General features: G+C 39.8%; 2 long non-coding RNA genes across 2 annotated transcripts; one reads left to right on the top strand and one right to left on the bottom strand.

Moving 5' to 3' along the window:
- The first annotated feature begins 30,124 nt into the window (after positions 1-30,124).
- Positions 30,125-34,284, top strand: LOC145518804 (uncharacterized). The gene is made up of 3 exons (XR_014063307.1): positions 30,125-30,267; positions 32,378-32,549; positions 33,267-34,284. It is a non-coding gene; the product is annotated as an uncharacterized LOC145518804 (long non-coding RNA).
- A 14,733-nt stretch (positions 34,285-49,017) lies between these two features.
- On the bottom strand, positions 49,018-67,103 carry LOC145518816 (uncharacterized). The gene is made up of 4 exons (XR_014063316.1): positions 67,042-67,103; positions 54,830-55,029; positions 51,166-51,427; positions 49,018-50,316 (listed from the first exon to the last, which is right to left on the bottom strand). It is a non-coding gene; the product is annotated as an uncharacterized LOC145518816 (long non-coding RNA).
- Between the last annotated feature and the right edge of the window lie 4,986 nt (positions 67,104-72,089).

The raw sequence follows: 72,089 nt of genomic DNA, 5'->3' as shown, positions 1-72,089 counted from the left end.
TAGTACTTTCTCCCCAGTAGCTCCGGAATCTGCCTGCAGTGGAGCAGGAGACGCAGGTTCGATCCCCGGGTGGGGAAGATCCCCTGGAGAAGGAAATGGCAACCCACCCCAGTATTCTTGCCTGGAAAACCCCATGGACAGAGGAGCCTGGCAGGCTACAGTCCATGCGGTCACAAGAGCTGGACACCGCTCAGTGACTGAACCACCACCACACTCTGAGAGTGAATTCCATAGCCACAGCAGGGCTTTCACAAATCCAGACTCAGCTGCCACTCTGAGAGAAGGATCTGAACCTGAAGACTGGACGTGTCCGCGGATGAGCCCAAGTGGAAAGTGGGCAGTGATGGGCACAGGTGACAGGAAGCAATGCCGACCAGCAGGTGGAGCCTTGCAGTAAAAGAGGATGCCATTCAGGCAAGGATCCCAGGCTGGCCACCTGGGACCCGTTTGTGTGGTTGTGTCTGGGGCTTGAGGCCGTGAAAAGGACTCAGATATTTTGGACTTGGCTATTTCCTGTCAGGACCCATGAAGTCTAGATAAGACCCTACTCTCAGAAACCCTAGGATTACCAGACTGGTTATCAAGATGGGGATTTGATTACCCACCCCGCTCCACTGCGCCCCCGAAGGAAAGTCAGGACTGGAGCCTAGGAAACAAGGGTTAGGGGAACAGAAGCAGTAGCAAGACAGATGTGACTGGCTTGAATTTCAAACCAGTGGATGGGACTAATTCTGATATGACGATTGTAACATTAGCAGCAAAAGGGAGGTTTTACATTGTAAATGTGTGATTTGGAGGGAAGAAATCTTATGGACATTTCTCCCCCAGTAAAATAACTATTATCTTTAATATTTTCCTGTTACCTGAGCTCCACTGCCGTCAGAGGGAACGCACACTAAACATGGTGTTAGAAAAGGTGTGGTCCCTTGGCTGAAGGGACATTTGTATAAGATGGAGAAATTGTAAGGAACGTAAAAAGGAAAAGAGAAATTAGCTGAAGGCAGAGTGGCAAAGCTTTGACAAGGTACTCACAAAAATCTCGACATTAAGCACAAGCAGAGGGTTTCTCTGGTGGCTCAGTGGGGAAGAATCTGCCTGCCAATACAGGAGGCACGGGTTTGATCCCTGGTCCGGGAAGATCCCACATGCAACTAAGCCCTTGTGCCACCACCATTGAGCCTGTGCTCTGGAGTCCGGGATCCACAACTACCGAGTCCACGAACCACAATGACTAAAGCCTGTGCATCCTAGGCCCAGGCTCTGCAGCAAGAGAAGCCACCACAGTGAGAAGCCCTCATGCCACAACTAGAGAGCTGCCCTCACTCTCTGCAAGTAGAGATAGCCCACTGGAAGCAATAGAGACCCCAGCGCAGTCAAAACATAAATAAATAATTTTTTTTTTTTTTTTTAAAAAGCACAAGCAGAGGGAGAAATGCAATTGAGGATGATAAAACTCCAAACCAGATCAGGTAGATCACAAAGGAGTTTCAGCCTTTGCAGCTAGTTAACAGATCTGAAATCTCATAGAACCGTGGAAACCTGCTGTGTCTACTAAGAGACATCAAGGATGTTAGGACTAAAACCAAGAGATGGCTTGAGCCTTCCAGTAGGATTCCTATAACTTTTTGAGAGACTTAAGAGACTAAAAGAAAAAACTCAGTCTGAGTGCCAGGGAAAACAAACAATGATCAGGTGGGCGTAACCCCATCGAGAATAAACACAATGCTTGTGCTTAGTAGGGAAAGCCTAAAACTCTTCAGCGCTTTCAGATTGTAGGAAGCTGTACCTCAGGATTACTTCACAGTGTGAAGCAATTTAGTTAAGTCTTTTCTAAACCGATTAACTTCATCGTGGATGCAGTGGCCTCAGAAAGTGTGGCATTGCCCACCTGTTTCTCCGAGAACACAGCAGTGCTTGGGATATGGGAAATATTCGATGAAAATATTAGAAACAAATGAAACACCCCTGTGACATTAATAATTAAAATTTCATACCTTGTATGACAAAAACAATACTCAGAGTATGGGCATTACTGGAAATCCATGAAATGAACCCTCTTTTCTGGGTCAGTGTTTACTACAATCCTGATTGTTTCAGAAAGAAAACTTTATGAAAGGAAATCAAGAGCATTTCTCCAACTCCACAAGTACTGCAATAACAGGAAACGAAAGTCCTATTTCTGTAGTTTGCCAGATAAGAACTGAATAGTAGATTTTTTTGAAGGCATGTAGCACATACTGTTAAAGACACATAAATTACTGTCTATTGCATGGTCTTGACTGAGTGACTTTCATTGTTGCTTCTATTTCTGGCAAGGGAGGCAATAATTTGTCATTATTCCAGAAAATGGTAAAAAATGACAAGTTAACAGAAGACACATTATTGCTAAGAGTGTAGCCATTCAGCCTTGGTCATGTGGAGACACTTCACTCTAAGAACATTCTAGAGAGTGAATTTGAAACAAGGCAAGGGCCAGTCTACAAGCAGTTGGAGGTAATTTCCAGCAGACACTGAGATACTGCAGTTCAGATGCTCTCAAAGACTAGAAGATAGAAGAGCACCCAGTAGCCTTCTATGGGATCTTTCCATTGAAATTGCAAGGAGATGCCTTATTCAGTTTAATCCAAGGCGTATTTGCTTATCACATATTTTATAGTTCAATTACAAGAGCTAGCTGACCTATTTCAATATACTTCCCCAAACTTTCTCAAGTTATGTTGTAACATCAAACATACAGAGTGCATATGTTTCATTTTAAAGTTGATCTTCAGTACTAGCTTTGAAAGAGACAGGCGAGTGAGGTCAGAAAGCCAGTAGGTCATTTAAAACACAAATGTCTCAAACACATCTTCAAAGCACATACTGGCATCGAAATAAGTATATTGAGGTATTCTTTAGGTTGTAATGTGAAGGTTCTTTTCTGGGGATGGTTTTCATCTTTTTAATAATGACAAGCGATTAGAAGTTTCCTTGTTTGCTAAGACATCACTGATGTCATCCATTGTTGACCAGGCACAGAGAAAAGAATTTTTAATATGTGGTTATGTCAACAGTTGTGAAATGTTACTGAGACCAAATACCAGAGGGTGAAATTGCTGAATGTATTATTGTTACAAACATTAGGGAACTGCAAAGATGCAAAGTAGTGCCCTCAAATTCCCAAACTCAGGTTCAGCCACTGCTAACATTTAGCTCTATTTGCATTTTATGTTTTACCTACATCAGACAACATTATCCACAATTTTGCATCCTGTTTTTATTCCTCTTAACTTTGTCATAAGCAAAGTTCCTATGCTATTAAAATACTATGCAAAGATTATTTTCACAAATGGATCCATTTTATATGAATATATCATAATTGGCCCATCAAGGTTGTTTGCAGCATTTTTATAAATAAATGATTCTGGATAAAATGCCCTTGCAAATGTATCTCTCCTTATTAGACTTATGATATTCTCAAGATCCTTAGGAGTGAAATTACAAGGTCAAAGAAATACATTTTTTGAGAATTCTTAATACATATTGCCAAAGTGTTTAATAGAAAGTTGTACCCATTTATACCCCAACAGAAGTTTATGAAATTAAACAAGAGAATGTACTTAGTTTTCTTTAATCAGAACATTGTCCTATGAAAATTTATACTATGGTAAATACTTTGGCCACCTGATGCGAAGAGCTGACTCATTTGAAAAGACCCTGATGCTGGGAAAGATTGAAGGCAGGAGGAGAAGGGGACGACAGAAGATGAGATGGTTGGATGGCATCACCGACTCAATGGACATGAGTTTGGGTAAACTCCAGGAGTTGGTGATGGACAAGGAGGCCTGGTGTGCTGCGGTCCATGGGGTCACAAAGAGATGGACACGACTGAGTGACTGAACTGAACTGAACTGAAAGAGACTATGTGTTAAAGACAAACTATTGAGATATATTTGTAAGACAAAATGGAGAATGACATCTTTACTAACAAATGCTAGGACTTTAAAAATATGTTCAAATTTATAGCCATTGTAACATTGCAGGCAATTTTTTAGAGTTCATTCTTTAACAATAAAAATAATCCCTTATATTTAACATTTACATAACAGTTTGCAAATACTTTCATAAATGATATTAATCACCATGAACTTTGGAGACTTCTGCAGTATTTGAGCATACCAGAAACCCAGAAATACAACCACATAAGAAAATACCACAATTGTTCCACATTTAGACGTTTTTTCATTAGTTGTAAAATTTGTGTTTCTAAGCAAGATCTCTACGGATGTGAGAGTTGGATTATAAAGAAAGCTGAGCACCAAAGAATTGGAGCTTTTCAACTGTGGTGTTGGAGAAGACTCTTGAGAGTCCCTTGGACTGCAAGGAGATCCAACCAGTCCATCCCAAGGGAGATCAGTCCTGGGTGTTCATTGGAAGGACTGGTGTTGAAGCTGAAACTGCAATACTTTGGCCACCTGATGCGAAGGGCTGACTCATTGGAAAAGACCCTGATGCTGGGAAAGGTTGGGGCAGGAGGAGAAGGGGACGACAGAGGATGAGATGGTTGGATGGCATCACCGATTCAATGGACACGAGTTGGGTAAACTCCAGGAGTTGGTGATGGACAGAGAGGCCTGGTGTGCTGCGGTTCATGGGGTTGCAAAGAATCAGACACAACTGAGAGACTGAACCGAACTGAACTGAAGCAAGATCCCTCCTCTAGGTAAAGAATAAATGTGATGGCGTGGTTCTTTCACTTTCAAGCAGAAGGTATGTCTATGAGCTGGGCTGAACAGTATCTGCCTGACCACATGTTTTTGCATCACTTTGAAATCAAATTAAGGAGAGAAATTTGCAGCTTCCTGAACACACTGTACTTGTCCCCCACCTCAGAATCTTTCCACTGACGGTTCCCTCAGCCCTGAGTTCCGTCCCTAAATGATATCATGGCCCCTCCCTCTGTCCCTGCAGATCTTTGCACAAGTCTCACCAGGCCTCCCTGTTACAATCCTACTTAGAATGACAACCACAACTATCCAAAAACAAAAAGCACTCTGTACCTTTTCCCCTCTTCCCTTTTCTACATGGCACCTATTACCATGATCTTTGTGTGTTTTGCTTACTACTTGTTTGTGTCTGCTCAGAGTAGAGTATAAGCTCCACGAGCTCAGGGGTTTTGTCTTTATTCACCGCTGTGTGTATCCACGTTACCTAGAGCACTGGTATCCAGTAAGCACTTAATATGTATTTGTTGAAGGGGAAAAGATGGCTGAGTGAATGTGGGGCCTGGAGTTGTCTAACAACGTTTCTGGATAAGGTCTAAAAAAAGACCGTGCTCTTCAGGGGGACCTTGACTTTGATGCCAACCCTGACAAAAGCTCAAATGATAGCACAGTGTTGGTCACAGGGCCAGCTAAGGAGACAGATGAGCCAGGAAAGCAGTGTGTATTCAAGTGTGGTCGGACAGAATCTTCAGTGTCAAAAAATCCCACGTTTGTCAATTTCTTGGCATATAACCCTGGGCAGTTGGTCAATATCTCTAGTTTCTAGAGAAAAATGAGATACCTCCTACCTCTAAGGATTGCTGTGATGACAATTCAACATAGCAACACAGACAGCTGTGGTCAGTTCATTGTTAGCCCTCATTATGCAGGAGACACTGAGCTAAATATTTGATGTACATGATTATGGTTCATTATCACAGCCACATTAGGAAGGGGGATACACTCTTCTGAATATACGCCCTGTGGGTCTCCATGTAAGTCAGGATGAAAAGTGAAAGTGTTAGTCGCTCAGTCGTATCTGACTCTTTATGACCTCATGGACTGTAGCCTACCAGGCTCCTCTGTCTGTGGGATTCTCCAGGTAAGAATACTGGAGTGGGTTGCCATTTCCTTCTCCAGGGGATCTTCCCAACCCAAGGATCAAACCCATGTCTCCTGCATTGCAGGCGGATTCTTTACCGTCTAAGTCACCAGGGAAGCCTTAAGTCAGGATAATGCTGTGTTCTCCACGCCTCCACTGGAGATTGATGTTATTGTATCAACATAGCAAGAAGTTATGCAATAAAGAAGGCTGTTCAACTTTAATTTGACCTTAATCATGTATTTGAGTTTCATCAATCATTACTGAAAAGATGCCTTTATCCTTTTACATTAACACAAAGTGTCACTATGTAAAGATGATGATTCCTGTCAGTGCTCTTTAACAGATACAGAACACAGGATTTTATCCATTTAACAGAGGAGGAAGCTGAGGCTCAGAGTTCAGTGAGTTACACAAGGTCACATAGAGGATAAATAGAAGTGCAGGTACCCTAATTCTGGCCAGCCCGATTCAGGAGGCTAATCTGATCACCACCTCACTTCAAACATTCCCCCATCACTTGATTATAATTATTGCAAACAGAGATGACAAGACCATAACACAGCAACACTTCCAGAATTGTTGAACACTCAAACTCAAGTGGAAAATAAATTTGAGATAAGTCTGCGTTTTGTGAATGTGAAAGAAACTGGTTACATGAACTCTGTTTACCCATGGCTCGGTGTTACCAGTGACTTTTTCTTTCTGACATTTGTGATATAAGCAAGCAAATAAAAGGAAGGCTATTATTTAAAACATAGAAATGGCATGCTTAAGTTACAAAGGTTAAAAAAGAGAGACTCAAATTAAAATCAGTAAATTAGAAACACATTGATACAAGCATAAACTCTAAAACTCTTCTCTTTTTGTCAAAAAGAAAACCAGGAAACTTTCAGAACAGAAGAAGAGAAAAAAAAAATTGAGCTTCAGACAAATTATAGGTCTCCACTGTTAGTTAACCAGGCGTGAGCCTTGAAGGTAGAAACCCCAGGAAGGCAGGCAACCATCCGTGCTCACAAATTGATGTGCCTTGTCTGTTTGGGAGATAAACTTATTTGGTTTCTGAATCAGCCAGAGATTTCACATTATGTAATCATTTAGGCTATTTGAAGTCTAACAAAATGAGACCATGGGGCTCAGAGATGAACAGAGAGTACTCAGATTTTTGCTATCCTTGAAATTTATATTTCATTGGAAGTGAAAGAAGAAAAAAAGACTGAAGCAAACAGAGAAATCATGTTTGAAGCTAATGAGATCTTTATTCTCAATCCCCAAAAAAAGATTTCCAAAAAGGGATGGGCAAAAGTGATGAAAAAACCCAGAGGAGATGCCTGAGAAGCATCACAATTGTAAAATTGCATTTGGTGTCAAGACAAATTATCTCAACTTGGATAAGTTGTAAACAGCCTCTCTGCTTTTCATTTGGCATGGTATGTGAGATAAACAGGAGTGGCAGGGGTGACTTAAAGACTGAACTGTGAGTCCATCTAGCTCAGTTTGCTGTGCATAACTGTGCCACTTTAATGCCCCACAGTGTCCTTCCAAAAGGACACTGAACCAAAACAGGAATTGGTAGAAATATTCAAGCTGGTATTTTCTTGTGTCCAAACCATGATAAATGTTCCCAGACACTGTGCCATCCCCAGACTGACTTATATGGCTTCTCTTCAGACATTCTGTGTTGACTTTAAAATCTGTTTCTGGTTGTTAAGACACAAGACTTGTCAGTTCTATGCAGGGCTCCTCGGGCACATTTTCATACAGTGACAGAGGGGCACAATAATCCCAGGTTATTATCAGTGGCAACACTGATTACAAGAAAGAACATGAAATTTTCCTCCTTCGTCATATGAGTGCAGTGTGTATACACGTTGGACAAGTCCCGTAAGCAACAGAGGGAGTGAGACCTTGCTTGAAGGGTGGTTCATTGCAATGTATAGTTGAGAGTTCTTACACACCTCCTTACAATTCAAACTAGCAGTCTTAGAATACAATCAGGAGAAAGGTCTTTATATTCTTAGGGTATATTTTAGATATAATAGAATGTGCATTTCTGACGTGTCACTCTTTCAGAAATAATTAAGGACGTGGTTTTGCCAAAAGTGCATTTGAAGCAGACCTTGCAATGTCAACCTTGGAGGTTTGTAGGATGCCAAAAATCTATGCTGAGTGCAGTGTGTATACATTTTGGACAAGGCAGCAGTATTTATTTTGAAATAAAATGTCTCTAAGCAACCAGGCATTACTAAACATTTTAGAAAAGTCTTTTGGCAGTGGCTAAGAATTTTCCATATATGTGAATAAGCATGTGGAGAGAGTGAGCCTAAAACCCATTTCCAACTTCTGACACTTTGTGTGCCTGATCTTACCTTAGAAAGAAGTACCCATGATTGGGCTGCCTGCAGTGACTTGTTCTACACAACATTTTCAGGGAGCAAACTTTTTTATTTTAACATGAATTACACATGATGTAAAGTGCAAGAACAATGCTAAAGTTTATCTCTAGGAGGTATATTTCTAAGTCCATTTTTTTAGATCATTACTTTCTGGGGAAGCGCCCTTTAGGCTAAACATTTTCTGTTATTTCCCTATATTATTTGGCAAGATGAATATGCTTATTGAGACCATCCATCAAATCCCATGGGGCTTCCCAGGTGGCTCTGTGGTAAAGAACCCACCTGCCGATGCAGGAGACACAGGAGACTCAATTTTGATTACTGGGTTGGGAAGACCCCCCAGGGAAGGAAGTGACAACCCAACCCAGTATTCCTGCCTGGAAAATCCCATGGACAGAGGAGTCTGGCGGGCTGCAGTCCATGGGGTCGCAAAGAGTCAGATACAGCTGAGGAACTGAGCACACACGCACCCATCAAATCCCATAATGGTGAGAGTAGGTGGGGAAAGAACCCAGAGAGCATGAAAACCATGATTTTTATTTACTATTATATTTGTTTGCACTGGCCCATGGCATTTCTAGGACTCGGTGTCTCCAGTCGACAGGGGAATGGAGATCTGATGATATTGTCTCTCCTTTATGCAGAGTCAGGAGGCTACAAAGTAGGGAATTACACTCGATGCTCTGCTCTTGTGAGGGCAGTGCTCAAACAACTGGTATGACCTACCTTTTGGGGTTAACTTCTGATTTGTTGGAGCCTCGTAGATTTGATTTATATTTGTATTTTTTTTTCCTATCTAACCGTGAACAATTTGAAAATCTTTCTATTTGCACAGGAATTATCTTTTAGTTGAAACTGAGTCTTGACAATATTCTATATGTTATACCAACTAGAAAACAATTGCCCAATTAAATATAATTCAAGTTTTATGCCTCAGCAAAACTAGGGTGTCTTCTCAATAACTGTATCATTAAATGCTGAAGTCCTTACTAAGCTCAGACCTACCCCCCACACACCTTATTGAAAGCTTGATATATTTTGACCCACAGTTCTTTGAGCTCCTCATGTTCTGAGTCCAAGAGAATTCTGATTGTGATTTGTCTCCCCATGTAGGTCTGACTTCAGGCTACAATTTCACTAAAGATGCCAGCATGAGTATTTCAGGTCTATGACAGACTATTTCTCACTGCAAATTAACACATTGAAAACATATGAATGATATTCTGTCTTGGTTTGTCCAAATCTGCCTGCTGTCGCTGCATTAACAAAATCTGACTTCAGAGTCCTCATGGCTGAAAGTCAGGCTGGGGTCCCTGGTAGGTGGTTTTTCTGGGGCACTCCTGGCCAGTCATTTGGCTGGCCCGCTTCCCTAGAGGTAATTTTCAGATATCACCTTGTGTGAACTGTTGTAAATTCATACCATCCTCTTTGTAGTTTTATTCTAGGGAAGCTAAGAAACTGTGTGAGCCAAAGTATTTGAAATTGAAGGTGGATGTTGGGGAAATTAAAGTGATCATTTTGCAGAGGGGAAACTGTTTTGGAGGGTTGAGAGCATCAAGTCAGGCAAAGATAGATTCTATATCCATCTCTTAATAACTGCCATCATACTATTATTTTATTTATCATTCTTTTTAAAATGTTGAATTAAATTTTTATTTCATATTGGAGTATAGTTGATTTATAACATTGCGCTAGGTGTGTGCTAAGTCACTTCAATCATGTCCGACTCTTTGTGACCCCATGGACTGTAGCCCGCCAGGCTCCTCTGTCCATGGGATTCTCCAGGCATGAAAACTGAAGTGGGTTGCCATGCCCTCCTCCAGAGGATCTTCCCCACCCAGGGATCGAACCTACTACATCTCTTACGTCTCCTGTGCTGGCAGGTTCTTTACCACAAGCGCCACCTGGGAAGCCCATGAAGCTGCATTAATTTCAGGTATACAGTGAAGTGATTCTGTTGTACAAATACATATATCCATTCTCTTTCAGATTCTTTTCCCAATTAAGTTATTACAGAATATTGAGTACAGTTCCCTCTGCTCTACATTAGGTCCTTGTTGATTATTTTATATGTAGTGGTGTATGTGTTAATCCCAAACACCCAGTTGATCCTTCTATCGAGTGTCCACCACATTGCTGGCATGCCAGTGTGAGGGAAGAAGCAAAGCTTCCACAGAGGAATGTTTATCCAATGATAGCCAAATTTCGGAGGATGAGGAAAATAACAGTTCCCTATCTATATTAACTTGGATTTGTCTCTATCCTTTATCATTAATCATTGCTCCAAACAAAGTTAATGGGAATGTTATGGCTTGATTTCTGTGAACTGGGGAAGCTTATCAATGGGACTGCCACTTCCTAGCTGCTTGTGGAATGTATAATATCTGTGTGAGCTGAGTTCACTCAGGGATGTCATGAACGTTATAAGCCCTGCCCGCCAGGATGATGGACTATTAAAGCATATTCACACACACTTAGGAGAAAAAAAAAGAAAGCTCCTAAAATCTAACTTCTTTCCTGTATGCTGCCATGAACTTCTTGCTCAGGAGGCCTCAGTGGACATTTATAGTTACACACAGTAATGAACATCCATGGAGCTTTATTATATTTTTAAACCCAAATTGTTTACAGGAGAGTTTTTTTTTTTAATTTATTTGTTTTCATTTTTTTAATTTTTGGCTGTGGTATAGTTGCTTTACAATACTGTGTTAGTTTCTGCTGTACAATAAAGTGAATCAGCAGAATATGATTCTGCTACATGTGTACATACACCTCCTCTTTCTTGTACCTCCCTCCCACCCACCCAGCCCATCTCATCCCCTCTAGGTCACCACGGAACTGAGCCCCCTGTGCTATATAGCAGCGTCCCACTAGCTATCTATTTTACACAGGGTAGTGTGTATATAAAGAGCCTCTTGATGAAAGTGAAAGAGGACAGTGAAAAAGTTGGCTTAAAGCTCAACATTCAGAAAACCAAGGTCATGGCATCCAGTCCCATCACTTCATGGGAAATAGATGGGGAAACAGTGGAAACAGTGGCTGACTTTATTTTTCTGGGCTCCAAAATCACTGCATATGGTGACTGCAGCCATGAAATTAAAAGACGCTTACTCCTTGGAAGGAAAGTTATGACCAACCTAGACAGCATATTAAAAAGCAGAGACATTACTTTGCCAACAAAGGTCTGTCTAGTCAAGGCTATGGTTTTTCCAGTAGTCATGTATGGATGTGAGAGTTGAACTATAAAGAAAGCTGAGCGCCGAAGAATTGATGCTTTTGAACTGTGGTGTTGGAGAAGACTCTTGAGAGTCCCTTGGACTGCAAGGAGATCTAACCAGTCCATCCTAAAGGAGATCAGTCCTGAGTGTTCATTGGAAGGACTGATGTTGAAGCTGAAACTCCAATACTTTGGCCACCTGATGCGAAGAGCTGATTCATTTGAAAAGACCCTGATGCTGGGAAAGATTGAGGGCAGGAGGAGAAGGGGACGACAGAGGATGAGATGGTTGGATGGCATCACCGACTCAATGGACATAGGTTTGGGTGGACTCTGGGAGTTGGTGATGGACAAGGTGGCCTGGCGTCCTGTAGTCCATGGGGTTGCAGAGTCAGACGTGACTGAGTGATGGAACTGAACTGAGCTGTGTGTATATACGTCTATCTCAGTCTCCCAATTCATCCGGCCCCCCCTCCCCCTCAAGTGTGTCCACTAGTCTGTTCTCTATGTCTGTGTCTCTACTCCTGCCCTGCAAATAGGTTCATCTGTACCATTATTCTAGATTCCACATATATGCATTTTTGAGATACAGATGGTGACTATTCAAGGATTCAAGGACACATCCTTTTAAGAAAGAATATTATTAGAGGTCATAATTGATAAATTGGAAACACAGTGGAAAGGTGCTTTCCTTGGAGTAAATCTAATTGTATAGCTTACAGTCTACAAGAGACATTCACATTTACTCATATAGATATCACAAAGTTGCTTTTTTATGTCCTTCAAATAGTGAGTCATTGTTCCTTAAGAACCCTTGATTCCTACAGCAATGAAATAAGGCCATTATCAAGAACACTGAGTGAGTTACAAAAGACTGTAAAATTCTTGCCCAGCGGGACATAGGAAGCTAGTTATAGGACTACAATTCTTCCAGTTAAAGATGCTTTCACTAAGTTCACTCGTTGACTCGGTATTTCAATTAAATTATGCCTTTGAGCAAAATGAATGAAAAGCAAATGGTTTAGCAATAGTAGCACCATTACTAAAAACCTACTCAAGAACCCTGCTATTTTTGCTAAGCTTGGTGCTATTTATCTGAAGATTTATGGTATTGAGAGCTCAGATAGTGTTTAGTCATTTCACATGTTACCGCAGGGGTGGGATGAAAAGATTAGGGAGAAGGGATGGACACCTCAGTAAAGAATGTCACACACCCAGTTTTCCCTAAACCCTTGTGGAGGAATTCTACACTCTAATTTTAAAAGCAAACCTGTGACTTCCAGATTGAGTCTCTTAAGTGTACTAAGATAGAGCTTTATGGAGGGATTGTATAATATGAAGCAACTAAATTAATTGAGTAGCTAGATACACATTGTTTTAGGGCTACAAAATATTGGCTTCATCAACATTTCAAGGCAGATAACTGTCTTCCTTTCCCTCCCCTCAAGACTTTATTTCCACATTATTTACAAAAAGTACATGTTTTTGTGTGAAATAGAATTAACTAGACTAGATTAGAATTTACTCTGAGAAATGCTCTCCTGATAACTAAGATGCTAAAATATCTTTGATATAAAATTTATCCCTAATAATTTTCTAGGATGCTAAGAAAAGGATGACTTCAGTTTCTCAAGTGATGTAAGCCCAGGGCTGACCTCTCCTCATAGCTATGTAATCTCGGGGATGGTATTTCAATTCTCTAACTTTAGTTTCTTCATATATACAAAGAAGGCTACTGCTTCCTACCATCCAAGGCAGCCATGAGGGCTAATTTGGATAAATTATATAGATTTGTGGTGCCTAGATTAGAGTAGATGTTCAATATTAGTTCCCCCAAACCCATTCAATCCCAACTAGATTTTAAGCTTCTTTGTTACCAGTTTTACCTATTATTAGTGGATTTAATCATCAAAGGATGATTATTTAAGCTACTCATGAAAAATATAAATATATTCATTATACCCATTATCAAAGATATTAGATTGAATATGCTTTAATAATATTATTTTCTCAATCATATAATACTTAACACTTCTTTAGATTCTAGTGCATATCAATTCCATTGGTAAGAAGATTTTATAAAAAGATATGACATACAAGGAAAAGGACGATATGATAGGGCTTCTCAACTCAAAATCTACATGATGATTTTGTTCTTCGGTATTTGCATAATTCATAGGCCCTTCCCCCCAACCAGTTCATGAGAGAATATTCAGAAGTGACTTCTTAGGAAATACAACTTCACTTCATCATTACTGGGGCTTCCCTGGTGGCTCATCTGGTAAAGAATCTGCCTGCAATGCAGGAGACACCAATTTGATTGCTGGGTCAGGAAGATCCGCTAGAGAAAGGATAGGCTGCCCACTCCAGTATTCTTGGGCTTCCCTTGTGGCTCAGCTGGTAAAGAATCTGCCTGCGATGCAGGAGACACCAATTTGATTGCTGGGTCAGGAAGATCCGCTAGAGAAAGGATAGGCTGCCCACTCCAGTATTCTTGGGCTTCCCTTGTGGCTCAGCTGGTAAAGAATCTGCCTGCGATGCAGGAGACACCAATTTGATTGCTGGGTCAGGAAGATCCGCTAGAGAAAGGATAGGCTGCCCACTCCAGTATTCTTGGGCTTCCCTTGTGGCTCATCTGGTAAAGAATCTGCCTGCAATGCAGGAGACCTGGGTTCGATCCTTGGGTTGGGAAGATCCCCTGGAGAAAGGAAAGGCTACCCACTCCAGTATTCTGGCCTGGAGAATTCCACACACTGTACAGACAATGGGGTCATAAAGAGTCAGACATGACTGAGTGACTTTCACTTTCTTATCATTATCAGTGTACATTAGGCATGAAATTTATATATATTACATCAGTATTAGTAAATACAGCCAATTCCACTATTCAATGGTCAACTCCTTCTTATCATCAACTGTCCTGCCTATAGCTCCTCATTTCAGGATTTAGGAGATAAAAGAGTCTTTGAACAGCACCCAAATCATTTTCATAAGGTCTCATTTGTTGCGCTCTCATTTGGTTAACTGCTCAGGGTATTGACAGCTCATTAATATGAAATTGAAACAAACTGGAAATTATAATTTCTCATCAACTTGATCAGAAACTAGAAATATGTAGGAAAGACTGATAAAGGCAAGCACAAAAATTTAGAAGATTGAAACACCACAAATGGAAAGAAATCAGAAGGGTATATGACGTCATACTACCCTTAATAACATTCAAATTATAAATGCAGAGACAGTCAAAGAAAGACAACTATGTTCAAACATATAATATAAAAATTGCTATTATTTTGGAGATCAAAAGTATATGATGCAATGAGATGAAAAAATACTTACTCCACAAATGGCCTGAGATCAGTGAAGTACTGTGATTTCCTTAAAATTAAAATAGATCACCCTTAAAGCAAATGAACACTCACAGAGAGAATCACATGTATCTTCTTCCCACCATCATCAGGGAAGCTGAACTAACACTAAAAAATCCTGTGTAATAATTCTCTAATTGAGTAAATGGGAAATAATGAAAGTACTTCTCCAGACAGCTTAGAAGATTGGGTGGTGTGGGGGCACATTTGTTGAATGTTTTGCATTTTCTGACAGTGAAAATAATCCCCTGACAACAAATGATAAACCACATTCAAAATTTCCCACAACTGTTTCACACAGGCTTCTTAGTGTGGTCACTTAATCATATTTGTGAGTTTTAGCTGCTCCTCCCTTCCTGGCTTTACAGTAAATTCCAAGGCAAGAGTCCTTGCTGGAACCATGGCAGCAAGTATTCATAGGTGGTGGTGGTTGTCGTTTTGGCCTTCTTCTCTGAGCTCAAAGCATAAATGGATGGATGGATGGATGGATGGATGGATGGATGGATAGACAGCATTTTCCAACACATCTTGTTAAGCGAAAAATCAGTTTACAGAGTAACACACAAAGTATAAACCTCATTAAGAAAAAAGAGAGAAAATAAAGAGATAGAGAAAGTAGAGAGACAGAGGAAGGGAGGAAGGAAAAATAAGGAGGGAAGAAAGAAGGGAATAAAATTGTGTGTGTTTGTGTAAAAATGCAGAGAAATTGAAGTGAAAGACTGCAGAGGTTCATAATAAACCTTTAACAGTATCACCCCTGGGGAGGGAACTTAGGATGGGGAATGTGTGAGGTCGTCAGGCGGCATAGAGGGAGGTTCAAGAAAGCTGGGATCAAACTTGACCCCAAGTCCACCTGGATATAATTATCACCAAGTCCTTTCAATATTGTTGTTGCTCTTCAGTCGCTAAGTCATATCTGACTCTTTGGGACCCCATGGACTGCAGCATGCCAGGCTCTTTTGTCCTTGGATATTGCCTGGAGTTTGCTCAAATTCACATCCACTGAGTCTGTGATGTTATCTAACCGTCTCATCCTCAGCCACCTCTGCCTTTCAATATTGCCTTCCTCCTGACTTTAGAATGTGTCTGTTTTGAGAAATGACCTTTCCCAACCAACCTCCCCAGCCTAGGGGAAACTCTCTCTCAATTCAGCTTTGAGCTACTCTTCTAAATGGTCTCCTTGCTTCTGGTTTCGCTTACCCATGTCACCCCACTGCAGCCCCCAATTCCTACAAACGCCTTAACTATGATTCTTCATTAACATCATTTAGTTTTACAATTAGGTATTATATATTGGGTTGGCCAAAATTCTCGTTTGAGTTTTTCTTTAAGATGTTATGGAAAAACCCGAACAAAACTTTTGGCCAATCCAATATTACATATAAATGTATATTTTAATGTAGAAAATTCAGGTATCAAATTATCCAAACATCCCCTTCCTGCCCTCCCTCCCATATCACTTCCCTACATTTTCTCTAGACTAAATTTCTATTTTCCCTCTAGTCTCCTAACACACACAGACACACACACCTCCATACATCTCTTCCTTTGTTAGTGCTCACAAAAACATGATTATACCACGTGTATTATCCTGCAGCTTTGTTTTCCCCCTAAAAATCTGTTCTGGAGAATTTTCCGTTTAGGTATGTAAAGTCTACCTTATCTTGTTTAACTATTGTAAAATATTTCTTAGAAGGAATATACTGTGATTCACTTATCAATAGACATTAAAGCTTATTATAGTTCTTTGCTATTTTAAAAAATGTTGCAGCGGGAATTCCTTGGTAATCCAGTGGTTAGGACTCCATGCTTTCACTGCATAGGCCCAGGTTCAATCTCTGATTGGGGAACTAAGATCTCACAAGTGTGTGGCATAGCCAAAAAATAAACAGATAAAATTTTAAATTAAAATTTAAAAGTGCTGCATTTGTGTAGCTGACCTATTTCTATAGAGTAGACTGCCTAAAAGTGGAATGCTGAGATAAGAGTATGAATCCTCTCATTTTTGATAGGAGATTCTTGAAAGTCCCTTGGACAGCAAGGAGATCAAACTAGTCAATCCAAAAGGAAATCAACCCTGAATATTCATTGGAAGGACTGATGCTGAAGCTAAAGCTCCAACACTTTGGTCACCTGCTGCAAAGAGCTGACTCACTGGAAAAGACCCTAATGCTGGGAAAGATTGAGGGCAGAAGGAGAAGGGGGCAACAGAGGATGAGATGGTTGGATGACATTATCAATTCAATGGACATGAGTTTGAGCAAACTCCTGGAGATAGTGAAAGACAGGGAAGCCTGGTATGCTGCAGTCCATGGGGTTGCATAGAGTTGGACATGACTGAGCAACTGAACAACAACATTATAAAATTCTTTACCTGTTATCAATTTCACCAAAACTGCCTGTTTCTGCAACCAATTTTGTTTATATTTTGCATATGTGCATGCTAAGTCGCTTCAGTCATGTGAGACTTTTTGCAACCCTAAGGACTGTAGCCCATGAGGCTCCTTTGCCCATAGGGTTCACCAGACAAGAATACTGGAATGGGTTGCTATGTCTTCTCTAGGGGATCTTCCTGACCCAGGGATGGAACCCACATCTCATGTCTCCTGCATTGGCAGGCATGTTCTTTACCACTAGCACCACCCGAGAAGCCCATTTATCTTTTAAGTGCTTTTACTTATGATGGTAAAATATGACATTTATTGTTCTAACTAGTAATTTCAGAGACATTAAACATGCTATATTATTGACAGTATCTCTATTTCTGTATTTGGACAATACATACTTTTTTTGTCCATTTTAAGATTCTTTAGGGCTTCCCAGGTGGTTCAGTGGTAGAGAATCTGCCTGCCAATGCAGAAGAGGTAGGTTCGAGCCTTGGTTTGGAAAGGTCCCCTGGAGAAGGAAATGGCAACCCACTCCAGTATTCTTGCCTGGAAAATCCCTTGGGCAGAGGAGCCTTGTGGGCTACAGTTCATGGGGTGACAAAGAGTCAGACTTAGTAACTAAACAAGACCATGCTAAAAATATTTGCAAGAGTAAAGGATATTTTCTTATCTCTGTTGTTGCTTTAAAAATAGCATTAAAAAAAGATAAAATGAAAGTGCCCAAACATTGCTAATAAAAGACAAAGTAACTAAAAGTTATTTCATATTCAGGGCTTCTCTGGGAGACAAACATTATGTATTGGCTTCTAACGTAAAATTGTCCACTTTTTCAAACATGATTTGACTTTATTTAGGTCTTTTTAAATGCCCCTTACTACATTTTTATGATTTTGTTTTATATGGTCTCTTGGACATTTCTTAGATATATTACTCAGTCTTCTGGTTTTGTTTTTGCTATTACAAATGGAATTTTTTTCTTCCAAAACATTTTCTAATTAGTCATTTTTGCTGTTTTGGAAAGTTTTTAAGTTTATGTTTTAATATTTAGTCTATTTTTTAATCTTAGATCTTTATTGTTTCTTTCCAAATAGTTTAATGTTTTATGCTTTGTGTTTGAGAATCCCTGCTTGGCTCCTTTTGAGTTATCAGCAGCTGATTTTGGTGAGGACAGGATGGTGGCAAAAAGTGCATCACGGTTAAAGTGTGCTGAAAAAATAAATGAAGGAAAAATAAATTAAGAAAGGGAAAAGGGGGAAAAAGAATGTTAACTACAAAACCTGTTAAAGAATCCTATCTTTTCTTGAGGAATAATTCACAAATAAAATTGTCTATATTTAAAATGTATGGTGTGATGATTTGATACATGTACATTGTAAAATGATTACCAAGATCAAAATAATTAACATAGCCATCACCTCAATAGTTAACATCATAATTTTTTTAAATTTATTTACTTTATTACTTTTTTGTAACACATTTTTTTGTGATGAGAATGCTTAAGATGTAATCTTAACAACTTTCAAGTACTCTACATCAGATAATTAACTATAGTCACTATGAAAAGAAGTATGGTGGTCCTTCAAAAAAAATTAAAATTGAACTACCATACGATCTAGCAATCCCACTGTTGAATATATATCTGAAAGAATTGAAGTCAGAATCTTGAAGAAATATCTGCATCCCTATGTTCATTGTGGGATTTTTCATAAAACCTAGATATGGAAACAACCTGTCTTTAATGGATGAGCAGATAAAGAAAATGCGGTATGTATGTATGTATACATATGTGTGTGTGTGTGTACAGTGAAATATTGTTCAGCCGTAAATACATACACACACACAGGAACATTATGCAGCCATAAAAAAGAAAGAAATCTTGCCATTTGTGACAGTATGGATGAATCTGGAGGCCATTTTGCTAAGTGAAGTAAGCCAGGAAGAGAAAGAGTCCTGTCCCTTTGAGAGGTCAAGGTCTCCATCCTCCTGGCTACAGTGACTACCTCCACTGGCTCAGCATAGCAAACACGCTGACTACTCACCTGCTGCCCAAATGAGGAAGGACCAGATGTGGGACAAAGTCTCAGAGGCCTTGATCACAACTCTTAGGTGAGCTCCATGAGGCTGTCTCCCTGGGTCCTTTGACTCAGGAGTTCCCCAAAGCTGCTCCAACTTCTCTAGGAAAGTACATTTTCTCGACACTTTCTATTCTCTATGAATTCCTCAAAATCTCAGGTCTACCAGTGATACTGTTATTTGTTTCCCAATGTTATTATTGATTTATTCTCCTTCTATCATCTTTCTGGCTGGTTCATGGATTTGGAGACTGGCAGATAAATAGAAGCTGAATTCAGTTTGCTATCCTGATCATCAGAATGATTTCCTCCAGATGTAAATCTTATTATATGATTTTCCTCCTTAAAATGTCTCAGTGATTCTCTTTCCTCTGTTTCAAAGTGACTGCCACTTGTCCAGCTTTTCTTTCATTTCCAAACGTTAAACTTTTTATTTTCATTGAGCTGTCGCCGATTAACAATGTAGTAGTTTCAAGTGAACATGATGGGACTCAGCCATACATACACATGTACCTATTCTCCCCCCAACTCCCCTCTTATTCAGGCTGCCATATAACATTGAGCAGAGTTCCATGTGCTGTACAATAAGTCCTTTTTGGTTATCCACTTTAAATATAGCAGTGTGTCCATGTCCATCCCAAACTCTAACTATCCCTTCCCATCCCCCACTCTGGTAACCATAAATTCATTTTCTAAGTCTGTGAGTCTCTTTCTGCTTTGTAAGTAAGTGCATTTGTATCATTTCTTTTTAGATTGCACATGTAAGGGATGTCATACAACATTTCTCCTTCTCTGTGTGACTCACTTCATTCAGTATGACACTCTCTAGGGCCATTCATGCTGTGTCCAGCTTTTCTTATCCTTTCCTCAAAACCCAGATCTCCTTTCCAAGCTGGACACATGCTGAACTACTTGCGTTCCCCAAACACACTCTAGGTCGTCAGTCCTTGTTTTTGTTATCCCTTATACTAGTTAGTTTTATCCATTTTATCAATGAGATTAGAGCTAACAAGTCAACTCTTCCAAGTAGCCTTCCCTGACTTCCAAAAGCTTAGATGTCCCCACGTCTATTCTTATTTCTGTCTGTGCATTTGCCACACTGCATGGAAATTTACTTGCTTTTGTCACACAGTATTGCTTTTTACTTATTTTTACCTCTTCCACCTTTATTTTATGTGATGGGCAGAGGCTGTAATTTGTTCATCATTCTAAGCTCTCTACTGTAAGGAACTGCGATTTGTTCTTACCTGTATAGTTTCTAGAATCCAAGACAATGCCTTAAACGTAACTGTTGTTAAAAGCAGGAGCTTTGGAGTAAGGCAGGGCTTCCCTAGTGGCTCAGATGGTAAAAAGCCTGCCTGCACTTCAGGAGATCTGGGTTCAATCCCTGGGTTGGGAAGATCCCCTGGAGAAGGAAATGGCTACCCACTCTAGTATTCTTGCCTGGGAAATCCCACAGACAGAGGAGGCTGGTGGGTTACAGTCCATGGGGTCACAAAGAGTCAGACACGACTGAGTGACTAATACTTGGAGTAAGACAGACTTGGATTCAAAGTCTAATCTGTCACTTACTAGTCCTGTGCACGCAGGTTGCATAACTTTTGGAAACCAGGACAAAATGAAAATGTGAGCCTGGACTAGGGTGGGGAGATCAATCTCTCCTTCCCACTTCTCCAACCCAGAGCTGATGGACAGTCTCCAAGGGGTTGCAACCTCCATGCTGGTACAGGATGGGCACCTGGCTCCTGCCATCTCCTAACAACGTGACGTGTCACTGTCAGCCCTGGGCAGTGAACTCTGCTCTCTTGTCCCTCCGCAAAGACCCCAACCTTCCATGTGTGTGTGCTGAGGTCCCCCAGGGCGTTGACTGCAATGGTGGAACACGGTCTACCTCTGCAGACAGTCACCGCCCTGGATCCAGGGTGAAGACAATGGTCCTCCCACTCTTCCATTCCTCCCCACTCTGAGATGTCACTCCAAGCTCTGCTCTAGTGACCTCGAATGATAACTTCCAAGGAGGTGAACTCAGAGGGTGTTTTTTCAAAAGTCCCCATGCAAGATACCAACCTGTGCTCAGTATTATTATTTCAAGAAAAGGACAGCTGTCTTTGTTTCCTGTTGTTCATACTTTTCAGAGACACAAACTCTTTCACATGATGAAAAAAATTCCTGACCTCACCAAGTTCAGAGACAGGGTTTAAAATCCTCAGAATTTTGAACTCATCGTGAAGGGAGAAGGAGAAGATTGGGAGGACTATCATGAACTCGTCGGGCTGAATTTTTTTCTAGTGCTCTGGGTTTAGAAACAATCAGCTGAAGATCTTACAACAGGTCTTGAGGGAGAGAGAGCTCTCTTACTGAATCTTACAGATCCCTTACTGAAGATCTTGAGAGAGAGTTGGGTGGTAAAGTAACAATCTCTAATGGGAAAAATCAGACCTGGGGGGCAAGGCACCTCTCTTAAGGCCACAGTGTGGAGCTTGAACAGTAGCCAGTCCCCTATCAGGAGATTCCAGTTGCCTCTGAAATTCCACGAGCAGAACAGGCAGAACACAAAAGAGAAACCCACTGAGGAGAGGAAATGTTTTCCCACAAAAGCAATTTCCTCCAATTTGTATTTCAGCAACAAATTTGTTTCCAGTTTCAGATGCCACTATTCAAAAGCGACCTGTCGCCTTGTGGCTATAATAGACCCCCTCTCATTCTTCAGTGATTTGCTTGTAAATATTTATCAATACAGCCTGGCCTTGAGCCTTTCCCCTCACCCCCCGCCCCGACTGCCTTAATTGCGATGAGCCCCCAGCCCCTGCCAGCCTTTCTAGAGCCTTGATGACTGTTATGTCTTTCACGCAGATCAGTGTGTTTTCTCATGAGGTCTTTAAAGAGCTATAAACATTTACAACTGACATGTCAGCATGGGTAACTAAAGCACTGTAAATTTTTACAGATCAGTCACCTTTATCATGCTTTTTATACTCTTGCATAGGTCCAGAGGATTTGCTTTATCTCAACAAAGGGAAGTCTTAGCATTAGTTTAGTTTAACTATCAATATATTACTTAGCACCAGTTGAGTCCAAATCCTGAAACTGTGCATGCATAGATTTATATATGTTTCTTCATTAGCTAGAATCTGGTTTATTAAACTTATAAACAAAGCCTTGATTAAAATTTCAGTCTTCCTCACATGGACAACTACAGTTGTCTAAGGCAGCAATTCCAAAACTTTAGCAGGTGTCAGGAGTCCCTGGGGAACTTGTTAAAACAGGTTGCTGGGCCCTACCTCCAAGTCTCAGATCCAGAAAATCCGGGGTGGAGCCCAGCTACTTGCATTTAGAACAAGGTCCTAGTGATGCTGTTCGTGCTGGTCCAGGAATCTAAAGCACTGATTTGATTCTTCCATCTGAAGAACCAAGACTATTTCTTGTTAGTTTAGATTTCCAGCCATTGATTGCCACAATCCCATATTCTGAGGTATTCAGAATAGCTGAATAGCTATTGAGAAAGTTAGAGAGTAAGTTACCCTCACACATTGACAATTACATATCTCAAGGTATGGGGGTCACCAGCAGACATCCTGCCAGTCTCACTCAGTGGGTTCCGTCTACACTGGGTCTCTCCTACTTTGGGAAGGGCGTGTGAGAACATTCTAAAATGTTCTTTGCTTCCTCCACATCACTACATCTTTTGGCTACTTTTAACTTCTGCTGCAGTATACGTTAATCAGGAGGACTCACGTTTCACTCACTCTTATCTTCCACAAATCTGGAAAACTCAGCAGTGGCTACAGGACTGGAAAAGGTCAGTTTTCATTCCAATCCCAAAGAAAGGCAATGCCAACGAATGCTCAAACTACCGCACAATAGCACTCATCTCACATGCTAGTAAAGTAATGCTCAAAATTCTCCAAGCCAGGCTTCAGCAATACGTGAACCATGAACTTCCAGATGTTCAAGCTGGTTTTAGAAAAGGCAGAGGAACCAGAGATCAAATTGCCAACATCTGCTGGATCATCGAAAAAGCAAGAGAGTTCCAGAAAAACATCTATTTCTGCTTTATTGACTATGCCAAAGCCTTTGACTGTGTGGATCACAATAAACTGGAAAATTCTGAAAGAGATGGGAATACCAGACCATCTGACCTGTCTCTTGAGAAACCTGTATGCAGGTCAGGGAGCAACAGTTAGAACTGGACATGGAACAACAGACTGGTTCCAAATAGGAAAAGGAGTACGTCAAGGCTGCATATTGTCACCCTGCTTATTTAACTTATATGCAGAGTACATCATGAGAAACGCTGGGCTGGAAGAAACACAGGCTGGAATCAGGATTGCTGGGAGAAACATCAATAACCTAAGATATGCAGATGACACCATCCTTATGGCAGAAAGTGAAGAAGAACTAAAGAGCCTCTTGATGAAGGTGAAAGAGGAGAGTGAAAAAGTTGGCTTAAAGCTCAACATTCAGAAAACTAAGATCATGGCATCTGGTCCCATCACTTCATGGGAAATAGATGGGGAAACAGTGGAAACAGTGTCAGACTTTATTTTGGGGGGCTCCAAAATCACTGCTGATGGTGAATGCAGCCATGAAATTAAAAGACGCTTACTCCTTGGAAGGAAGGTTATGACCAACCTAGATAACATATTTAAAAGCAGAGACATTACTTTACCGACAAAGGTCTGTCTAGTCAAGGCTACGGTTTTTCCAGTGGTCATGTATGGATGTGAGAGTTGGATGGTGAAGATAGCTGAGTGCTGAAGAATTGATGCTTTTGAACTGTAGTGTTGGAGAAGACTCTTGAGAGTCCCTTGGACTGCAAGGAGATCCAACCAGTCCATCCTAAAGGAGATCAATCCTGGGTGTTCATTGGAAGGACTGATGTTGAAGCTGAAACTCCAATACTTTGGCCACCTCATGCGAAGGGTTGACTCATTGGAAAAGACCCTAATGCTGGGAAGGATTGGGGGCAGGAGGAGAAGGGGACGACAGAGGATGAGATGGTTGGATGGCATCACCGACTCGATGGACATGGGTTTGGGTAAACTCCGGGAGTTGGTGATGGACAGGGAGGCCTGGCGTGCTGCAATTCATGGGGTCGCAAAGAGTCGGACACGACTGAGCAACTGCACTGAACTGATCTACCTTCCACAGCCCCAGGCTCAACTCCATCTTGCCCCACCTTCATGTGTGATCTGAATGTATTTTGTTCACACATCTCACTTCACACATGGTCCTGCACCTTTCTAGCTAGGTGTTTGTCCTTCTCTATGAAACTCAGGATGTTCTAGACACAGCAGTGTCTTATTTATGTCTCTCATCCGACTAAGCTCCATTCAACTGATTAAGAAAGAAGGCAAGATGGAAGAAATGGAGAAAGAAAGGAAGTTCTACTCCCAAGAAGTGTCGAAGGGATGGAGGGTTGTAGAGGGGATAGTATAGTAGTTGAGTTTAGAAAGCAGCAGAGGCTGCTACCTACTGTGACAACCTAAAAGATTGATCCCCACAGCAACAATGGAATCAGTCACATGAGTCATTTGACCTTAGGTCAAGCATCTGGATCCAGCCAAACCATAGATGAATAGCATAATGTGCATCACCTGTATACTTAGCATTCTCCTGGCTTTTTGGCAGAGATAGTGCTGATGCCATGACAATGGCAGGGAGCTCTTTGGGAGGCTTTTATTTGAGGCTAAAGGGCTTTGAGATTCAGGAAGGACATAGGATTATATATATGTATATATATATATAAATGTATATATTAATATATGTGTATTGCAAATAGTGTCACTTATCATTTACTAGTTTTGTGTTAGGCACCATTTTAGGACTAGAAATGCAATGGAATTTGTGGGTTGAATTGAAGATTATGTAACAAATTAAGATAATATATATTTGTCTCTTTTTCACCTGTGAATAGTACTAGGCTTTCCTTTAATTTAAGAAAAAAATCAACTCTTTTCTATCATTTTCTCTAATATCTTATAATATATTAATGATGAATGAATTCCTATCATGTGATATATGTTATTTTCCTGCTTCCAAACATAGTTTAAAAATATTTCCCCCATATAGCCACTTCAGAAGACAGTTTGACAGTATCTCACAAATCTAAACATAGTCTTATCACATGATTCAGCAATCTTACTCCTAGGTAATTTACTCAAATGAATTGAAAACTATGTCCACATAAAAACCTGTTTATAAATGTCTATAGTAACTTTATTCATAATTGCTAAAAATTGGAAATAGCTAAGATGTCATTCAGTAGGCAAATGGAAAAATAAACCACGTTATATCCATATAATGGAATATTATTCAGTGATGAAAATTCATGTTATCAAACCCTGGGTAGACACAGTGGAAATTTAAATGCATATTGCTAAGTGAAAAAGTCAGTCTAAAAAGGCTACATACTGCACAATTCCAACTCTATGACATTATGGAAAATAAGAAACTATGGCAATGATATAAAGATGCATGGTTGCCAGGGGTTGGTGGGGCAAGAAGGATGAAAAGTTGGAGCATGGAGAAAATCTGGGGGCAGCAAGTCTACTCTGTGTCATATTGTAATGGTGGGTATACGTCAGTGTACATTTGTCAACATGAACACAAAGAGTGACCCTAATGTAAGCAGTGGACTTAATAAGAATGTATCAATATTGTTCATCAGTTATAACAAATGTACCACAATAATGGAAAATGTGAATAATAATGGGAAATGAGTACAGGGGAGAGGGAGGTTATTGAAATTCTCTGTTCTTTAAGTTCAATTTTTCTTTAAAATAGCTTTAAAAAGTAAAAAATGACACAGGAAAAAAATGTTTCCTTCATTTTATCCCATTACATTCTCAAAACATCTAGAGATCCATTTTTCCCCCTGTTACCAATGCCTTGTTGATTTTTAAGTTAAATTTTTATTGTGTAACTATCTGTTGGCAGAGGACACTGTATTTCCTCTTTCCTAAGTGAAAGGGGATAATATTTAATGTTGATTTCTCGAGGACTTACGAGGAAGTCAATTCTATGAAATAAAAATATTTCTGAATGAATGAATGACAAATGGAGAGGGGAATAGGTTGGAAATCCACACTAATGCTATCATTCTTAGAGAGTTTGGTCTTTATAAACTCAATTTTGGCAGCTACCCATTAGTGACTTTTGTACTGGTAAACCTTCAGAAATATTCCAACTTCGCTCATGAAATAAGGATGGGAAAGAAGAACATAATAGAACATTTTTTTCTTTAATACATTTCCACCTGAAAGGATTTTGAAAGTCTGGTCTCAAGATCATTCTGGAAATTGATTTCAAAGATTGCTATTCAGATTTCTGTTTTGTAGTAAACTTCACTTTTATACCATGTCAAATTAAGAGTCTGTTATAGGGAAGCTTCCACAATAGCATATTTTTATAGCACTTTTAATTTGCAAAGGTGCTTTTCATATGTCATCGGATTTCATATTGACAACCATCCTGAGAAAATTGTAGGACAGATGTTAACTACTAAATAAATAACCACAATTTCACAAAGTAAGAATACCCACCTAACTGTTCTTCTGGCTTCTCTCTCATGATTTTGTAGATTTGGTTACTTAGAAACCAAACCAAGATTGGTGCACTGTCTATTCTTAAAATCATCAAAAATAAATCCTCCAATCTAAGGTCATCATAAAGATATTTTTTTAAATGAATGCTTCCATTTTTTTCTTTTATCTTTGGTACATAGCAATTCTCCATGTGCTCAATCGCTCAGCCATGTCCGACTCTTTGAAGTCTCATGATGTATAGCCCACCAGGCTCCTCTGTCCAAGAAATTTTCCAGGCAAAAATACTGGAGTGGGTTGCCATTTTCTACTCCAGGGGATCTTCCCAATCCAGGGATCTAAACTTCAGGCAGGCAGGTTCATTACCACTACTGCCACCTGGGAAGCTCCCTATGCAATCCTGCATAACAAATGCTTAAATGAAAAAAAAAATTCTCATAAAGTATAACCAGAAATGAAAATAATAATAAATGCAGGTAAAGATAAATACAAAATCAAAAACAGGCATCTCCAAAAACAAAATGTAGACTCTTATAGCAGGCATTGTTTTCCATTATGCTGTCTTCTGTTTTGGACATGAATAGAAATGTGTGTCTTCCTGTGTGTATCTTTGTGTATGTATGTCCTCATTGGGGGGGCCTCTCTGCTTGAGTCAGTGACTCAGGTAAAGATGCAAAGATAACGTTGTTAAACTTTCCCATAAGACGTGGGAGAGATTGCATACCCAAGCTCATTTCTGGAAGCTTTTTTGGACAATACATTGTCCAGTTTGGCTACTATGTGTAATTTTCATTGGAATTACAAAGACAATTGATGCCTATGAAGATGGGGTGACCAAACCAACAAGATCTATTTTTTAAATGACCTGTCAATCCTCCCATGTCTTCAGACTTAGTCATTTTCCAGAGGAAAATTTGACCTGTCTTTCAGGGTGGGACTTTCTGAGATTACAATTGTTTTGAGTTTGGCTTCAAGCCCAGACTGCACAGAAGTGGAGTAGAATCACTCTGATTCCAATCTTGGATATCTGCTGAGGTTTCGGTTTTTCTGCTCTACTTTAGGGAGTGAGCTCTTTCTTATACATTTGACCTTTTAGTTCTTAACTGTATCTCCACATCAGAAGTCCATATATTCTTAGTATGAAATGTTTGTTACTAAGGATTTCACCCTTTGTAGATATCAACCTTTGTTTTTCCTCCTGATGTATTTCATATGGAGAAAAAAACAAGATGTTGATCCATTACCCCCCTCTTTCAAGGCATGTTAAACAATGTAAACATTAGAATGCTACTAACTGTACACAGGGCTTCCCAGGTTGCTCAGTGGTAAAGAATTCAACTGCCAACACAGGAGACACGGGTTCGGTCCCTGGGTCAGGAAGATCCCCTGCAGAAGGAAATGTCAGCCCACTCCACTATTCTTTCCTGGGAAATCCCATGGACAGAGGAGCCTGGCAGGCTACAATCCATGGGGTCCAGCAGTTAGTCCCACTACAAAGTGACTAACACTTTCACTTTTCACAGGTGAACCTAGAGATTGTCATGTTGAGTGAAGTAAGTCAGACAGAGAAAGACAAACATCATATGATATCACTTACATGTAATACTAAAAATATTGTACAAATGAACCTATCTACAAATCAGAAATAAAGTCACAGATGTAGAAAACAAGATTACCAAGGGGGAAAGAGAGGAGGGAGGGATAAATTGGGAGACTGGGACTGACATATACACACTGTTATAGATAATAAAAATCTACTGCATAGCACAGAGAACTGTACTCAAACTCTATAATAGCCTATATGGGAAAAGAATCTAAAACAGAATGGATATATGTATAACTGATTCACTGTGCTGTATAGCAGAAAATAACACAACACTGTAAATCAACTATACTCCAATAAAAATTAATTTTTTAAAATCTTCTCTGAAAGAAAGAGTAAACTAGTTTTGGAGGATCAAGCTTAGATACACGGAAGACCTCTCTTAAAATTAAAATTGCTAAACGTGGAAGCGGGCTCCCTGTCACTGGTAGGAACATGCTACAGTTCTATGTCTACCCAGAGTGACGGATGGTAAAGGAGTTATACCTTAGTTAGGTTACAAGATTAGAGTAGATAGTATCTAAGGCTACTTCCTAATTCTGCTATTCTGTGAGCCACACACAAAAAAATAAATATCCACAGGTGTAATTTATTCTGCAGAGAATAAATGAAAGGCAAGATGACAGATTACCCCAGACTAGGGTTTAAGAAGGCAAGCTGCTGCTGCTGCTAAGTCGCTTCAGTCGTGTCCGACTCTGTGCGACCCCATAGACGGCAGCCCACCGGGCTCCCCCGTCCCTGGGATCCTCCAGGCAAGAATACTGGAGTGGGTTGCCATTTCCTTCTCCAATGCATGAAAGTGAAAAGTGAAAGTGAAGCCGCTCAGTCGTGTCCGACCCCCTAGCGACCCCATAGACTGCAGCCTACTAGGCTCCTCCGTCCATGGGATTTTCCAGGCAAGAGTACTGGAGTGGGTTGCCATTGCCTTTTCCAAGAAGGCAAGCAAAGCACATGAAACTGGTGTAATTCTGAGTAGTGTCATCTCCCCAGTAAAGTAAGGTTGAGCGGGAAGAATTGAACAGCAGTACATTAATGACATTCGCTTCTGTTCTGGAAATCGTGTTAGGTATAAAAGAGGAAGTAACACACTGATCGGACCACTGTGGGGTCTTCCCTGCCCTCTGTTTTTTTCCGGAAATCGTGTTAGGTATAAAAGAGGAAGTAACACACTGATCGGACCGCTGTGGGGTCTCCCCGCTCTCTGTTTTTTCTGGAAATCGTGTTAGGTATAAAAGAGGAAGTAACACACTGATCGGACCACTGTGGGGTCTTCCCCGCTCTCTGTTTTTTCTGGAAATCGTGTTAGGTATAAAAGAGGAAGTAACACACTGATCGGACCGCTCTGGGGTCTTCCCACCATCTGTTTTTTTCTGGAAATCGTGTTAGGTATAAAAGAGGAAGTAACACACTGATCGGACCGCTGTGGGGTCTCCCCGCTCTCTGTTTTTTTCCCGGAAATCGTGTTAGGTATGAAAGAGGAAGTAACACACTGATCGGACCGCTGTGGCGTCTTCCCCACTCTCTGTTTTTTTTCCGGAAATCGTGTTAGGTATGAAAGAGGAAGTAACACACTGATCGGACCGCTGTGGGGTCTTCCCCGCCCTCTGTTTCCTGAAGAGCGTGTCCTGTGCTCAGTCTCTATCACGTCCGACACTTTTGTGACCGCACAGACGGTAGCCCACCAGGCTTCTCTGTCCATGGGATTCTCCAGGCAAGAACACTGGAGTGGGTTCCCATACCCTCCTCCAGAGGATCTTTCTGACTCAGTGATTGAACCCACGTCTCATGTCTTCTGCATTGGCAGAAGGATTCTTTGCCGCTAGAGCCACCCAAGAGGTCCGTAAGTTCCTACCTCTGGGCCAGTCTGCATACATGCATGCATGCTCAGTCATGTCTGACTCTTTGTGATCCCACAGACTGTAGCCCGCCAGGCTCCTTTGTCCGTGGGATTCTCCAGGCAAGAATCCTGGAGTGGGTTGCCATTTCCTCCTCCAGGGGATCTTCCTGATCCAGGGATTGAACCCACATCTCCTTCATCTCCTGCATTTGCAGGCAGATTCTTTACCACATACACATGTGTAAATGGCCAGCGGCATGGGTTTCACTAATGAGTTAGCCCATTTAATGGTAATTTGGCTTTGGAAACTTCCATAAGAATCCTCTGAAGACACTCGAGGAATACTAGAAGAGACACGGTGGGATAAGAGCCTCTAAACTGTGTCATTGTGTGTTCCATACCTAGGAAATGTTATCAATCTTCTCTTTCTTCCCCTGAAAGAGGGGAACTATAGGAAGATTTTTGTAAACACTCAGATAAAAGGCCCTCTACGGTCGCTTATGTGTTCTTCTCTGTAACGTTAGAGGGAACCTAAGGTTGGTATCTGCAGAGCTGCTGTTGCCAGGGAAACAGAGGGCCTCATCAGAATGCAGCTGCATTAAGATTCTGTGTCCCACTTATCGGGTCTTTTGATTGGTCTACAACACACATGAATCTCTTTATATCCAAGAAAGTTATTTTCTTCATATGCGTCTATTGCATAAACCTGTTTGTCAGCTGATTGTCAGATATAAAATACCATATCTGGTTACCTGATTAGAACTTGTTGATGGAAAGAGGGAAAGCAATGCTAGAGGAAAACAATCCACCCTTCACAAAGAGCACGGGGTATCAACAGGTCCTCTCTCCTGAGTGCCTTCCTGTGAGGAGTTCTCCAGATACCTAGGGAGCTTATTTATTTCTGATAGATATGCACTTCATATTCTAAGTGGGCATCATACTTTTCTATGACTCAGGTAAATTCAACATAGGCTTCACTGCAAGTAGAATTGACATTCCTCTGTCCCTGGAAATCTCTAGGCAAGAATACAGGAGTGGGGTGCCATTTCCTTCTCCAGGGGATCTTCCTGACCCAGGGATTGAACCCAGGGCTCCTACATTGCAGGTAGATTCTTTACTACCAGAGAAGCCCCAGAATTGATATTAAAATTTTATAAATCTTTAGAGCTGACACCACTCATCTAAATTCCCTAACCTTCAGTTAGTTTGGAAGGTCTTCCTGAAATTCTATCTGTTACTTTGGATTTGTTCTAACCCAAACAAGTTACTTGAGTGATTTCTAAAGAGTATTTGAGCTGATGCATACTAGATTTGGGCTATTTAGAGTTTGATAAAAATCCCAATGAGATATTGCCCCATTGTTCTAATCATGAAACCATGTGTGGAATAATTCAATAACCCAGAAGACCAACATTTTTCATAAACGTCAGCACCCTTGAAGGAAGCATCTTCATTTTTGTTGTATTGGTGATAAGCAACCTGATTTTCTTATTCATGCCATAAATGATAATATACTGAACATACATAGTACTGACCAACATACTCAGCCAAGAAAAATATGAAATGTGGAAATTTCCTAAGTGCCTTCTTTAGGAAGGCAAAGAAGATATGGTTTAATTATGAAAGCTCATTTCACATGCACCATTTAGTATTTTTTATACAAGATCTTGAAGTTTAGCCCTCCAGAAAGTTTCACGCTCTTTCTCGACTCTGTCATTATGCTTTTCTGTACGTGATGTTAATATTTCCAGATTTTTTTTACTCTCTGCTTAGCGTTTATCTAAGATACTCTATTCTTATATTTCACTTTTAAATTAGTCTCCTAAGGGTTCTGATTTTCACTAATTATTCCATTAACTTAGGACTGCATTTCCAAAGGACATTCTGGAACGTTTTTCTTTAGGCTTTTCCCTGACAATGTCTTGCTTGAAAGTAGCATGATTTCAAGTGAAACCCATTTTGCTTAACTTAACTCAAAGTTAAGTCTCTGGAGATATTTACCTATTCTCCTGATAGGTAAATTCAGGTTTAGTTGGGTTAAAGTGGCCCAGATAGCCAAGACTTTCTGGATGTAATCTCACTGGAATGTTTTTCTCCTGTTGCTTATAGCTGGGGCTGTTGGCCAGGTCATTCAGCAACTCCAAATTGTTTAAAGCTAGACAATGTGCTTATGCAGTGAACTGTACAATGTAAAGCCCAAACCTAGAAGACTGACACTTCAAACTTGACAGAAACATTCCTTTTGCGGAAAAATAAACAGTTTTCTCTTCTCCTAGATAAGGTGAAGTAATTTTTTTTTTGATTAATCCATATGGTTTGTTGTCCTCTTGCCTCGGAAACCACTAAAGACAGCAATTTTCCAGTTCCCTTCCTCCAAGTCTTCATTATCAATAAATGCCTGTGATATCAGCTGAGTGTTTAGCCCACACATCCGGCTTGTATCTTAATTGCAATAACTTCTTGTCACAAACAGCCAATGCCATGATATATGGAAACATTTGATTTTTTTTTTCTCCCCCCATACCTTCAGCCCCCTTTCTCCCCTTTCCCCATCCCAACCTCACTGAAGCCGGGAAAGTCTTGCAACATTCCTGAAAAGTTACATAAGACACCAGAAGTAGATAACATTGTATGTTTCAAGTTTAAAATACTGAATGTTTACGCCTGTAGGAAGAGAAGAATGAAAGCATATCCCCTTCAGGAATCCTATCTGAAATGACTGGGAGGGAAAGTGCTCCCCTTAGAGTAAAAATGATGTTTAAAAATAAATAATAAGCATCCAAGTGTCCACTTACAGCCAGCGAGGCTGTGATTTCCAAGGTTTCATTTGAGGCAGGGGAAAAGGAAGTAGAATTTTAGATCCAACAGAAGTATGACTGTGCTGAGATTCAGTTTGTTTGTTTGTTTTGATGTAGACAATTTTTGAAGTTCTTTACTGAATTTGTTAAAATATTGTTTCTGTTTTATGTTTTGGTCTTTTTGGCATGTGGGATCTTAGAACTCCCTGACCAGGGATTGAACCTGCATCCCCTGCACTGGAAGATGAAGTCTTAACAACTGGACCACCAAGGAAGTCCCCAGGCTTCTTTCCATGGTGTAGAAGGAAAGGATAGAGAGCACCAGTCTTGGCTTGGCATGAAAGGCAAGCTAAGCTCTCTCCTTGACATCTGATCATATCCCTAACGCCTAACTCACAGATATGGAAATATCGTTTTCAGTCACAGCTGCCCTTCCCATCTGGCATAATGTAAGACTTCTCTGAGAACAGAAGTTAACTGTGCTGTAACTTAGAAGAGATCATTTAGTTGCAAAATGGAAACACCAAAAGAAGAGGTTTAATGTGTAAACATATTTTCCCAAATTAATATGCCACACAGAAATGTTTCTTCTGAAGCCTCTTGACCTTTCCCTTCCCTTTGGCAAGGTCAACCCCCAGCAGAGACACAGCCCCACAGCTGATTCCAACACATTGCAACGGTCTCCAAGGCAACGCTGACTCAAGGTCATCTCAGTGCTGCCCAATTTCCAGGAAGCTTCTGGGCACTCTCCTCTTTGTGGTCTGGCTTCAGGATGAAAAGTTTAACCTGAGCACATGTGGAGGAGGCTGGTTGGTTCTTACAGACTCTGCATTTTTTTCTCTGGGGGGTCAGGCTTGTGAACAGGGATTGGCCTCCACTTATAATGTAAATATTTTTGAAAGGTTTGTATAGTGTAGACGTGACCTCTACCCAATGGACTTACCACCCATCTAGATAAGTAACAACAGGAGGGAAATGCGATGAGCCTCTTCGTTCGTTTGCTTAGAAGGAGAAATAACTTGGAAAAAATGAGTGAATTAAAGAGGAAAGAACAACACAAAAAGGCTTGGGGTAATTTCTTCCCTCTGTCCCTACTAGCCCCTCTTCTTGCTGTTTTTTTGCCATTTTCTGAGTTTGTTTATTTTGTAATAGAGTTTTGCCATGGGTGGGATTGGGAAGTACTGAACACAATCGAAATAAAATGTACTGTTTACCAATGAGTCTCCTTGGGGAAATGGCTCTTTATTTTTATTGAGGTATGGCAGGCATGCCAAAAATCTGTACACATTTAATGTATGTATGTCAATGAGTTTAAGACAAGTATTCTTCTTTATTTTAAATATGACCTCAGCCACCTCTTCTTGCATGGGTACTTTTACTTAATATCATTGATGCCATTTATTCTTATATATGGAGGTTCCCAGGTGGCCCAGTGGTAAAGAATCTGCCTGCCAATGCAGAAGATGCAAGTTCAATCCCTGAGTTGGGAAGATTCCCCTGGAGAAGGAAATGGCAACCTACTTTAGTATTCTTGCCTGGGAAATCCCATGGACAGAGGAGCCTGGTGGGCTACAGTCCACGGGGTCAAAAAAGTGTCAGACATGACTTAGCGACTAATCAATTCTTACATGTACTCATCAAAACTTGACAGAACCCTTAACAAGCGCCAGACACTATACTAAGCCCAAGGTAACAGTCAGTTATAATGAAATCTGCAAGCACAACAGAATTCAAGAGGAAGCAACTGACCCATTAGGTGTAATGACCTCAAAGGTATGATCTTGAACAGGAAGGAGGTAATCAAAGGCTTCCTTAACATGTTAAGATCATGAATGTCTCTGTACTTCAGTTTCCTTATCTGTAACATGGGGACAAAAATAGCATTTTCTATAGCATCTTATGAATTGTATCCTGGCTTAAAGTAACGGTTTTCTAGATGTGACTCATTATGGGCCCAGTGAGTTCAGAGGGATTGCCCGTTTGCTCCCTGAGTGGCAAGGACTCCCAGTGCTGAATGGGGTGGGTACCTGACATAGAAAGGCAAGGGGAGTTGGGTTTTCTTCACTTATTGGAACTGATTCTCCCCATAGCCTCCAGCACTTGATAGGGTTAAGTTAGACCAAGATGTGCCAAGTCCTCTCCAGCTGGGCAACATGTGGCTCACCAAATCTCCAGACACTCTAGAAGCCATGAAAATGTGAACATTCATTTATCTAGTGTTTTATGTCCAGACAGATCCAAGTGCAAAGAAGGCAGCTGTAATTCATACAACCTACCAGTGTCACTTTTACAAACAGTCTCCTCTACCCCTTAGCTCCATCTCAAGTTGCCACATCTCAATACAGTGGCTTAGACAAAGGAAGACTCTGAATGTGGATTTTGATTTTAATAGTTTGTCATGCAAGTGAACCAAAGAACTCTTTCAGAGACATTGTCACTAACTGTGAGAAACTTCCACACTAAGACTAAAATTTTTCATTAGATCTAGAAGATCAAGATAAAAAGAAGAGATCTGGGGAGATGGAAGGTGGAGTTGGGAGTGATATATCTTTTCTAAGAGATCTGCAATGAACCTCCACCTATGTGGCATCCAAGTAACAGACAGAAAAATTCTAAGAGAAAAACTTTGTGTTCAACATGAATGACAAAGAGCCAGCATCCAGGGAAACAAGGTGATGTAAGTAAAATAAACATTCAATAATGACAAAAAACCCTCATAACTCTTCACAACACCTCATGAAATAGATCTTAATCCCCATTTTACAGATGAGAAACCTAAGACCTAAAGAGATTAAGCAACTTACTTGAGATCATCCCAAATCACCTTTCACTAGCTCTAAAACCTGAGAACTTAATGCTATAATACTTCCTTGGTGTCTCAGACAGTAAAAAAATCTGCCTGCCATGTGGGAGATCCAGGTTCGATTCCCGGGTCAGGAAGATCTCCTGGCGAAGGAAATGGCTACCTCTCCAGTATTCTTAAGAATTCCATGAACAGAGGAGCCTGGTGGGCTATAGTCCATGGAGTCTCAAAGAGTTGGACACTACTGAGTGACTAACGCTTTCACTCACTCAGTCTTTCACGTCAGGGATTTACTTATGTCAGATGTACAACTTCCAAAAAGGTGTGACACCAAAGGCTCCCCAAGGATGTGAAGCTTTAACCATAATATAACATTATCTAACATTAAGGAATCTCTTTGTCATTTTCCAGAGTAGGGATTGGAAAACTACAGCCCATGGTCCAAATCCAGTCTTTGTCTGCCTTTGTATATAAAATTTTATCAGAATACACTCATTCCTTTGTGTATTGTCTATGGTTACATTCAAGCTATAATGATGGAGACCACATGTCATGCAAAGCTGAAATTATCTACTATCTGGCCTTTTACAGATTAGTATAAAAGTGTTAGTGTTAAATGAATCTGTCTGCCTTTGTATTATACACACTCTATATTTCAAGGTGTTCATAATAGTAACCCTGAGACCCACTGCAACTTCTTAACGTATCATCTAAACCGTAAAAGATTCAAGTCTATTTGATGAAGTGTTAGAATTAAGTATCTTTCACACCATTCACATCCACTTTGGGTAAACTTAGTACAATTCTCTTAGCCAAAACATCCCATTCCCCAAACATCCTGGATAAATAAAATCTTGTGAGAATATTGTATTGTATTGTATTGTATTCAATACAATCTCTAGAGTATAGCTCCATTTGTTGCAGTTAAAAGCTTCATACTGGTTATGCACTCAGTAGATTTATTCATAATAAAACATGGTTTACGTTTTAATTTTGCTTTACAATCCTCTGTTCGTACAACTTCAGTTACTTGCTATGGTTTTATGATAAGCACTGTATCTCTCCTTCTTAGTTTATTAGATCACTTTTGCATTTTTCTCCATCTGAATCTACAAGCAATCATACAAGGAATAAAAGTCAATTGTTCCTCTATTTTCTGCACCATCTTTCTTTTTCCAAAACTGATTAATTTCCATCAGCTTTACAAACATGCTTTTATTTTCTCTCATCTTAAAACAAACAAAACAAACACACACAAAAAAAATCTTTCTCTTGACTAAACTTTCTCTTTACGGCCCTGCTTCTTAATAGGTCCTTAAAGTAAAATGCCTTCAGAACTTTCTCCAATTTCTCTTTTCTGTTCCCTTTAAAATTTTTCAAATCAGGTCTTCACCCTCCCAACTGCCACTCCAACTGCTCTACTAAAATTGTTCTCAAAGGAACAGCAATAACCTTGTCATTAAATCCATATTCAACTCTTAATCCTCACACTCCATGACTTACTAGCAGCAGCATCTGGTGTACTGATACTTGCTCTAGTCTCTTTGACATTCCTTCTTCCTTTGGTTTCCATGATGCCACAGTCTCCTGAGACCTTTGGTTTTGTCATAGTTAATCCCTGGGACTGTGCCTGTCACATGGCAGGTGCTCAGTAAATCACCATTTAAATGAAGGAGACTGGGGCATCAAACCTCATCTGCATCACAAAATAAATTCACACCACTGCTAACAGGATATTATCAAATGTAATTTGACAGCTTGCTAGAAAAATATGTTCATATTAAATCCAAATAATCAGATTACAATGCAAAAATATCAAGTGCTTTTAACAAAATAACCATCCTTCTATATACTATCTATTGAATGACTACTTTTAAGGTGTTTAAAGAAACCATCAAGTTTTTATGAGGAAACTGGTGACAGTATTTCATTCTACAGAGACTACCACGAATTTGGGGGAAAGAGTTAGAAATCTGGGGAAGTCACTGGCTGAAAAGCGCAGCCTGACATCTTTCTTTCCAACATTGTATTTGACAGAAGTGGTTGAAAGACTCTCGGGGACGTATAGGGACGGGTGCAGGGGTGGAAAGCCATATTAGTAAAGCCATTTCAGGAAAAACTCATTAGGATCAGGATGACACAGTAACCGAGGTGTCATCTCATCTGGGCAGATAATGTGTGGCATGTGTGTTAGAGAAGACTTCTTCCATACCTTCCCTTCCCTACTCCCTGTTAAGCAGAAGCTAAGCTCGTTGTGGATATCTGCTGATACTTTGGAATGGAACTGAATTTTTTGTTAAAGCATCCTGATAACTTTTGACTGAGTTACATATGATTTAACGATTATTTTTATTCTGTCTTTCCCAGATCAAACGCTGTGCCTGGTCAATGGAAATTAAGAATCCCAACTAATGAGAACCTACTGTATAACACAGGAGACTCTATTCGATACTCTGTGATGACCTGAAGGGGAAGAAAATCCCAAAAAGAGGGGCTATACACATACGTGTAGCTGATTCATTTTGCTGTACAGTAGAACCTAACACAACATCGTTAAGCGACTTGTGTGTGTCAGTCGCTCAGTTGTGTCTGACTCTTTGCCACCCCATGGACTGCAGCCTGCCAGGCTCCTCTGTCCATAGAATTCTCCAGGCAAGAATACTGGAGTGGGTTTCCATTTCCTTCTCCAGGGGCTATTCTCGACTGAAGGATCAAACCCTGATCTCCTGCACTGTAGGCAGATTCTTTACCATCTGAGTCACCAGGGGAGCCCTATACTCCAATAAAAAATAGTTAAAAAAAATAAAGTTGGTAGCAATTTACTCAATAATTAATTGCATTAGAGGTCACAATGTTGTTCAAAAGAAAGAGAAATTAAGAATCCTGTCTCACTGTTCCTTAAGGCAGCCTTTGAGAAAGCTGAAAATGATTGTGCTCAGATCTGCACGTTTTATGCGAAGAAAAGCACGTATCACAAGAGCGCTGTAAACATTGTCTGAGAATGAAACTGGGATTGTGATGTTCAGAGCTTCCTCTGGGTGGGTGACATGCCACCAAGACAAATGGCATTCTAGCCACTCACTTGGCCAAAGTCTAAGATTATTATATTAACCAATTTCCGCTGTGTTCTTTTTCTTTACGGGTTTTAATGACCAGGCGAGATTTCACTGTTTAATATTTAAACGAATGTTTTTATGCTGAGACAATAAGGCACTGTTGAGACTGGAAAGAACTGTTTAATATTCTCCAGTATGGCTGATTGCCATTCCCGCTGGAGTAAACGGCATGAGCTGACTCCTAGAAATGTTCAGAAATTAAAGCTCTTTATTTGGTGACACGTGTGAACGGAATCTCCTTGAGCTGCCGACACGGCATCCCAGGTGTGTGTGGTCGGCCCCACAGGGCGAGCGCCTCTATTGTTCTGGCTCTCCCAGCAGAACAGTATTTGGTTAACATAGCTCATGTTGGCTAAACAGACTGGCTTGCTTCCATGTGCTTCTGCTTCTCTGCACTGACCCTTATCAATTTACTGACAATGGCCTTTAATGCACTCTTCTTAATTATCCATCATCAAAAGCAGCTGAGTGGGGGCTTCCTTTTTGAGGTTCAGTACCTCTCACTGACAAGATGAGCTTTAGTCAACCATTGAGGTAGCTTATTTAGGGTGAAAACAGGTTTCACATAGTGCAGGCTGTCTCTCAAAATCCACTCTAACTGATTTAAATTGGAGTTATATCTTTTCCCCCTCAAAGCTGGGTGTGAAAATTTTGAATCTGACATGAAGCAAGGAAACTAACTTTACAAAATATTCAGGATATTTTATGTACGTGAAAAAAAAGGTGACGGACAACTTCTCAAAAGAACTTTAAATACACCTCTAAGGAGATAGTGTCTCTTTATGAAAATCATCATTATCCAGTGGATTTTTAGGCACAAAGCTAAAGGACAATGAAGTTTTAAATTCTACTGGGACCCACCGTGTTTTAACTTGTGTCTTCTCTAGAGGAGATGGCGACCAAGATGGAAGCCAGCAATTGGAAAAACCATCTTAAATTGAACAACAGCAACAAGTAAAGGACCAATTAGAATGTAAGAAAAATGGTTGGTTGGTTTTTATGGTTTAAATGCACCTTCTTTAATAAGAATCTAAAAAAATTTCAAGTGTAAAAAATAAAAATCTTTTGAGTATTACCAGGTGTATATTGTAAAGCTTCCATAACATACTGTACAAAAAATAAGATGATTCCTCCAAACAGAAATCCATAGGATATGCATTAAAGAACACACTTTCTCACTCAGCTCTTTCTGACTTATGATGTTAGTGATGGCTGCCTGGGTCCAGGAAACTGTGTAAAGTCACCTGGCCACAAGTATATTAGATCAGAAGGATTATTTGGGGGCATTTTTTTAAAGTATAAACTCTCACACTTGCTCACCTACCCCTCACTTCAGATTGACTTATTAGATACGGATTAGAGCCCAAGAATATAAATTGCTAATAAGATGATTCTTTATACCAAGTGTGAAATGTTTCTCTAGGATATGGAACCCCAACATCATGACCTCACCATTTATGGCTTAATATATTTACAGAGAGTGAACAAAAACTGGAAAAGAGTTCAGACATGAAAAGCATATATAATGAATGTATATCATGGGAGAAAAAAATAAAGAAAACTAAGTATGACAATATAATATCAGCAGTGAGTAGTGACTGGAAACTTAGGACATGAGAACATGAGGGAAAAGACAAAAAGAGAAAGACAGAGAAAGAGGGAGACCCCAGAAGCTATGCTTTCTCACATCGACTCTGAATCAGGCTTGCATTTGGGTCCAAGATCAAGGTAGATTGTTCTCACTGCAAGGTCCCCAGCTCAATAGCCCCTGTCTCTTTGGTGTATGTAGAATTAGACACCTGGAAATTAGTGATGCTTGGAGTTTGTTTATTTATATATTTCACCTTTAAAGGAAATCACTGAAGAAAATATGTAAAAAGGAGTGTTGATGGAATCGCTACTGTTTATTGTGTACCCAGCTGTGTTCCACACACTGTCCTCAAGGTACATCATTTCTTTGTTGGTCTCCATGCCAACTCCCTGAGAGAGGGTTAACTACAATTTAATTGGTAGGGAAACAGAAATTCAGAGAGATGTCTTACCTGAGGTCACGTTATCGTCAAGTGATAGCTGGGATCCGAACCCTGATAAACCTGTCTCACCGACACCCTAAGCCAGCGAGATGGTGACCTGGGTGTTAAGAGGCAAGAAACTTGTGTTTATTCCCTAGTGTCAGTCAGTCAGTCGTGTCCGACTCTCTGCGACCTCATGGACTATATACAGCTGGCCAGGCTCCTCTGTCCATGGGATTCTCCAGGCAAGAGTACTGCAGCGGATAGCTATTCCCTTCTCCGGGGGATCTTCCCAACCCAGGGAGTGAACCTGGGTCTCTCACACTGCAGGCAGATTCTTTACTATCTGAGCCACCAGGCAAGCCCATCATTTCCTAGGTTGCCTGATAACTCACTGGATGTACTTAAATCATTGTTTAGTTTCTTTGAGCCTTGGTTCCCATACCTTCAAGTCTGCATGCAAGCTTACTATTAACTGGTTTTGAGCAACCTCTAATGAAGTACCAGCTGAAGTAAATGTAGGACTTCTATTTGAGTTCTAAGTCTGGTGCTAAATTGAGAGGAATTTATCAGAAATATCTTCATTGCTATCAAAATGGGCAGCAGGTATTCACAGGTTAGGGAGCCCATTCAAGTCATCCAAAGCACCATCTGCCCAACTGGGAACCCTAGATAATTTACTGTTCTCTTTTGACCCTGTCTGATACTTGTCAGCTTGCTAAGCTTTGACCAAAGGGACAGAATGGAGCCACTGTCTAAAACAAAGCATTCTGTTTCAACTGGCAAAGGCAAAATGATTTTCCAGACAGTATTGCCTAGAAGTAACCGCTCTTTAATGAGTTGCTGTTTTTATTAAATATTATGTAGAGCTGATTCATCCTTTTGGATTTTAAGAGACACAAACATAACGCAATGTTCTTTTTCTATGCAGAAACTGTTAGCAGGCTCCATAAAAAGTCCCAAGCGAATCTCTGCAAACCAGTGATATTTGCACAGATTTAAAGAAGTTTGCACAAACCTTTGAAAGAATTAAAAATAAGCGTTTTCCAACCATCACGTCCATCCTAAGGACTGTGCTCCCTGGTGTCAAGGCGTATCCTTTGCAAGAAGGACCTGGGGGACATGGAAAGGAACATGAAATTAATGTTAAGAAAACAGATGTCCGCAGCCTTAGGGACTAGCAATGCAATTCCTAAACAAGAGAGCTATAAAGTGCAAATGAGTCCAGGAAGGAAATGTGATAATGTGAAGGAGTGATATCTATTGGGTAGGTCCTAGGTCTGTAGGGGTTTCATATTTTCAGCAACAACTCAGGGATGGCACCAAGAACATATTTGAGTTCATTAAGTTAATAGATGACCCCAGGCTGACCCAGAGAAAATTAAAATTCAGAATGACTTTATTCAACGTGGGAGAGGAATTTAGTGAAGAATTTACAGACATGTTCCAGGCAATGCACACAAACAGAAAATCACAGGACAGGAGAAAATCATTCGGAGTTTACAATGAATTCTACGCCTTCTCTAGATTAACAATGCACAGCTGTGGAACTTTTTCCAAAGAGCCATGTACAATGCTTAACTAGAAAGGAAGGGTATGGTGGGTTCTTTTTCTTCAGGCAGTAAAGCAAATGGCAGAAGGAGAAAACAGAAGGGAATTACAGAATGGGGATCAACAAAAGAGGAGGAGATTTGAAATAGGGAGCCTTTCCCAATACCAAAAATAAATGGTTAAGGATGTAATTACCATCCTCATTATCACCTTCCTGCAGTCTTTAAAAAACCAGAGAAGTTCTCCTCCAACTAGGATAAAACTGGATGGCATTATGACTACCAACATAAATGGCGTCTAGGTTCAGAAGATTCTCTCAGGTCTCTTTGGCCTGATGTTACTGTAGACCTCAGGAAGGAAAAGTGCAGTCCCTGTCTGAAATTTCCCTGGGCCTCCTGCTCTCGTCCTGGGTCCGGACAGTTCTCAAGAACACACAGAGTCGGGGTGTGTTGGCTTTCCCTCTCTCTTCGCTAATAGACTCTGAAGTTGGAGCACACCCCTGTTTCTTCCCACTCTATCCCCCAAAATGGAGCTGAACGAGTTCATTTTTCTCCTGCTTTGAAGTAGCTCTGACTTTGCTAGTGTTAATCTTCTCAAATATAGTTGTTTCACATACTAAGTGGGAATAAAGAAAAAGAGGGTAGAAAGAAGCAGCAGTGCTAAGAAGGTGGCTGGGGACGAGAGCCTTGGTTTGATTTCTGCTTGTGTATCATCTTTAATGGCACTCGATCGCAATTAAACACCATCTTGCCTGTAGAAATGTAGTGCTACCATCAATTTCTCAGTCTCCCCCTTGCAATCAGTTTGGTACCCTAAAACTAGAAGCTCTGGACCTTCTAGATCTTTTGCAGTATCAAAGAGTCTGTGATTAAATAATCGAAGACAAAGAATCTTGAGCTATAAAAGACAGAGAAAGGTCATCTAATCTAACCACTTCATTTTACAAATGAGCAAAAACTAAGCACCAGACAGATAAATGACTAGACCAAAATCACCCTCCCCTAGTTTAGATCAGTTCCCTTGTGGCTCAGCTGGTAAAGAATCTGCCTGCAGTGCAGGAGACCTGGGTTCAATCCCTGGGTTGCGAAGATCCCCTGGAGAAGGGAAAGGCTTCCCACTCCAGTACTCTGGCCTGGAGAATCCCATTGACTGCATAGTCCATGGGGTTGCAAAAAGTCGGACACCACTGAGCGACTTTCACTTCACTTCACTTAGTAGATCAGACCAAGGTTTACAGTCAAGATTGCGGGCTCCATGCAGGCAGGATATTCGTCTGTTTTTTTTTCTACTATTATCTCCAGATTTAACACAGTGCCAAGCATACAATAGGCACATAATACTTTTTGAATGACTGATCTATGATTCCTGATACAATTTCTCATGTTCTTCCCACTCAAACACATATTTTAGCCCTCAAAAAAAAAAAAATTTGAGGACCAATGTAGCTCACTGCACCCCACCTCAAGCCCTGAAATGACCTAATATTTTATCTTGGAATGTTCCACTGTGTTTTCAAAAATTTCTAGTATGCAGTGATGTGGTTTGACTTAATTCTGTTTTCACACACAAAAAAGTATGGCTAAATGAGCCCTTCGCAGATGCTCTATTGTGATCGCCAGATTCAGCCTTTTGTTAATGACAAAGCATCATCTTACAAAATTTTTGGTGTTTTGATTTTTAGGTTTCACCACTGTGAGTGCTCAGTCGTGTCCAACTCTTTGCAACCCCATAGACTGAGAAGGCCAGGCTCTCTGTCCACAGAATTTCTCAGGCAAGAATACTGGCATGGGTTGCCCTTTCTTCCTCCAGGGAATTTTCCAGACTCAGAGATGGAAACTTAGTCTCCTGTATCCCCTATATTGGCAGGCAGATTCTTTACCACTAGCACCACCTGGGAAGCCCTCCCTTTACTATTTATAAAAAGTATTGCCATTCCCCAGACTGTGGGAACTCTTTTACCTTATCATTTAGTAAAAGGAAGTTTAGAGTACTATAAGCCATTGGCAGGTAAACCTCACTATATGTAAATTCTGATATCAGAAAATCTGTTTTCAAAATAAATACATTGCAGGAGAGGCCAATTCTTGGCAGTAATGATAGATTCACCATAAGATTCCTATAAATTTTGGTCTAGCATGTAAATGTGGTTTAGATTACACACAACTTTTCAGGAACACGTCTATTGTGCAAGAGAGTTAACGTTTCTGGGACAACCATGGGGTAGGCATAGCAGCCAGCTGCTGTGGGGTGTTTTAGGAGTTACTAAGGGCAGTGAGTTAGGAGCCAGAGTCCCCAAAGTTCTATAAAGCACGTGCACTCTTTCAACCTCTGGAGGTTAGGGGAAACATAAGAGCTTCCATACTTAAAACTTGCTCCACATCCAGTTAAATCCAAAGATGGAAGATGAATTGGAAACTAGAAAGAACATTTTAACCTCTACTGGAATGTCAAATGTCCTAGTCCTGCCTAACCTTGACTGACACACAACAAACGCTGATGCTGGATCACCAGGGAAGTCCCTCCCATTGTGTTTTTCTATTCATTCATTGGTAAGCACTGGGTTACTTCCATTCTGAGCTATTGTCAATAGTGATACTATAACATGGGTAGACATCTATCTCTCCAAGATTTTTCATTCAATTATTCTGGATTCATTCAACTATTCTTACAACCAGAAGTAAGAGTATTGGATCATACGGCAGTTTATTTTTCATTTTTAAAGAACTACTGTATTGTTTTTAATCATGGTTGCACCATTTGACGTTTTAGATTCCCATAAAGGTGTCAGTGCATGAAGGTCAAACTTAATTCTTAAATACTCTAAAATTGATAATATTATATATGCAGAAACCAAGACATATGCTGAAGACTCATAGATAATACAAAACCAAATAGAAACATGCCCATGGATCTTCTTGTCACAGTCTAACGCCTTATATCATTCTATATACTACATCAAAAGTCCCAAGTAAAGCAAACAAGCAAGTGCTATTTTTTCGTCTTCGCAATATTTGATCATCTCTGTTAGAGTCTCTGTGATAATTTTAGCCAAAAGATTTCTCTACCCCTTGAAAGAGTAAATCTTCTCAGGTTCTTCAATTCTGCTTTTGCTTTTTCACAGCACCACTACCTTGCCTTGTACTGCAAAAAGGTAGAAGTTGATATACCAGCTCTTTGGTTGCTATTCATGTCAGGTTATATTCATCCTCCACTATCCATAAATTAACCAAAATCTTGAACTTGGAAACAGGATGATGCCCCACCGAAAAACGTCCTGAATGACTAACACAGTAACCCAGCTAGACGTGTTTGTTAACCCAAAAAACTGTAATCTCTGGGCCAGGCACGTGGGGCCAGAGGAAGAACTAACTCTTGGCTGTATTACTGGATTTTTCCACCGAAGAATTATTGCAGGAAGACAGGTCATAAAGTCAAAGCATATATTACTGAGCAGGGAATACCATCAGAGGCAAAAACAAATACCAGCAGGAAAAAAGGAAAGCCTGGCCCACTGTCCCTCACACGTCTCACCTCAAAGATGTTGGTGGTTGGAGGCTGTTTCAATAGCGATAGCTCAAACTGATGACAATGCTCTCCAGAACTGTCCTTGTGACCCGGTTGTTTCATGTTTCATAAAACATCTAATGAAAAAAAGGAAGGTCATTTCCATGGGGAAGGATGTGACTGAATGTCGTCCGGCAAAGCTGATACTTTCCTGAGCTACAAGTGCCTCAGATCAGCTTTCAAAGGTTTTCGGCTCTAATTTTCAAGACGCTTGCTGCTAACAACAAAACAACCATTTCTGGTACTGGAGTGCACGTACCAACACTTAAGAAAAAGATGACTTTTATACATAAATGAAATAGCCAATAGTAAGCTAACAAGTACTGGAACCTGACATACCAAGGCATATTCATTCACATATAAAAGGAGACATTGAGGAAATGTGTCTGTTCTGAACTTCCCATTGGATGGAAGGCAAAAAAAAAATCTCCCTGAAGAATTCATAACCACATTCTGGCACATATGTATGTTTGCTATCCAATTTTGTGCTTCCAGCTTAGTTCAAAGAATCCTATATAAGATAAATAAAAACATCTGCAATTATACTTAGCATAGTAAAACTGACAAACACTAAAGACTAAGTAATAATCTGAAATTTTGTCTAAGAGAAAAACACAATATTGACAAATTAACAATTTGATTAATTGATATCTCATTGGCAATGATAGGAGCCTAATCAGCTTGAATGGTATCGAAGTGCTATGCAAAAACAATTATTGATCTAAAACTCTATACCCAGAAAAACTATCTAGTAATGATATTTTTAGGCAAAACTAAACCGAGCATTTTCCATTAATAATATTTAATAAAATATCAAGAAAGTGCTAGGCAAGAGTAAGCAATCATATATGGAAGAGAGAAAGGACGAGTAAAGAAACTGATAAAGTATATGAGCAACTTACACACGCAGTGATCTTGCATGAAATGACAATAATAATTTCTAATTTTGTTAAAATACACAAGAAAGAACAAAAATATAATGCAATGAGGGTAAACGGTATATAAGCAAGGAGGGGTAGTTTGGAATTACAGAGGACAAGGTTCTATAATGTTAGGTAACAGGGCAAAAGCAGTGAGTAACTTTACATATCTGTTAGGGTTCTTGAGAAACAGACCCAAGAGGATATTTATTATGGGAACTGGCTTACACCATTATGAAAGATGAGAAGTTTCCAAACTGCTGTCTGCAAACTGGAGAACCAGAAGAGTCAGTGGCATCATTCAGTCCAAGTCCAAAGTCCTGGAAACCAAAGGAGCTGATGGCGTAAGTCTCAGTTTGAGTCTTAAGGCTTGAAACTAAGGTGTGTTCTTGTCCAAGGGCAAAAGAAGATGGAGGTCTCTGCTCCAACAGAGAGAGCAAAAATTCACCCTTTCTCTGCATCGTTGATACATCTGGGCCATCAGTGAACTGAATGATGCCCACCCACGCTTACAAAGGACAAGATAGTAAACATTTTAGACTCTATGGCTCATATGTCATCTCTGCCATATACTATTCTTTGTTGGTTTTTTAATTTTTAGCCACATTTTTATATGCAAAAAAACACTTTTAGCTCATGGATTATACAAAACAGGCCATGAATTTGGTCTACAGGATATAGTATGCCAGGTTCTATTCTAGGCTGAACTTTCTAGAGTGATTCACATAAACTCATTAGAGGAATTACTAAAGAAGCAGGTATCCCAGGAGGGAGGAAGTTGTGGGATCTAGGATACAGGGATTCCAACATATAAGAGAAATGAAAGATATTCCCATCACAGACGAGGAATATTTCAAGAAGACAGTTGTGCAGCAGACCTGGAGGGCAATCTGTCCAGAATGAAGCAAAAACAAGAAGGTTCCAAAAGAACTGACTCCAAGAAAAAGATGGAACTGAGAGGCTCAACTGACATATCTGAGTACATGAAAAGGGGTTTTACTCTTTTATTGGGTGTGTTTGGGGATGAATTTGTATTACCTGCGTGCTGCTAAGTCACTTCAGTCGTGTCCGACTCTGTGTGACCCCATAGACGGCAGCCCACCAGGCTCCACCGTCCCTGGGATTCTCCAGACAAGAATACTGGAGTGGGTTGCCATTTCCTTCTCCAGTGCATGAAAGGGAAAAGTGAAAGTGAAGTTGCTCAGTCGTGTCCAACTCTTAGTGACCTCATGGACTGAAGCCTACCAGGCTCCTCCGTCCATGGGATTTTCCAGACAAAAGAGTACTGGAGTGGGGTGCCATTGCCTTAGATAACCAACAAGTAAAGCAATAATGAACTCCAGGAAAAATGATCAGATATACAAAAACCAAAAGTACAATCATAATACTCTACGTAGTTCAGTTACTGATAAGTAGGAAGAGTGCAGGAATTAATATGCTGTGGAAGAAAAGCTATGACAAACCTAGACAGCATATTAAAAGGGTGGTTGTTGTTCAGTTGCTCAGTTTTGTCCAACTCCTTGGGACCCCATGGACAGCAGCACACCAGGCTTCCCTGTCCATCACCATCTCCCGGAGTTTGCTCAAACTCACGTCCATTGAATCAGTGATGCCACCCAACCATCTTGTCCTCTATCATCCCCTTCTCCTCCTGATTTCAATTTTTTCCAGCACCAGGTTGCTTTCTAATGAGTCGGCTCTTCGCACCAGGTGCCCAAAGTATTGGAGCTTCAGCTTCAGCATCAGTCCTTCCAATGAATATTCAGGACTCATTTCCTTCAGGATTGACTGGTTTGATCTCTTTCCAGCCCAAAGGACTCTCAAGAGTCTTCTCCAACACCACAGTTCAAAAGCATCAATTCTTCAGCTCTCAGCCTTCTTTATGGTCCAACTCCCACATCCATATATGACTATTGGAAAAACCATAGCTTTGATTATGCAGACCTTTGTTGGCAAAGTAAAATAAAAAGGTAAGAAGCATGTTAAAATGTTAAACCTTTATTTCCAGAGAAAAAATTGTCAATAAATAATGGACAACCTTAAAAGTCAAGAAATCATTGTTTGATTACATTGTTTAAAGCAGGGTACTTAATATTAGAAGCAGCTAATGTTCTGCAATTGAATTTTCCTAATCCCCAGTCCCAAATTATCTTCCTTCCAGTAATGGTAAAATGGATCTGGTTTTTGACAAGCTAATAATTAAGAAGGCAGCTGTGTAGTTGGTGGGCAATCTATCCTGATTGTGCGTGCCTGTAGGCTCAGTCATGTCTGACTCGTTGCCGCCTCGTGGACTCTAACCCGCCAGCCTCCTCTGTCCGTGGAATTTTCCAGGCAAGAGTACATGAAAATAAACCCAAGAAATAAAATATGAATCACAATAAAGTGCCATATATCTATAGGATATAGCTTCACTGTGGTCAGGGAATGATCATTTCAGTTCAGTTCAGTCGCTCAACCATGTCCGACTCTTTGCAACCCCATGGACTTCAGCATGCCAAGCTTTCCTGTCCATCACCAACTCCCGGAGCTTACTCAAACTCATGTCCATAGAGTCAGTGATGCCATCCAACCATCTCACCCTCTGTCGTCCCTTCTCCTCCTTCCTTCAATCTTTCCCAGCATCAGGGTCTTTTCAAATGAGTCAGTTATTCTCATCAGGTGACCAAAGTATTGGAGAGGCTTCAGCATCAGTTCTTCCAATGAATATTCAGGACTGATTTCCTTTGGATGGACTGGTTGGATTTCCTTGCAGTCCAAGGGACTCTCAAGAGTCTTCTCCAACACCACAGTTCAAAAGCATCAATTCTTCAGTGCTCAGCTTTCCTTGTAGTCCAACGCTCACATCCATACATGACTACTGGAAAAACCACAGCTTTGATTAGACAGACCTTTGTTGGCAAAGTAATGTCTCTGCTTTTTAATATGCTCTCTAGGTTGGTCATAGCTTTTCTTCCAAGAAGCAAGCCTCTTTTAATTTCATGGCTGCAGTCACCATCTGCAGTGATTTTGGAGCCCAAGAAAATAAAATCTCTCACTGTTTCTGTTGTTTCCCCATCTACTTGCCATGAAGTGATGGGACTGTATGCCGTGATCTTAGTTCTCTGAATGTTGAATTTTAAGCCACCTTTTTCACTCTCCTCTTTCACTTTCATCAAGAGGCTCTTTAGTTCTTCTTCACTTTCTGCCATAAGGATGGTGTCATCTGCATATCTGAGGTTATTGATATTTCTCCCAGCAATCTTGATTCTAGCGTGTGCTTCATCCAGCATTTCTCATGATGTACTCTGCATATAAATTAAATAAGCAGGGTGACAATATACAGCCTTGACGTACTTCTTTCCTGATTTGGAACCAGCCTGTTGTTCCATCTCCAGTTCTAACTGTTGTTTCTTGACCTGCATACAGCTTTCTCAGGAGGGAATGATATTTGCTACTAAAATCACAATAGATTATATTTTATTGAAAGTGGACGCCTGAAATACACATCAATGAACAGTAATCTTTCGTATATCAGTTCCTTTTAGTTTTTTCACTTTTGTCTAGATTCATCATGTCCTGAATATGCCTTGATACCCTGCATATCTAATTCTAATATATCTAGGAATTCTAGCCCAATTAGAAACTCTCCATCTCAAATTTTTACACATTTTAATAAATGCTAGCAGCTTGTGTAGGGTGAAGAGCTATCAAATTGAGCTGCTGGTTGAAAACTACAATCTTTCAACTCTCACTAGCCTACCATTTCTTTAATACATATTCTTACTGGCTCATTTCATAAGGGATTTAGAGTGCAAATTTGCATTGAAAGCATAGGGCACATCCCTGTGAAGTCTGTAACACAGTGGACAAAGCCACTAAGAATCTCCCTGAGGTAGAAAAGACATTAAATGATGTTTATTCCCTGAGTTCTCAGCTGGAGAGAAAGAACAAAACAACCTGTTCATTGCCCTCTATAGAAATTCGGATCTAATCTAGGTCTGAATATTAATCATGTTTTTACAGGAAGAGCAATGCCAGGAAGCTTTTCTAGCTGGAAAAAAAATGAGAATGAAAATAAAGCAGTGCCCTTCACAAATCTGAGAGTTCTGAAAATGATTCATCAAGCAATCATGTCAGGAATGCCTGGCTCTTACCAGATGTCTGGTTTGGGTGTCAGATCAGATTCTTGAGATCCAGGTTGTAGGATGGAGCCTCTCCTTTAGCAGTCCAGACCTGAACTTAAACTTTTTGAGATTCAGGTCAATGGAGGTGGAGGTTGGGGTGTTCCAGAGACGCACATGTACTGCTGTGCTCTCAGCCGTTACTTGACTTGTGGAAGGAGAAGATGCATTTCAACACTCTCTTTAGCATCCCAGAACAGTAGAAGCTGACTCTCATACTGGGTATCACATGTTCCTAGGAAGACATATATGTGTGGGTGATAATTCAATTCATGCACATATATGCACTTACATGTGACATACTACCTTGTCTTCTTGTCTACTATCTTTTGATTTTAACTAATCATATGCTATCCTATGATTCTTTATATTTAAAGTGCAACACATTTTAATTTTTATATGATTTTACTTTTTTTCATTTATTCTATCACCTACTGAAGCCAGATGTAACCTTATGCAAGTCGGGACCATGCCTTTTACTCAGTAATTTCCACAATATCTAGATTGAATTGGAATTCAAAAAACATTCTGAATGAACAAAAGCCCATGTGATATTCTTCTTATAAAGGGCTATCATGAGCTTAAGAAAAATCAAGATGCAGCATTTTCTACAAGCTCATCTGGTTCTTATTGGAATCAAATGACAAAACACTTATTGGATGAGCAATCCAATTGTTGGTCTGTCCGTGAGTCTTCATGGACATATGTTTCTTCCTGGGGCATAAACACTGATGATGCCTTCTTCTGGTTTTCTCTTCCTATTGGATGTCAAAAGCAAAATTACTTTAAAACTCTAAAATATAAAGCCATCAATCTAAACATTGTTTTTGGGAGCCCACTCTGTCCATGGACTATTTTTCAGAAGTGGGTAGGTGTTATAAAATCAAAAACAGAACATCAATAACACCAAATCTAGAAATCATAGGGGTGTGTTAATGGCTTTTTTAAAAAGGGGTATCCATTCTACATAACACTGAGCAGAGTTCCCTGTGCTATACAGCAGACCCTTGTCAATTATCCCTTTTAAATACAGCAGCGTGTACATGTATGCATGCATGCTCAGTCGCCTCAGTCGTGTCTGACTCTCTGCGACCCCATGGACCATGGCCTGCCAGGCTCCTCTGTCCATGTGATTCTCCAGGCAAGAATACTGGAGTGGGTTGCCATTTCCTTCTCCAAATCTTTGTATGGCTAAGTCCCTCTGCTGTCCATCTGAAATTATCACAACATGGTTAACTGGCTATGCTTGAATATAAAATAAAAAGTTTAAAAAAGGTATCTTATCAATTTAACTATTCCAGACACAAGAATCATGATCCTAATTAATCAGATACACACTACTGAGTTTAACAATACCTTGGAGCAGTGTTTCCCAAACACACCAGTTTCTGGCAAGAAGTCAGTAAATGTTCAATGAAAACAATAGTTCAATGAAAACAATGATTACATTTGGGAAATGGTGTCTACTGTATCACTCACTTGAATAACTCCCAATGCATGTAACTATAGCAATGATTCTGAGAAGTCTTTCTGTTAAGAAATCTGCTTGGCTTTAACTCCATGTTTTCCAAACTGATTTGCCTGAAGACCACCACCCTCTTTTATTTTTAATGATTTATTAACATTTCAAACAACACTAGTGTTCCAAGGAACACAATATAGAAAAATTCCCTAAAAAGTTTTTTTTTTTTTTAACTCAGATCTTTTTGAGGACAATGAAAGGATTTGTTGAGAAAAATCACACTTGCTTTCTGTCATGCGAACTATATGCAGTTGACTCTACATAGGTGCATTGTATTACGGCTGTGCTGTTTTGTGCTCAGTCATGTCCAACTCTTTGCGGCTCCATGGACTGCAGCCTGCCAGGCTCCTCTGTCAGTGGAATTTTCCAGGCAAGACTATTGGAGTGGGTTACCATTTCCTCCTCCAGGGGATCTTCCCAATCCAGGGATCGAACCTGCATCTCTTGCATCTCCTGAACTGGCAGGCAGATTCTTTACCACTAGCACCACCTTGTATCATGGCTAACTTCTCCTTTCTAAGAAGTGCCTTATAATCAGTGGCGCATGGAAAGAGTTTCTAATCTATCCTATCTTTATCTTTGCTTCTCTATTCTTCTCACCGGTCTTGTCCATCCTTTTTGGGGTGGAGTATATGTTTCTTGTTTCTCATCCCATGTTAGTAAATGTAGAAAAGTTAGTAACCATTGGTAACTACACAAATAACTTATTGCTGCATTTCTTAGTCCTCACGACTTTGTATTTTCTCTGAAACACCCATATTCTGTGATGTCTGAGAGAAAGCGAGAAATGGAAAGATATTCTCCTTGTTCTCTTGATAATATATTTTCCTTTTTCCTCCTGAATATTCTATAATGATTAATGGCACATGTCTGCAACATTTTGCCTCAACTAGCTTCGTTGCCTCACCCCATAAGCAAATGCAATCTCTTCTATACTAATCAGACAGACTCTCTCGGCTCTCTGTTTGATAGCATTGTTCTTCATTCTATTCTCAACCAAAGTCTTAAGAAAGGTTACATATGCTCATTCTGCTTGCACCCCAATTTGCTCTTCAAACAGCTGAGATCTAAAATGACATTGTTCTCCAACCCACTCCACTAGCTCTGTCCTAAGAACACTAGTAACCATGTCTCTGTTATTATCTCAATCTCTCCACTGTAGTTGGCCCGTTGTCAGGGCTTTCATGAACTGTCCACTCTCACAGTTTTAGTTACACCACACCTGCTTGGTGACTCTCATTCTTGGACACTTTGTGAGATTCTCTATGCCCAACCAACCCTAACTTTGCTAATTTCCTGGTGTCCGTTCTTGTTCACTCCTCCCACTGTTTTTTTTTTTCCCTAGAAAAATCACTCCATTCTCTAATACTTAGCCTTCACTTATTAACTGGTCTCCACCAGGAGCATTTAGCTTGTATCTCAGACTCACATGATAAAATGTCTTCCCGACACCTTTATCTGGATGCTCCACACAACCTTCCACTCAACACATTCACAAAGTACTTCTGTAAATTAATATTTATTGGAGAATAGTTGCTTCACATTGTTGTGTAAGTTTCTGCTTACAATGAAACGAATGAGTTATCCTTGCACCTACATCCTCTGCCTTTTGGACTTCCTTCCCATTCAAGTCACCACAGGGTATTAAGTGGGCTTTCCTATGTAATACCATATTTTTTCATAGTTATCTATTTTATACATAGTGCTATACCTGTGCTATACTGTATGTTCTCAAAGTTATCTATTTTATCCATAGGATCAGTCAATGAATATGTGTCAATCCCTGTTTCCCTATTCCTCCCATGCCCCCTTTCACTCCTTCCTCCACTTCACAAAGAGTTAATCTTCCAAACATCATCTTTAGTCAGTTGGTGGCAACATTATAATCTGTCATTTCCCAAAGAAATCTGTGCTCCACCTCCACACGCCCAGCCTCTTCTTTCCCTCACTTGCAACAACTAAGAGTGATTTGACCCTTTCATTTCCATTACATTATTTCATGGACTAGTCTCCGAATTTCTGGCCTCACTCATTCCAATTTATTGACCACATAGCTTCTAAACTAATCTATCTAAACACAAATCAGGTCAAGTCATTTCTTTGCTTAACACTCACCAGTCAAAATCCAAAGGGAGGCGATAGTCTCAGAACCAGTTCTCATTCAGGTGGTTTGTGAATTCCTCACTTTTTCAAAGATTTATCTCTGTGAGGCTGGAATTTCTTCATACACTTCAAAAAATCAACATAATCCAGCAGATGGAATGCAGAAACATCTATGAGAACCCAGCTGTCTTCTCTTAAGCCAGAGAAAAAACCTGCAAAAATGTAAAGCAATGCCCTTGTTCTTAGCAAATTTGATTCTTGTTTTGGCACATATAGTTGTTTTTCATAAAAATAAGTTATCTGTGTTGACATATCATACATTTATTGTTTTTCTTAAGTGAATGGGTGACTATTTTAGATGCCTGAGCTGTAATTTCTAATAGAAGATACAGATTGAAGTACCCTGTACAATCTAAAGTTCTTTGGGACCCACAATCAGTTTTAACAGTGTAAAGTGGTCCTGAGACCAGAAATTTTGTAAACTTTCCACCTAACGGTTATAATGCCATCTCCTTACCACACAGCTGTTCACTCACCTATTTTAATGCATTTATTCATTCATGATTTATTTTAAAAATCGTAGTGTTACATTTGATCTACATCTGACCCAATCAATTCTGGAGCCACCTCCATGAGAAAGGATTCCTCAAATTCTAGTCAGTATTAGGTTATTTCTTTTCTGTGCTCCAAACTGTGCTGAACTAACTTGTTATGTATATCTCTTCAAAGGATTGTCAACTCCTGAAGAAGGTGCTGTATTTTATTCACTTTTGTAACCTCAGTCCCTAGCTCAGTGCTTCAAGATAATGGTAATTGTTCACAAATCAAAGGTAAGTCTATGACTGATTTTTAAGAAGCTTTCATTTTCTGTGTCTGGTTTTCTTCCTATTGCCCCCAAAGTTGAATCAGTCTTAACTTCTCCTAAGTGATGATCACAGATCATCCATTTTATGTACTTATTCACCCAATCATCCATTAAAACAAATGCTGAGAGCTCACTTCATCTCAAGCATTGGACTAGATACAGTTTTCAAAGATGAAAGAAAACATACATGTTCTCTTTCCATTTGGAGAAACTTTTCTATAAAGAAAACTCTGTTGTACTGAAAAAGACAGAAAAAATATGCAGAAAAATGTATACTTGTAAATAATCATGTGTGTTGCTGGGGAAAAGAACAGAGGTCAGAGGGGTTTAGGAGGGGACAAATCTTCTTTTGATAGATTGGATAATCAGGAAAAGAGTCCCTTCAAGTATGGTGTTTAAGCTGAAACAGAAAAAATGAAAAAAAGTGGTGTGTAGACCTTGAGTTAGTAAAAACATGCTAAGTCTCTTCAGTCATGTCCAACTCTTTTGCAACCCCATGGACTGTAGCCCACCAGGCTCCTCTGTCCATGGGACTCTCCAGGCAAGAATATTGGAGTGGATCCAGAGGATATTCCCGACCCAAGGATCAAACCCACACCTCCTATGTCTCCTGCATTGGCAGGTAGGTTCTTTACCACTAGCACCACCTGGGAAGCCCTTGAGTTAGTGAGGACCTTGCCATATTTGAGGAGCTGAAAGATGATAATTCATGTGCCTGGAGTAGCATGAGCAAGGGCCAGGATGGTCTGACTTAAAGTTGAAGAGGGGGCAGATGCCAAATCATGCAGGACCTTATAAGTAAAGTCATCAAAACTTATCATCCAAACAGGGACACTTTGGAATGAAAGTGAATGGTCTTTACAAAAACATAGTCAACTGATATGAACGGAATTGTGTTTGGCAAACCAAGACAGATGGTCACCCTATACATTATAAGTCATTTTAAGGTGATAAGGGCGTCCTAGGTGTCTCAGTGGGTAAAGAATCTGCCTGCAATGGGGAGATGCAGGGAACACAGGTTCAATCCCTGGGTTAGGAAGATCCCCTGGAAGAGGGCATGGCAACCCATTCTATTATTCTTGTCTGGAGAATCCCATGGACAGAGGAGCATAGCTGGCTATAGTCCATAGGGTCACAAAGAGTCAGACATGGCTGAAGGGATTGAACACGGAAGGTGATAAGGTTTTACGTCAAGTAAAATAGGAAGTTATTCAAGGATTTTTGAGATCTCTCTGGTTGCTACCTGGAAAATAGAAAATGAGAGAGTCAAATTAAAAATAAGAACACTACTTAGGAAGCTCTTGCAGCATTCTGGATAAGTAAGAATTCAGTAATTTGGGTATATTACATGTGAAATTCCTATGAGACATCCAAGTAGAGATAGATAAAAGTTGGTCTTTGTATGTACAAGGTCAAACTCAGAAAAAATAATGGCCAAAAATATTTAAATGGCGGGCGTCAGCACATAGATGGCACAGAAGTAAAATAAGATTCAAATTATTCCCTCTTGCCTCTTCTATAAAAAAAAAGCTGATATAATTCTTCCCTGCCCTAATTCCATATTTGTTATATAAAAGGGGTTAGAAATTTGCTTCCATTTTAAATTTTGAAAGTTTTGCTATCTTCTATTCTAGGATAACTTCAAAGACTAATTATATTGCATCTTTTGGAAAACTGAATTTTCAGCATCTCTGGATAGAACTTGTACTATAGAGTTGTGATATTCCTCGGGTTTGAGAGTAGGTCACTTTTGAAAATTGAATCATTTTCTAAGTAAATGAGTGAGATCAGTTAATATTTATTTTAATCCCACGGTGAAACTATTTATAAAGTTTAGGAATTTGATTGGTGAAACATCAAGCTCTGATGTTTTGTTTTGTTTTTAACATTTGGATTTCGTATACCAAGTTTTCTTGAATAGGTGAATCCTGAGTTATGTTTTTAAAACTGATGAAGTTCTTCTCTCTAAGTCACCATTACTTCATTAATTATGGGTGGGTCTCTTTCCACTTTTAGATTTAAAACTAAAACTGAAATGCTTAGGTCATTAATCTTTGTACTTTCAAGTTCGTGTAAGAACTCATGCTTGTGGAATTCTCTAACTGAATCGGTGATTTCAAAAATTTTGAAGAATATTCTACTAAATCTCCTGAAATCTGATTATTCTTCTGACTAGTACATGTAACACACAAATGAAAATAAGTAACTATGATTTGCTAATAGAATTTAGTCCTGATCTATTTTTACTATTAAATGGGGATAAAAGGCATGTGTGATTGAAAAAACATGCCTGATTACATATTTTTACACACTAGTTTCAAGAAGTACTAGACCTGGAGCTCTTCAAATAATATTACTCAATTTTTCATCTATCTTAAAGATTTTAATAAGAAGAAAAATGTCATGATTCTGGTTAAGTAAGTAGATTATGTGTATTATATACATATGTGTATATATATGCATGTAGGTGTATAGGTAGATGTGGATACAATATATATGTATGTAGTATATCCATATATACTACATGTGCATATGTATATACACATGTGTATATGTATATGTGTTCATATGTATATGTACGTGAGTGTGTAGATATAAGTGTGGATCATTATCAACATTATGCTAATAAATCATTATCAACATTACATTGTTGGTGTTGGTTTCAGGCTCCCACTATTTAGATGACTAACCTTGACTGAGATCTTTACCCTTTTTAAAATTATTAAGTTCTATTTTTTAAAATAAATATCACTCATTACTTTCTGTTATTTTAAACAAATGAAATTTTTTTTTAAAACAAATGAACTTTAATTATTATTCATTTGGCTGCGTCTTCTTTGTGATGCTCCTCTAATTGTTGCCTTACTACATGTGGGATCTTAGTTCCTGGATTGTAAGGCAGATTCTTAACCACTGGACCTCCAGGGAAGCCCCTAAAATTATTAAGTTCTTTTTAAAAACAAGCTTGTGTGTGCTGCGCTCCTTTCCCATGGGAATGGCCATCCCAGTCCTCAGGAGACATAAAAGTACTTCTTTAATCCTCAGGAGCACTTGTTCAAGATGAAAATTTTAAGAACAAGCACTTTCATGGGCAACTCATGGGGAGAATTACTGTGGGTGATACACCCCCTGCCCTCCAGTGCAGATCCCCAGATCAAGACATACATTATGTAACTGCTTGCAGAAGCTCTGCTTTGGCGGCAGAAATACTGTGATACGTGGATGAATGAATCTTAGGGGACTGGCCAGACAGAGAAGGAGAAATGTCACATGACATCCCTTATATGTGGAATCTAAAAAGATATGATACAAATGAACTTACTTACAAAACAGAAAGAGACTCACAGACTTAGAAAACAAACTTATGGTTGCTGGGGGAAAGGGACAGTCAGAGAGTTTGCGAAGGTCATGTACACCCTGCTATATGTAAAACAGTTAACCAACAAGGACCTATTGCATGGCACATGGAACTTTGCTCAGTGTTATGTGTCAGCCTGGTAGGGAGAGGGGTTTGGAGGAGAACGGATACATGTATATGTATGGCTGAGTGCCTTCGCTGTTTACCTGAAACTACCACAACATTGTTGATCAACTATGCTGCTGCTTAGTTGCTAAGCCATGTCTGAGTCTTTGTGACCCCATGGACTGTAGCCCACTAGGTTCCTCTGTCCATGGGATTCTCCAGGCAGGAATACTGGAGTGGGTTGAGGTTTTCTTCTCCATCCCAATACAAAATAAAAAGTTTAAAGTTTGAAAAAAAAATCTTAGAAGGCTGGTATGAGAATGGGTTTCATTCCTAAGACAAAATGTCCTGTTATTTTCTTTAATCTCCTCTGCTCACGCCCCTCTCTTCCTCCTTTCTTTGCTGCCTCTTTCCTTCCTTTCTTTCTCTTCATCTAATGCCCATTACCTCCCAGAATCTCCCCTTCCAGGAGGCTGTCCACCGCAGGGCATGTGTGACTTCTGGGGACTGAGACCCACTGACACTCCTCACAGTCGGGGGCCTTGCCTCCCTGGCACTGTGGCTCTGGGTGACGCAGGACCCTGGCAGCAGGGGCTGCCCCGAGGCTCTGATTGATGAGCCAGAACACTCAGATTCAATCTGACAGGCAGCTTCAGTGATCTGAAGGAATTCACAGAAGCATTTTGCCCCTCCTTGGTGAGTCCAAGTGCTCTCTGCAGCTGCCAGTCTCTCGTCCTTCACTCCTTGCCCAGGGGCAGGTTGGAGATGCTAACCCACGCTCTTTAGACAAAAACAGGGCTGCTTCTTTCCCTCAGATACTAAGAAAAAGGATCTGAAAATGTCTTAATATTGCCCCATCTTTATATCACCATTCGGTTAACTACCCCCACCACCCCCCAAAAACTAAAGGAAGGAGGAAGAGGAGAAGGAGGACAAAAAAATAGCTCTGTAATCTCCCTAAGGTCACAAAATACTGTATATTCTATAATGAGAGGTGGCACTGAGTAACATAGGCTGTTAGGTCCTCCTGGATATTCAGGGTTGGTTTTTAATGCTGGGCTTCCCTGGTGGCTCAGATGGTAAAGAATCTGCCTGCAACGTGGGAGACCTGGGTTCAATCAACCGGTTGGGAAGGTTCCCTGGAGGAGGGCATGACAATCCACTCCAGTATTCTTGCCTGGAAAATCCCCATGGACAGAGGAGCCTGGCGGGCTACAGTCCATGGGGTCACAAAGACTCAGACACAATTGAGCGGCTAAGTACAATACAGGGGAAACGGATTCAACAGAGAAAGAATGAAACCTTATCCATGTGCATATTCATTTAGTGTAAAATCTGTGCAGGATTTTAGGCTGACAAATTGAGATGCATCCTTTCTTCAAGGCAAACCTATGTTATGCTTCCTTCTCCAAGACCCTGTGGAGTAAGTCATTTCTGAGCATATTTGCCTCATACAGGTGACTTAATCTGATAAGTCATTGACTGAACAAGGAATTAAACTTTTTAGAAGTAAATTTCATGCTTGATACGTTTCTTGGTAAGAACTGCTGCCAAACAAACAAACAAACAAAAAACAGAGTTGACACCAAACTCTTGAAAATTTCTGAAATATGTACATGCAAGATTTTGATGGTGTAGGTAAGGTTATTCAAGTATAACTTATACCATATACCACAAACTTCTAAGACGTCTATTAAGTAAAAATGACAAAATTACATCAGATTTTGAAAAATGAAGTCAAGAGAATTTAAATTAATTACCTAAACTATACTTTGAGTCCAATATTTTATCTTTGTGGCAATTCTCACTCTATTGCTAGTAAGCTAAGAGCCAGCAAATCAACTGTCAATTTGATTTAAAAAAACAAACAAACAGAAATATCCATCAATTTTCATTTCTCACCAGCAGTAAATGCACACACTTCAATATTTTAAATGGGTAACCAATTTGGACCTATTGTATAGCACAGGGAACTCTGCTCAATGTGGCAGCCTGGATAGGAAGGGAGTTTGGGAGAGAATGGATACGTGTATGCGTACGGCTGGGTCCCTTTGCTATCCACCTGAAACTATCAAACAATGTTAACTTGGCTATGCTGCTAAGTCACTTCAGTCGTGTCCGACTCTGTGCGACCCCATAGACAGCAGCCCACCAGGCTCCGCCATCCCTGGGATTCTCTAGGCAAGAATACTGGAGTGGGTTGCCATTTCCTTCTCCAGTTACTTGGCTATACTCCAGTACAAAATAAAAAGTTGAAAATATAAAACACAACTTCCATTAAATGTTTAAAAACAGCAGCGGAAGAGTTGGTGGTATTAAGAAGCTTGAAGACCCCTCCCATTTTTAGGTACATGTCTAGGCATTTTGAAGTGTACTCATTTCCCAGGCAACCTAGAGCATAATATTTTCTTGCTCTGGGTCCTAGAATGGCTTTGAGTTTGCACTATGCCAGCATATAGCACCCTAGCAATGCTGATTTTCAGTGACTCACAGGTTCAGACTCATAGGCAAGAATTTTAGAGCCATTGCCCAGGCCTAAATCAGCCAAGACTAAATCCAGTCCATCACTCAGCAGTAATATTTGTTTTTTCTTGTTCTGAATGTTGTTCAAAGAAAAACAAAGCCCAGGGGAGCTGGGTACAATATGTTAGCCTGCAAATAGTAATTGCATTAATGAAACCATATAGAATAGACTTGGTCACCATGAAATTACAAGAGCTATTTTTGACTTCTACATTTATTTGAAGTGACCAAGAGAATCAAGTGAGTCACCATTATCTATTGTTCTTAAAGAAAAAATAAGTAATATCTAAAGCCTTTCAGATAAAAGATGATACACCAGAATATTCATAATCCTTCCATTGTCGCCAGTTTCAGTTATCTAATTCCAAGTCTGTTTATGACTGTCCTTTGGATTAAGCCCAAATCTGTGGTCATTGGCAGGAATTATCTCAAATAACATCTGTCTTATGAATCTCCATCTAATTTTTTGCACTCGCTTGGGGTGATTCTAATCTTAGCACTGATAAATCATCACTTATTCTATAATTGCCATTTGGGGAGCAATAAATGTTGAAAATTTGGAGACATTCCCTTTCTTCTTCAAAATCTCAGAATTAAAATTTACACATATGTTTTGAGGTCCAACTACTATTTTTTTTTTTCTAAAATTCTAACTCTTTGACTTTCTAAGAAAGATCTTGCCCCCGAGGGGATGAAACCTCTTAGAAGACAGGTGGTGGAGGAGCTGCTTCATGCTGACTGCCCCTCACCTTGGAAGGTAACAGTCTCTATTTCTGCAGTGAAATGATGTTAATAAGGCCCACCTATGATTTTCAAAGAGTGTTTGTGTTTGCCTTTGCCTTCAGAAACATTTTAAAAGGAAGAAAGAGAGAGGGGAAGGAGGGAGGGAAGAAGGAAAGAAGGAAGAAAGAAACTCTCTTTGTGTTTTTTCCTTACCCCTTGGAAAGAATTACTGAGGGCAGTTCAGTTCAGTTCAGTTTTTCAGTCGTGTCCGACTCTTTGCGACCCCATGAACTGCAGCACGCCAGGCCTCCCTGTCCATTACCAACTCCCGGAGTTCACCCAAACTCATGTCCATTGAGTCAGTGATGCCATGCAACCATCTCATCCTTTGTCGTCCCCTTCTCCTGCCCTCAATCTTCCCCAGCATCAGGGTCTTTTCAAATGCGTCAGCTCTTCGCATCAAGTGGCCAAAGTATTGGAGTTTCAGCTTCAACATCAGTCCTTCCAGGGCAGAGACATTGATAAAATATGCCACAACTTGTAAACAGTGAAAACTTTCTGTTTCTGTGTGGGTTGAGTTGGTCAATGTTGTGGGAAAACCAGACAATGCTTCTTCCCCACCTACCTTAGCAGAAACACCCTGCTGAGGTTAGCTTTTCTCAGAGGGCCGGGGTCTGCCTCTGAACTTCAGTCATCCATCTCGGGGAACTGTGATGATGCTCTGGCTGATCATAGGGGTGGCTGGAAATGACTCTTGCAAGGTACCTGGATATTATTGACCTTTATGGGTCAGGCTCACAGCTGTGCAAATGGTTCTTTAATAACCATGACATCAATGAAGTATTTGTGATGGTTGAAGTAAGAGATTTCTTATTATGAGCCTTTTTGGAACAATGTATTTGCATGAAAACTCATGAGCTTATCCAGACAAAATTTGCCTACAGCATGGAATCCATCTTCCTTGAATTGGGGCAAAATGGCTTTCTCAGAAGAAGTCTATGTAAAAAGCTCCATTGCCAGTTATGAATAAGGAAAGAAGCCATACTTAACATGAATTTTGGTTGTTTTTGCAAGCAGGTAACTTACTAAAGCAAGTATCTCAGGAATTCTGTGCAAGACATAGTTCAAGAGATACTGATGGATTGAAACACTTTGACATTTGAGGAAACTGTGTGTTGGTAGCCTCATTTAAGTCTATTAATATTCAAATGTGACCTCCCTTAGCACTTCATATATGTCATTTGGAACTTATCTCTTTGGATTTGTGTCCAGGTCATGCATGTGCTTATGTCCTAACTTTTTTTCCAGACAGTGATCGCCATGTTGACTGTACACAGACCTAAATTACTTTCCCTTACTCATTACTACTCTAGGAGTAATAGCGCATACTTTTGGTAAATGAATTTTTAATGAGTATAAATAGATCCTGTTTTAAGAATGTTTCCTTTTTTTCTAAATAGAAAGACAAATGTCTACACATTGACAATTGTAGATGAAACCTTAGGACTGGCCCTTGTTCCTATTTCTGAATTCAATGATATTTAAATTTTAGGGAAAATTTTCTATCCTAGGTTTTCAAAAAATTTCATAAAGAGGGACAGACAAAAAAAGTGAGATAGGCTGACTTTTTAAAACATTTTGATATTTCTCTCATATCTGGCTTTCATTTCCTGTTGATGCTTGTTTTCTTTTCAAAGAGAAGAGCCAGTCACTTCTCATCTTCCAAAAAACAAATCTTAAAAATCCTATCAAAAGTACTATGTATAGTTTATTATGAGTTAATAGTTAATTGAGACTGCAAATCTAAGATCTCTCCAGGGATACTGGAGAAATCTTTGTTGAATTTGTTTGTTTGTTGAATTGGTTTCTTTGTTTCTTTGTTGAATTGGTCTCTATTCTTACCAAGCATAGTGAAATTGCCAAAAGAAAAGTGGTGTCATATAACCCAATGGATACAATGAAAACCTAAAATTTCTTTCTACCTCACAGCTCTCAAGGAGAATTGCCCTCAAAATGCTGGAAGTACAATTCCTTTTGATCATCAGATTTTTCAGGTCTGTTGCATCCAACAGTTGGACAGAATTTTTGCCCTGTTCAGACAGACACCAAGCTTAAAAAAAAAAAAGCTCAAGTACCTTTTTGATCTAACTTTACAAAGCGTTGTCAATACCAAAAACACGGAGACTGTAGACTGTGGGTTGTTTATTATGCTAGAAGGAGTCTTCTGTGCTGTATTGTTTGTGTGGTATGAAGAGACATTGTACGCCTGCTCTCCCTCTGGGACCCTCATGAAAAGGAGGTATTTTGTCTCCCTGCCTGTGCCCGTAAATGAATTCTGCAAAGTAAATACAATATATAAAGCCAAGCCTGGCTCCAAAGTCATGTTATGTACCTCCCTTTGGCCATAGAGGAAGTTACTCATGCTTATCAGAGGACCAAATTTGGTGTGCCATTATTAGGTGGCAGGCAATATGGTAACAAGACTCCATTAAGTGGTTTTTACCAACAGGGTGTGCCTAGACACGGTGTCCCAGCCTACTGGCTGCTGGGAAAGTGTTCTTTACCTTGTCCGTAAGGCAGGGGGAACTTCTAATAGCTTAAAGAGAAGTCAGATCCTTTGAGAACTAGCGTCAGATCGCTAGCTCATGTAGGTGACACCGTTAGATAAATCAATTTTAAAATGTTTTGAAACAGACTCACAAACTTAGAGAATGAACTTACAGTTGCCTGGGGGGCGGGGAGAAGAGGGCAAAGGATAGTTTAGGGGAGTTTGGGATTGACATGTACACCCTGCTACATTTAAAGTGGATAACCAACGAGGTCCTACTGTGTAGCACAGGGAACTCTGCTCAACATTATGTGGCAGCCTGGATGGGAGGGGAGTTTGGGGGAGAATGGATAGATGTTTATGTATGGCTGAGTCCCTTTGCTGTCCACCTAAAACTGTTACAATATAATTATTGTAATACATCACAATGTATCACCTAAAACTAACCCCCTATTCTTAAGTATCACAACATTGTTAATTGGCTATGCTCCAAAATAAAAATGAATAAAAATGGGTTCTTGCCTCCATGGCACTGACGTTTGGAGAACTGGCATTTATTTCTCCATCTAAATCAATCAGGAATGACTTGCCTCCCATGAGGAAACCAAATACATATTCAGGAATGTAGCCACTTGACATAACCATGACCACATTACAAGCTAGACAATGAGAAAGGACAATGAAGAAGGAAAGTCAAGCTGAAATTGTATTGCTTCATGACGAAAGCATCCCATGTATTTCCTGCTCCTAATTCACAGCCTCTTCCCCCCACGTGCATCAGTTTTGTCTGACTCTTTCCTATTTCTCCAAAATTCTTCAGAATATTTTTGTCTGATGACTGTCGTCAGTGCAGTTGCATTGTTGGGTTAAATAAAATTGCTTTGAAGCCATGAACACCTGGACTCAAATCCTGACTCTGCTGCTTGTGAGCTGTGTGGCTTTAGACAAGAGCTTTCTGAGTTTTGTTTACTTTATAGAAGCAATTTATGAAAGATTTTATAAGATAGCACCAGAAATCCAAAATAACTTCAGAGAACCTGAGGGTATGAAAGCAGATCATTATTCTAAGATATATCTTGAGCAAATCAACACATTGAAAATACTCGTGCTAATTTTTTTTAAGATGAAGGATTAAAATGGAAGTATTTTGTTAATTACCATCCTAAGATTTTTAGCACTTACTATGTATAATGCATAAGAAAAATAAAGATTTGATTTTTATCTAAAGACGTCAAACAATCCTTAATACTTAACGTGAAAATATTGGTCAGATATCACTGATTTTAATTTGAAATTTAGAAATAGAAATAATTAAAATTTTTGTTGCTCCTCTATGAGGTTAATCGACACACGACATTACATTAGTTTCAGGTGCACAACATAATGATATTTATATATTTTGTGAAATCATCCTCATGGTAAATTTAATTAATATCCATCACTACACATCATTACTAAAGCTTTTTTTTTCTTGTGATGAAACCTTTTAAGACCTGCTCTCTTAGCAACTTTCAGCTGTATTGTACAACACCATATTCTCAACTATAGTCCCCATGTTGTAGATTACATTCATGACTTATTTTAGAAATAATTTAGAATTTTAGATATTAAAAAAAAACATAAGCATCTATGAAAACATAACTGAGAGTCTTACAAGCTCCTCTTCTCTTTATTTCTCTCTAAGGAAATCTTTCTTGGAAACTTAAACACTTCTGTCAACATTTGTCCAACACCTATCATTTTTTTTATCTGTTAAAAATTTAACTTACAATGTTAGCTCAATAAACATTTCAATCATGTAACAAAGGCTAAAGAATCAAGATTGGTTCAGCAGTTCCACATTTTAAATACTGAGGCATTTATAGCAAATCTGGAAGATACAACTTTGGATTTTCTGTGGAGGTTAAAGTAGCCTGCTTTGGTCTCTCTCTCTACTTTTATACCGTCTCAGTGGACTGAGACGGTATAAAAGTGGGCTTCACAAGTGGTGCAATAGTAAAGAATCTGCCTGCCGATGCAGAGGACACAAGAGACATTCCATCCCTGGGTGGGAAAGAGCCCCTGGAAAACGAAATGGCATCGCCCCACTCCAGTATTCTTACCTGGAAAATCCCACGGACAGAGGAGCCTGCCGGGCTGCAGCCTATGGGGTCACGAAGAGTTGGACACGACTGAGCATGCGTGTGCACGCGCACATGCGCACACACACATCAATGCCAAAGAAAATCGGAGCAGGATAGCCCAGCAGTGATGTCAAATTTCTGAAGAGTTAGAGTTTTAAAATGAGTATTTCAAGGGGTAGCATTAATGTTTTTCCTTCTTATTACTGATTTGAGAAACTAAGGGCCAGTTAAAATTTACAAACCTGTTTATTAGAAAAGGAACCCTACTATGGAAAGAATCAGTTATGATTCCGGTCAGTGTCCATCTCTGCTCACCCTGTAAGAATTTATATAAATTTACATTGTAACAAAGGGCTTCCCAGCTGGCACTAGTGGTAAAGAACCCACTTGCCAATGCAAGAGACGTTAAAAGGCTTGGGTTCAATCCTTGGGTCGGGAAGACCCCCTGGAGGAGGAAATGGTGACCCACTCCAGTATTTTTGCCTGGAGAATCCCACGGAGAGAGGCGCCTGCTGGCTATGGTCCATGGGGTCACCAAGAGTCGGACACGACTGCAGTGATTTAGCACACATTATAACAAATGAAAACAACCCATGCTACTCTCAATACTATGGGAGCTAGTTTGCTTCCTTTGGTGATTTAAACACATACCTGGGTCTGAACGCGCACATTTTTGAAACGGCAATTTGTCAACTTTGTTGTTGCCATATGGCATTTGTGAGGTACGATTCAGGCTTGTCTTTAAAAAAAAAAAAAAAAAAACAAACCCTTAAAACTGTACGGCCTTTATCAGAAGTCGCCCCTCGGCTATTTACAAGTGCCATGGTTACGGTCCTGCTAGACTGATGATATTCACATGCAGGAAACAATGCAAGGAAAACAGGATTTGCACGGCTCCGACTGCACTGGCCCAAGAATTCCAGGAAGTGATTGTACTTTATGAAACCGTCTGTGCTCCGCGAGATTGTCTATAGCTTTTAAGGTCAAGTCCTATCACACAGAGTTTGCAAGGCCCTTTGTAACAACGCCGAGTGTTTATGAAGCTGAGTACACGCTGTATTGTTTACCAGGCCCTCCAGTTAGAGGTGTGATATCCCGGTCTGCTCAGGACGGCACCGGGGATCCATCACAAGCCCTTGTCTGACACGGGCTTGGGCTCGGTTCAAAGAGTCCCCGACAACAGGGAGCACGCGACAGGCCAGCGCATGGAGAAAGTCACGAAGCCCATAGCCCCCCGATGGGAGAGACGGGTGCGAGGGTGGAAGATAAATGTGGGCAGCGCTCTGAGTTGATGTTATAAGATTGCTGTGCTTCCTGATACAGCCGAGCAGTCTTCTTGGAGGGAGAAAGGTGCTGGGCCAGGGTAGTGCTGATTCCCAGAGTGCGGAAAGGAGAGGGAGACAACAATGGGATTTACTTTTTCGTGAGAGAGCTGGGAGGCAGCCAGGCATTCCAGGGCCTCGCTCTGGAATTCTTTGATTTCTCTGCAGCAAATAGAGATTCCTGGTGCCGCTGGGCTCAGGGCTGCAGGAGGGGACAGAGGACACCCAAGCTGCTCCAGTGCAGAGGCAACCGTGTGGCTGGTCGCCCTCACTCTGCAACCCCACCACATCTCATTGCAGCCGCCCAACTAGACAGGACTGACCAGACTACCTCTAGCTCCCTCTCGGTGTAGGATGCTGAAGCCAGTTGAATACGTGATAATCCATAGCCCCTCATTGTTAAGGATTGTCTGGACTGCATCCTTTCAACTAGAAGCACTCACTGCTCTCCAGGCTAGATGAACTTTCTGGAGCTGGTCACATGCTGTGCACCAATGTCATGGCACCTTAAGGGGAAACATGACAGCACTGATGTTCTTACACACAAGGACTGAATAAGCCTTGGTGGGTGATTGTTGCTGTGAAACCAATCAGTATGAACGTAATGAAACCTGAGTGTTTGCTAAGTCACTAAGTTGTGTCCAATTCTGTAACCCTCATGGACTGTAGCCTGCCAGCTCCTCTGTCTATGGGATTTTCCAGGCAAGAATACTGGAGTGCGCTGCCATTTCCTCCTCCAAGGATCTTCCAGACCCAGGGATCCGAACCTGCATGTCCTGCATCTCCTGCTTTGGCAGGAGGGTTCGTTACCCCTAAGCCACCTGGGAAGCCAATTTATGTGGCATCGAAGTGTATACATTAAGTGACTTGCCACAGGGCTTTTTTCATCCAGGGTAGAAAAATAAATGGACTGCACTGAGGCACTTCTCATCCAGGCCCACATTATGGATGACGATACTCGTTTTAGATATCTGGTTTCCCAATGGAGAGTTGTACTTTGTTGAATAAATTTTACTTTATTTTTAAATAGGCATCTTGAGATTCATCTTTAAATAAATGAGTATTCTTTGGGCAAAAATCACACACAGCTATCTTTAAGTCTTTCGGTAAAACTGATTTTTTTCAAGTAGTTGCTAGAGGGCCATTATCAGATGTAGTGGTGAGAGCATAACTGCCTCATAAGTGGTGGCTAATTACTGGTGGAAACACTCAAAACTAAATAAAAATGAGAAGTGCCACTCATCAGGTAAGAATATAATAGGAAACACAAGACCAGAAGTCTTGAGATCTTCATTCTGGTTTTGGTTCTGGCACGAATCACTAGGGAATTTCACCTCTGCTGTTTACAGACATTGAGATAAGCATTCCCTGGACTAAAAAACCTTTGTTCTTTCATCTGAAAATGGAGGAGCTTTGAATATATGGCCTCTAAGGGCTTTCACATCTTTAAAGATAAGCTCTGTAACATGTGGCTTCTAGAACAGAAGATTCTATAAAGAGAGAGCTTGAAGGCTTCCTAGAGGAAGTAGAAAAGGCACAGATGAGAAAAGAACTGAGGGATAAAAATTTGAAGATTCCTCCTGCCATAGGAAGAGAAATAGTGACTGACATTTGCTCAGCACTTTTTAAAACGTGCTTCCACATTCATTAAATCCTCAGAAAAATACTGGGACTGATATTATGATGTTCATTTCACACACAAGGAAACTGAGGTTTGCTGAAGATACAGAGCAATGAAAGCTTAAGAATTAAAACAAACTTTAAAAGGACAAAATAACAAATCAAGCTCTTGGGCTCTAAGAATATGACTCCTTGAAGAGCCTGAAGTCCAGGGTAGCGGTGCCTAATGGGGAAGAAAACTTTCAGTTTCCTTCATTTTAGGTGGAAAAAGTGCAAAAGATCACTGGCCCTTTGTAGAAACATTTTCTGCTTTTAACTGGGCTAATTTTATTTTTCACCCTGTGAAGATATGCATACTTAAAAGAGGAAGGAGATTACAGAGTGATTTATTTGGGGTTGGTTATCTTATTTATCTTGGTTAAGACAAACCAAGAAATTATGAAATTAGTTAAATTATTAATAATTATTAATTTAATTAATTAATTATGAAATTATGAAATTATCATAATTAAGAAATTATGAAAGCCATGTTCTGTGCCCTAAATGCTCTCAACACATTGTCAGATTATATAAATAAAATGTCAGGTAATTTCTCTATTTATTCAATATTTATGCAGTTAACAAAAACACTATGTATTATAGAAACTAATACAAAATATGTGGAGTGCAAAAAAGTTTTTACAAGGAAAAATATAGTCTACAATTCTTACATTAGAAAGAGGAAAAGGATTTTATTTTTTTTAAAAAAGAAGAAGGCTTAAAATTAAATGAGCTCACTATCCATTCTTAGAAATCAGAAAAGAAACAACAGAATAAACTCAAAGAAAGGAGAAAAACAGATAAAATAAGTACAGAAACAGAACAGAAGGTAAAATTTCACATAAATATTCAAAAAGATAAAAGTTGTTTAAAAAGACAGGTTTATCAAAAAACATAAGAGAATATGCAAACAGATAGCATTAAAAGGGGGAAATAAATACTCTTCCCACAGACATGTAAAAAGAAATGAGAAAATACTATGAACAACTTTAGGCCAATAAGTTTATAAATTGATGAAATATATAAATTTCTAAGAAACATAAAGTATAAAAATGACTCAAGATGAAATAGAAATTCCCTACAAATGAAAAAATGTAATTAAATCTGTAGTACAAAAGAAATAACATGCAAGATTATTTTACTTGTGAATTCTACCAACAATTTCTCACACAAACTTTTCTAGGGAATAGAAAAAGATGGAATAATTCCCAAAATATTTCACAAGACTACACAGCCTCAATATAAAATTTAGCTAAGGGCAAAATAAAATAGGAAAATTACAGGTCAGAGCTGTCGTAATTCACCACATTACCAAATAAAAGGAGACAAACCACATAATTATACCCATGATAGCAAAATGATATTCAGTAAAATTCAATAACCATTCATGATAAAACTTTTGGCAAAGTAAGAATAGAATGTTTTCAACTTGATAAAGAAGACCTATAAACCTCTAGAGCAAACAACATTCAAAATAGTATAAGCTTGAAAATATTTTGTTTTAAATCATGGACAAGACAAGAATGAGCTCTATTGTCACATTTTTTCCACATTGTAGTAGAAGTCCCAATCATCAGAATAAAATGAAAACAAATAAATATTTCAAGAATTTCAAAGACTGGAGCCAATCTCTCATTATTTACAGATGATATTATCTACAGAGAAATCCAAAATATCAAAAGATGCATTATTTACATTTATTCTAAAAATTAACAACAAATCAATTGGCAAACAAAATCCACTGCATTTCTACTATTGAAAAAGTTCAGGTATAAAATCTAATTTAAAATGTCTCTTGCAAAAGCAACAAAGTGTATAAAGTGCATAAACACATGGGAATACATCTAACAAAAGTTATACAAGGCATGCATAATTAGAATACTTTTTAAGTTCATTAAAGAACTCGACTAATGGAAAAATACACTATGTTCTTGGATAAGAAGAGTCATATCATAAAGTTGTCAATTCTACTCACATAGATCTAAGAGGTAAATAGAATACCAATTTCAAAATGTTTTTCATGAAATTTGGCAAGCTGATTTCAAA

This window comes from Giraffa tippelskirchi, chromosome 8 (genome assembly GCF_054371585.1).
Source record: "Giraffa tippelskirchi isolate mGirTip1 chromosome 8, T2T-mGirTip1v1.2.pri, whole genome shotgun sequence".
Classification (NCBI taxonomy): Eukaryota; Metazoa; Chordata; class Mammalia; order Artiodactyla; family Giraffidae; genus Giraffa; species Giraffa tippelskirchi.
This window is presented reverse-complemented; position numbering and strand designations above follow the sequence as displayed.